We start from the raw sequence: 50,933 nt of genomic DNA on the forward strand, positions 1-50,933 counted from the left end.
CCACAACCGCCACAAATGGCCAGAGCCAAACCCTGCCTTCCCTCTCTGCATGTGCTCAATCACGTCCAACAACATCAGCGCCGCTTTTGCTCTCTGAACAGCATCTCTGGGGTTCCACCCCCTACTTGTCCTCAGTGACGGCACCATCTTCCTCACAATCTCATCTTTTGACTCCATTAGAGTCAGCTCCAAACCCACCTTTGCACGCTTGTATTCCTCCACCAAACTTGATACCGGCAGCTCCAACATGCCCTTACCATATAACGCTACACTACTTGAACAGCATGGCACTCCCAGCCATCTTCCTATTGCCATACTAATAACCCGCTCGAGCTTCTCCACCTCCCGGACAGAAAACTCATATACCGTAAGTGGCCACCTAATACGTGCCAAGAGCTCAAACTGCAGACACCACAACTTTAACTTCCCAGGGAGGAGGGATGCATCAATACTCTTTATACCTTCCACAACCACCTCCCTTAGTGCCACAACCTGCTCCTTATCACTTAATACAGAACTATACCATCTACCCAAACTCTTCACTGGCTTCTTCAGAATAAAAGGAATTACTTCCCCATCGATACAAAAGTTCTCCTGTACCACTTTCCGACCAACAATTGAGAGACTCCTTGATTTACTTGGCTTAACCTTCAGCTTAGCCCACTTCAAGTTCTCATTGAGCTTAGACAACAAACGACGCATACTAGGAGCCATAGCTGTAACGGTCGTCATGTCATCCATAAATGCTCTAATAGGGGTTAGGCATGTCCCATCCCGCAGCCTCTCACCACCAACAACCCATTTGGAGGCCCTTATAATAACTTCCACTGCCATTGTGAAAGCCGATGGCGAAATTGTACATCCAGTCATGACCCCAATCTGCAAACGATGCCAAGATGTTGTATAGCTTTCTATACTAAAACAAAACTGAATATTTACATTTAGATTTACATTTATTCATTTAGCAGATGCTTTTGTCCAAAGCGACATACATCTCAGCAAAAGTACAATTTATGTATTACGTTGAGTGAAGGAGACATAGCTGCAGACATGAACGTCTCAAGCAAACCTAGTTCGTTACCTACCACTTGCTGCACCGAGGTTGATCGAATATCCGCAAAGTAGGCTTTCACCAGCCTCGTAACACTTCCAAGAACCTTAAAAAACCTGCACGCCTCCCACAGCAAACTGTGCGGAACCGACCCATAAGCATTAGTTAAATCCAAGAACGCCACACGGAGATCTCTTTTCTCCTTCTTGGCAGACCGAATCTGATGCCAAATCATACTGGTGCGCTCCAAGCACCCTGAGCATCCTGGAAGCCCCGCTTTCTGCACGGAGGTATCAATCAGCCTGTTGGCTTTCAAGTACGCTACCAACCTCCTTGCCACAACACTAAAGAAAATCTTCCCTTCAACACAGAGAAGACTAATAGGCCTAAAGAGGCCTACCCCAACAGCTTTTTCCTTAGGAATAAAAATCCCAGTGTAATAATAAAAACATCCCTCAGTTTGTTCGCTGGGTGAAATCTATAATCAGTGATAGTGAAAAAATATAAGCTGCTTCTGTGCACTCCTCGAAGCGGCCCGCTCCCTCTTCCCTCTTCCTCCACAGCTTGAGTTTCTGTTCTATCAGAATGCATTTTGCAGGCAATTTTTGCTTTGCGGCAGAGGAGTTTTTAGAAAACAGACTAGTGAAAATGGACTAGACTTGGTGGTCCTCAAAGTTGCCGTCTCACTGTAATACAACTATGTCTCTCCTTCTCCTAATGTAATAGAGAAGTTGTGTTTCTCTGAGATGTACGTCGCTTTGGAGAAAAGTGTCTGCTAAATGAATAAATGTAAATATAATGTAATGGAGAACGCAAGATACACTCCAGCCCTCAAACACTCGACACGTAAGAACAGGGCACCTGACGCCTGACACCTTCCTCTGCGCTTTCACCTTCTATTGACTACAAGGAAGGTGTGAGGAACCTCTTAGTGAATCTGAAGACCAGAAGGCTGGCTTTGTCCTTCAGACCATGCCACTCGTGCCACTCCAGTGGCAAAGGAAATGAATATTTTGCCTTTAAACAATTCAAGGTTTGAATGTGTAGGCTAGAGTGCTCTGAAAAGTTAAGGGCTTTGATTGATAAAGTGCGATCTTCTAGTGAAGAAGGCTGCTGCAGAGGTTTGAATGGGATGAAAACCCCACTGTATGGTCTCCTCCAGCTGAGTCGGAGACGGGCTGCAGTGTTCTTGAGGACCGACGATGTGATTCAGCCCTGATTTATACCTGTGGCACCTCTCTGCCCTCTCCTGCATCTCATCCGTTTTCTCCTCCCCAGGACTCCACCCTTCTGCAGCCGCCACTGCTGTTTCGGTTCAATCTGTATTCTTTACCCTCCCGATCTCCTTCTCATCCAGCGTCTGCTTTTTGTGTCTTTAACATGCACTCCTTGGCAAAGCTGAGTGGTAAAGCGCAGATGGAACCCCATCGTGTCTCTTCTCTGTCCTCCTCCCCTTCCTTGTGACCATTTCTGTTTGCGTTCGGCACCGTTACACAACGCTGCAGTAATATGGCGGAAACCCTCCCCACCCCCTTCGACGAAGAGAGCCAACGCACTCTCTCCCTCGCTCCCTCCTCCCCCGATTCGCCCCCACCATTTCCACATGTGACTGAGGATCCTCTCTCGCCGCTCCTGGCTTTGGGCCTGCGGCTGCGGCAGGAAATCCAGCCACCGGAATTCCGCTGAGGAATACAAGGAATCCCTTGTGGCACCTTCAGCTCGCACAGCCCTTCACATCTGCAGGTGTTTCTGCTCCGCTCCTGTTCCGAAATCACACTCGCTGCAGCGGCACGAGAAGGGAAGAGAGGTACGGTTGAGGTGACGCTCCACTGGCTCCTTTACCCGTCTTTCTCAGCACTCACCACACCAACCGTGTAATAGAGCACATTGTTCATGATCCTCTCCTGTCTTTCTGCACAGCGTAAGCGTTTTAGTCAAAACGACAGTGATGTTCCGACTAGAGCGGTTCTGATTAGAAACATCTCATCGTTTTCATTTAGTCTCACACTCTAAGAAGGAATGTATGTCTTGTACCTTTGACCTGTTCGCTTTGGTTCCATGTGTGTATGTTTAGCCCAGCTCTACATGTGACGAGTCCCAGCCTGGTTTCCCCATCTGACCCCCTGCGGATCATAGCACCCCCCCCACCACCACCTCGCACCATGCAGCCCCAAACAGCGGAGGTGGCTCGCCTCTACCAGACGGAATTCATCCGGAGCGCACGGGCTGTGGGGGCGCTGTGGGCCGTCTGCACGCTCTGCTTTGCCATCATCGAGGTGGTCATCCTTGTGCAGCCCTCCTGGGTGGGCACCCGCGAGGCATACTACCAGGGCGGAGCACCCCCACCCCCGGCTGGAACGCTGGGCCTGTTCGAGATGTGCCTGGAGACGGACTGGCTGGTGCCAGAGTGCCGGGGGTCTCTGCACACACTCACGCCGCTCCCGGCTTTCCAGTCAGCTGCTGTGCTTGTGTGTGTGTCCCTGACCATGGTGTGGGTCAGCGTGGGCTGCCTCTGCCTCTTCCGCTTCTGCAACGCAGCCACCGTGTACAAGATCTGCGCGTGGCTGCAGCTCGCGGCAGGTGAGGGGGCGGGGCTACCGGTCTGCAGGTACGGACTTAGGCCGCCGCCGCTTTGCCTGCGGGCTTATGGGAAACGTAGACAGCAGGCTTTGTGACTCGAACAGTCGCAAAATAATATTGCCGAGTTGAAACACTGTGTCTTTTTTGTTTTCTGTGATTTTGTTTTCGAATTCGCAGACTTCGGTGTGTGACCTCTGTTAAGATCCCGGGACCAAAGAGCGCAGGAAACTCTGTTTGACTGATTTGCGATGGATGCTGGACTGATGAGGCTCGGTGGTCCGGGTCTGGCTGGTGCTGCTGTAGCTCTGCTGAGTTCTCCCCCACTGCCTCCCCTTCTCTCAGGGTTCTGCCTCGCTCTGGCCTGCGTGCTCTTCCCAGATTCCTGGGACTGTGCCGAGATGCGAGCGCTGTGCGGGGAGAAGGTGGCCAGCTTCTCGCCGGGGAACTGCTCCGTGCACTGGGCCTTCGTCCTGGCCATGCTGGGCGTTTTAGATGCTGGGATCCTGGCGACGCTCGCCTTCGTGCTCGGAAACAGGCAGGACGCCCTGCTGCCTCAGTACGGGAAGGAAGGTGAGAGTCAGAGCCTGGCTCTCATTCGCAGAGAGCCCTGAGGGTTCAGGTGAGACCTGGGCCGTTTCACATGACGATCCCCCCTCTTTGTTTGGGAAGAGAGGTCAAAATGTTTTAATGTAAAGAATGGCATGCAAAAAACCCTTGATAGCATGCATGAGCAACTTAATTTACCTTTAGCCTTAGGCACTCTGGCTCAGATAGTTTGTGTATTATGCTATAATACACCCTTGGTGGGGCATGGTGGTGGGTTTTGCCAGGGCCTGCTCTCCGGTGGGTCTGGGGTTTGAGTCCCGCTTGGGGTGCCTTGCAATGGACTGGCGTCCTGTCCCGGGTGTGTCCCCTCCCCCTCCAGCCTTACGCCCTCTGTTGCTGGGTTAGGCTTCGGTTTGCCGCAACCCCTCTTGGGACAAGCGGTTTCAGACAGTGTGTGTGTACATACACCCTTGGATGAGGTGAGGTCCCCCTGCCGACCCCATCATAGGTCCTGTTCTCAGACACAGTGCAGCCTATGAAGGACCACTGCGTAGCTTCAAGGGAGTATCGCCTGGGACAGTTGGTAGTGTAGTGGTTAGAGCGGTTACAGGTTTGAATCTCAGCTGTAGTCCCCTTGAGCAAGGTACTTACACTAAATTACTCCAGTAAAATTACTCAGCTGTATAAATGGGTAAATAATTGAAGGTATCTTAACATGGTAAGTTTCTTTGGAGAAAAGCATCAGGTAAATGAACAACTGTAATTTAGAAGTGTCATGTGAACACGTTCTGTGTTTAGTAAAGGTGGTCAGTGTGTGTGACATGGGCTCTTCTTGTCCTTTCTTAGCCACTGGAATATTACTGTCGACGTAGAGCCCTGGGTCCCAGCAGGACAGTCCGACACCGTCAGGTGAGACTCGCTGTCTCTGGGCGGGACGTCTCTCCTAAAACTTCGTAAGACAGTTTGTTGCATGGCAGGAATTGAAGGCACTGAGTCTCATTCAAGCAAAAACTGCACCACAGAAAGACCGTGAGTTTAGATCAAAAAAAAAAAAATATTTAGCAGATTTAGCAGATGAATCCTCAACTTTTAAAATTGACATCATTTATAAAGTGAAGATTTTGTGGCTCCCAAGGGAGAGGTTTATGTAAGTGCCTGTTTAAGTGCAGTGGTTTGATTTATGGAGGTTGTTAAATAACAGAGCAACGCATTCAGCAACCTGGGCTCTATAGTGCTGCACTGTTTGCTTCTAGTATGTGGCCTTTAAAAGTTATTTGCTGCTAAGTGTAACTAATAGTTCATGTCACATTAATGTACAGGTTCCAGAAGGCTTTCTTGAAATTGGTGTGCAGTACTGTACCGAGTATCGCTAATTCTCTCTCTTCTTTCTAAATTGCCTCTTCTTGTCTCCGTTGTTTTGCTTCTTGGTTTCTGCACGGTCTCTCACACGGTGGATGACCGTTGACATTTCTACCGTCCTTTCTTGGAAAAACATGAGCAGAGAACAGCGATTTGCTCCTCCTCCTTCAGGATGACATCATCTCACCGTGCTTTGGTTATATAACCCATCTCAACTGTCACCTAGCAACCGCATCCTTATTTTTTTTCTGAGAGACAGACGTTCTCACCCTTGGTTTTAGAGCCCGTCGTGCCCTGATTCCATGCTCCATAAAACAAGAAGGACAGATTCTGAAAGCCGCTGTTATAGGTGATCTCATTATCTGTGCTGTTTACCTGCTCTTGTACGGAACGTTGTTGTATCGTGATCTGGTTCACATTCAATTCATTTTTGAAGGTGCAAGCATCAGACAAATATATTTTCTTAACTGATTTGCCTTTTTAAATACTTTTTTTTTATTTTAGAAAAAATCTTTGCCACTGTTTACGCAAGCAATGTTCTTTTCCTCTGCATTTAATTTATATACTGTAATAAAGCCTTTGTTTACCTAACAGCAAATGCGGAGGTTTGAATGAAACTGACTGTTCATAGACTGTAGTCATGGTTACTTCATAACGTCAACTTTCCACTCAACTGGAGGTGACCGGGGATCATACCACTATTTTACTCCATCAGCCTGGGCTGGTTGCTGTAGGTGTTTCCTGGCAGCCTCTTTATTTTGTGTTTGGGTGTCGTATCCTTACACATTTCATCATCCCGTTGCTCTCATTGTGCTCTCAGGGTTTGCTGTGATGTATCCACTCAGACAACATGAACAGAGGTCCAACAAAGGCGCTGTAGACTCTACTGCTCACTGCCATCTAAAGTACCACAATAATACACGATGGTTTTGGATTCAGAGGCACAGAGCAATTCATTCTCCCGAGACCGGGGCGGAATCATCCTTCCGTTATGCAACAGCCCAACGCTTGCTGATACAGGCTTCGATGTTTTGAGCTCTATTTATATGCATTTGTACGTATTTTGGTTTGTGGTCCGTGTTTATATGTGTAAATCATTTGAAAAACCAGAATGTACACGTCGCAGTGAATGTGTATGCGGGAACGGAACGCGGAGACTTGCGATTTGACCTTTGAATAAAACCGTTTGCCAAAACGGGAAAGCGTCATCTCTCTTCCAGTATTTATTGACCTTGTTTTTGTGTGTTCATAAGGGTTACCCCAAGAATCAGCATGCTTGTGACTAAAGGCCATTTATTTCACCGTAAGGAAAAACAGCAATTATTGAGCACAAATATTTGTCAAGGCAATGAAGCAAAATAGCTCCAGAAGAGCAGATGGACACCAACAGATACCATGCTCTTTAAATACGCTGTGATTCGGCATTTAAACCTTCGTACTGCTCAAACACAGAAAAAGCTACAGCAACTGGAATCACTGATTTTCACTCCACAAACACTGAACACACTGTTGGAGAAGCAAGGTTTTATCGAAAGCAGGACAAGTGCCACTCCCTGAATGGAGGATCCGGTAAAGATTTGCCATCTCTAACAGTGCTAGTGGTGGCAAGAGCTATGAGGAAGGACCCTGGGAAGAAGGGCGCATGCGAAGATGGATGTAGGCTAGACCCCCACAGTCTAGGGAGCTCACAGGGCCACAATATACAGTATTACACATTGCTTCTGCCTTTTGAAACTCGTTTGCCACTCTGATGCTGTTGTGCGGTCAGACAACTCTGTGACCTGTGTGTCTTTTTCTCGTCTGAGACACGTACGTCGGTCGATAATTTGCTTGTGTTTATTGGATTCACGCTGAGTTTTTCCGTATAAGCGAGGAGCGGCGAGATTTCTCTCGCTCCTGTTTTGTGTAGGTGGCGGTGGGGGCTGTTCGTCCACAGCTGTGCGGACCATCTCAGCGATAACCTTTAAACGTCATCAAGCCGCATAATCCTTCGACTTGTTCAAACACAATCCAGCATTACAGTCCATGTGTCATTCTGCTAGTGAAACGTAACATAACGCGGCAAGGCGAAAGCGAGCACAAAAATAACATCAGTGAAAGCGCTCACTTTCAATCATCTACTGGCGGTCAATAAGAAACAGGACCTTCGTGTGCTGTGATGACTAGTGTATGCACTTCGCCGAGAGGATACACACCAATGACACGTGGCACGTGGCAAAGCCGCACTGCAATACAGCGGCCTGCTCTGGGGACCGAAGAGGATGCTGGGATCAGTTTGATCGAGCAATCGAGGTGTTCTCATAAAGCCGCTGGGACATCGGCGTCCCCCTGCTCATCCTCAATGGACGGATGGGTGATTTGCCTTTGCACTGCACTGTGCTGAACGGCAGCTGCGCGTCCAGCCTGACGCTACGAGCAGTGCGAGCAGAGCGGTTCTCACGGCCCCTCGCCTCCATCGTGCTCCTATTGAGGATAAGTTGAGCGCAGCCTGGTTTCACGCCGTAGGGAGGGACACGATGTGGTGGTATAATTGGTATGGAGCGAACTTCTTCTGCATCACAGAGATCTTCCCCGTGTCTCCGCACAATTATCAGAGCAAAACAAATGCACAAGAGCACACACTCGCGATCAGGAGCTTTTAAGGTACGACCAGCAGTTTGCCGCATGTGTCGGGATTTCTTTGCTTCCGAAGAAAATTTTGTCCAATTCTTCGTACGACGGGACGGTCCGCGGCCGCTCGTGTCGCGCTCCCTCAGGCGTCGTCGCCGGTGACACGTGACTCCGTAACTGCGTCGTTTAAAGCCAAGGTTATCGTTTCACGGTCGTGAGGGAACGAAAGAAGGATGCCACAGGCACAGCTCTTTCAAGGTGGAATTTTATCATGAATTATGCGATCTTTCTGGAGCAGTCAGTACACAGGTCTACAGGTCTGGGTCTCCTCCGCTCCGCCCCAGAGTGGAATAGAACAGAAAAACACTTGTGTGTTACGTTTAAAAGGAAAAGCCTGACGGGATGTACAGCACTCAACTTAATCTGACAAGCACGCTAATGGACTCAGAAGCTCGCTGGTTTCCACAAATCTCTTTAAACAGCTGCCGCTCCGCTGCCACGTCAATATTAGCTCCGCGCCCATCGACAGTCACTTCGCAGTTATTTCTCACCCACTTGCCGAGTTTAAACTTCACTGGAGATTGTGAGATACATTTATTCCGGAGGGGGGGGGGGGGGGGGGACACGAAAACGAATACAGAGGCAACTTTTCCAGGAGCAGACAGCTTTGACTGTCTCCTTGTAAGCTGATACCTTGCGTGTACGCCAATGTACTATGTGTATGCGTGTGGAATTTAGGTAAGCCGCATATTTCCGTCTTGCCGTCTCTACTCCGGCAGGTACTGTAGGATGCGCTGGGCCAGCACGTTGGGGTCGTAGGTCAAAGCCCGTCTGCTGCGGCCGTGCTTCACCTGCGGCAGGTCGCTGTCGATGCGCTTCATCCTCTGCAGCCCCGTGTGAGCGGCCCGGAGGACCCCCCCAGCCGCCCCCCCTGCCACCTTGTCCTCCTCTTCATCCAGCCTCTTCACTCTAAGCAGCGAAGGTTCAGAGTTGGGCGGCTGAAGCGGCACAGAATCTACCGAGCGGCGGGACCTTTTCAGCGGCACCGCCCCCGTGGCCCCCCCGCTAACTGCCCCCAGGTCCCGCTTGGCCAGGCGGGCGGGCGGGTTCTGGGGGGAGTCAGATGCGAGGCTGGACAGTACGCGCCCAACAAGGTATCTGAATGAAGGCAGACATAAAAGATGGATGAAACATGCTTTCGTTTCATAAAACATAAGAGGTGACAGCAATTTACAGAAAATGAACTACACTGGTATTTCAGCTTTGAGCTCTATACTAGGGAAACATTTTAAGAGTGTGTGTGGAGGGGGGGGGGATGACACTTCGGATTCCCCCGCACTCGCCGTGTCAGCGCCGGGCTTCGTTTCAGAAAGTCTTGCAGGTGACGCTGGTAAAAACTTACCGCGTTAAGGTGTGCTCATGCAGCGATTGGCTGCTTTCGGTACCGTGCGCCGTGGATTTTGTGTGGGCCCGCATCGGGATGCCCTACCTGAGAAGCTCCTCCTCCTTCTCCTCTGCCGCTGCGTCTCCGCGGCTCTCCTGCAGCCTGTTGCCACCGGGGTTGAGCCTGGCCTGCAGCAGCCTCTCCTGCCTGTAGCGCCTCAGCAGGGCCTGGGCGAGCTGGGGGTCCAGCAGGCCCTGCCAGGCAGCCTGAGGCTTGGTCATCCTGACGCCCTGCTCCGTCTCATCGTAATCGGGAGGGTAGGGCCCCTGGAGGTCACCTCCTTCCTCCTCCTCCTCCTCCTCCTCTTCGTCTCCTTTTGCAGCCCTCTGGGAATTACTTTCGGCTTCACTGAGGAGGCGGAGCAAGCCTGCCAAATAGGCCGCTTCCTGATCTCGCCTGCGGTCGTCCTCAACCAGACGCTGCAGGGCCTGTCCTAAACCCTGCCCCCTCCAGCCTTCCGGTTGGTAGAGGAGCTCATTGGCCTGCCCTTCCACCGGCGGGTATGACATCATCTGGGCCTCATAAGGCAGCGGATCACGGAGCTCCCTGCGGAGGCGCAAGGCCCCAGCAGAGCCGTCCGCATTCCGTCCTCCGTGAACGCTGGACAGTGGCTGAAAGGCAAAGGGGACAAAGTGAAACACCCTCTCCAGACTCAGCAGCATTTCGGAGGCAGACGACTTTTCAGAGTATGAATCACTGCCTTTAAAAGTACACTGTGCAATGGAGGACATATGCGGGCGAAAGCCTGTTTTCGTAAATGACATGAGTGCACAGATGGTGGCAAAGCTGGCGAATGTTCAGGTCTCGTTGTGAACCTGGGTGCTCGTTCTCGGTAAACCCCACCGAAGGTATTGCTTCGTGTACCAGTTGTCCATCTGGGGATCGCAATGGATGAGTGTTGCCGAGCTACTAGATGCCTGCAGCACATCATATACCTAGTGGAATTTAATATAAAAGCCCATAAATGACTACAAATGATTATATTTGTCATTATGTGAGCATGAATGCTTCTGAATGTCCCGTCTACCCGGAGCTGGAATTAATTTATTTTCGTTGAGTACAGCTCCTAATGGTCACTGTGTGCATTGTGTATGCAATGCTATTCATGTCCCCGGTTTAATAAGTCCAATCGCTCACATTTCCTCCAGAATATAGCATGAAAATGCTGCATTCTGTGACTGACTGCTGAAAATGGGCATAATCTTTAACTGTATTTTTCCATTTAAGAAAACTGTTCAATGTCAAAATGACTTGAGATGATTAAATCACTCACTCACACACACGCGCTGTCTAAAGCCACTTGTCCCAAGCAGGGTCACAGCGAACCGGAGCCCAGTCCGGCAACACAGGGCACAAGGCTGGAGGGGAAGGGGATGCACCCAGGATGGGACACCAGTCCATCACAAGGCACCCCAAGCGGGACTCGAACCACAGACCCACCGGAGAGCAGGACACGGCCAAACCCGTTGTGCAACCACACCCCCCCGGCTCTAAAGTATTACTTTCCTATTGACAAATAAAAAATTTAAACTGTCACAGCACAACTTACGCAAGAAATTTTACTTCCTCTCTGTCTGGTGCAGTCTGTGATCTGCAATATTAATTATGAATGAACTTAAGGTGATGTATAAATAATGCAAGGACTTCGGTAACCAATTTCAGTCTCTAACTGTGTTTCTGTTCATTCATCAGAAGAGCTGTATTTCTACATGACTCCATGAATGAATGATGAAATGGCTCAGGATTCCTTTTCTCCTGGGACTCCAGCATCCCTTAGTCTGGATGCTTGCATTAGCAGTAATAGGCCTAGCATGACTGATGTCTACAAGCACATATGGATGGAGGTGTCAGGACTGGCTGGTCTTCTTTGCAGGGCCAGGAACCCAGGGGCCAGGGGACCACAGCATCATATTTGCATTGCATTGCATTGCACTGGATTCGACTCTGTAGCTCAGACACCTCGCAGGGGTGTCCAGTGCTCCATGTGATCAGCCAAAGCCGCAGCACCAGTGGAATCTCCCAGGCAGCTCAATGTCTTTAATAAAATGCTGCATGAATAATGGCAGAGCAGTTCCCCCCCAGTCCTGCCTCTCCTCCTCCTCCTCCTCCTCCTCCTCTTCTCAGAGGTGCGAGATCATTACTGTGATCTGCACTGCAGGACTGTGACCAGTCACTCACGATCTCCCCAGGTGAGCAGCTCTTCATCAACACATCACTGAAGGGCGAAAGGGAATAAGCACAAGCATCTTGCTTCATAAGCACACACAAACAGTGCCACTTCGAGAGACCAACATCAACAATCTTTCAGAGGTACTTCACATTCGCACCCCTCCGAGTAGAACTGGGAGAGTCAATAAGAGTAATTTTCTAGAAAAACTGGGATTGTGGCAGAAGATGAGACCAAGTCCATGCAGCACACTACACATTGCCAATTAAACTGGTCTAAGATGGTCATGGTAACCTAAATCAGCTCGACAAAGAGAGGACCTTCAGTAATTTTCCAAAAGGATCCTTTATGGTGACTCATTATTTTGCTTGATTGTTCCACAAATTAATGAAGACTGGCTGTCTTTTGCCAGGGACAGCAAAACGCTTGAGCCATAAAGTGGATGAGACTGCACTCAAAACAGCACTCTTGCGAAATACCGGCAACTTGACGCATCTGGAAGAAAAGCAAGGGAGAGATGGACACCTTATGCGCTCATGCAGAGGGGAGAAAACATAAACTGCTGAGCTGCTTTTGTTGAAAATAAGCCAGGTGAGGAATAGATATGGTGGAAAAATAAAGATCAAAATTAGAACTTAAACTGCAGTGAGAGACAGTATTAGATGAATCCAGGTGTGAACCTCTAAAGCAATGGGCCCCATTGCTGGGAACGTATTTGATGGCCTTTCCGTTCCCCTAATCCCCGCGCAACCTTTTCAGGTTCATTAAGAGCTGCACTCTTTAGGTCTTAGCCATGACAGCACCCTACCTTGTTTAATGGGCAGATGAAAGCAGTTTATACAAGAAGAAAGGTCTTCTTGAACCAAGGAACCAAAGCCCAAGATCTACTCTAATTGGACAAAGTACAGCTCTGGCTGTAGTCTGATCCTGTGTGTTACTCCACTAGAAATATTCAGCTTCTTGTTCCTTGCAAGCCTCTCCATGTCTTTTTTATTGATGGAAATTAAATTAAGACCATTACTACACTGAAAGTAACGCAGAAATATATTATATTTGTGCTTAGGCAATGATTCCATACAGCGTTTGCTTATTTGTTCAAAACAGGGCTTTTACCAAGTGAGAGAGTATTTTTACCAGCAAGCGCTGCAGACATATGCCCTGCACCGGGAGTCTCTGTGCTCATTACGCATTCAGAAAGGTCTGCATTTCCCGAGACCGAGGAGAGGGCGCGGAACGGTGGGGTGTCTGACATCGTGATAGAACTGCTACTTTCTGATCAAGGAGGAACGCCGGAGCTCAAGGCAGACGTTCCTGCGAGCTATTCATGAGAGCCCACTGTTTAATAATGGATGGCACAGTGATGGGTGTATGAATGCAAGAGTGGGATTCCTGTAGGACCTGTGTGTGTGTGAGTCAAAGGAGTCGGTGAGTCACCGTGGTGCGCTGCGATGTCTGTGCCTCATGCACGTTGCTGTTGGGTGTGTGAGGTGTGGCGGTCGTCCCTGTAACAACTTCATCTGGCTTCAATGAGCCCACGAGCCAGTCCTCCACCCTCAACTCAGGCCTTGTTCTCAAAACGTTTCAACTGCCCCTTCATTTAGGAAGTATTAGTATTGCAAAGTTAGATTCATTATGTTTTCGATTTCACTCCAGTACCTTTAAGTGGCAGCGATATTTGTATTGGTTCAGTGGTTTTGTATCTTTATCGGCACATTGATCAGCGTTCCTAAATTTGACACGATATGACTAATTCAGGGGGTGCGGTGGCGCAGTGGGTTGGACCACAGTCCTGCTGTCTGGTGGGTCTGGGGTTCGAGTCCCGCTTGGGGTACCTTGCGACGGACTGGCGTCCCGTCCTGGGTGTGTCCCCTCCCCCTCCGGCCTTACGCCCTGTGTTGCCGGGTAGGCTCCGGTTCCCCGCGACCCTGTATGGGACAAGCGGCTCTGAAAGTGTGTGTGTGTGTGTGTGTGTGTGTGTGTGTGTGTGACTAATTCATCGATCTATACCGAGATGAACTTCTACAGATACACAGTTTATTTATGTTTCACCCTGTGGCTCGTTCTTCCGTACAAATGGAGTGAGTTCCCAGTCGAGATTTAAATAAACGTGCCGCCTCTTTCCCGTATTGGTCTTTTGGACTTGTCATCCATCAGCGTGCCTGTTGCTTGCTTCTCGCTCTTTGCTTTTCAGTGATGCCCCTTCCGTAGGGCTGGTTAGCCAGGGCAGGGATCCTCGCGCACTGCCCCAACAATGAAGGTTAAAAGACTTCTAAAAATAGCCTTCCGAGGAAGCCCTCTTTGCGTTACTCGGCCTGCTTTTGGAGAACGTTTCCCGTGAAACTAATTTTCAGGCGTTTGCCATGCATGCACTTAATGGAAGAACTACACGGAGCGGTAACTCCTGCGGAACCGGCCTACAGATGCACTTCTTCTACACCGGCCGACACGCTTATTATTAGCTGCTTGCTGCTCGTAACACTGCTGTCTCGCTGAGAACATGGCACTGCAGACATAAATGGCTCACAGGGGCCAGGACACAGACTTCAGATGAAAATCTAAGGGTCTTTAAAAGTGAGTAAATAGAAAATAATAATCTTTTAACACGTTTAAATGAGCTAAACGCACCAAATATAGATATGTTAATGTTCTCTTCTCATCGCGGGACTCATGCACTGTAAAAAGTCCAGTTCAAACTGGCCCAGAACTGAGTGATAAGTGTGATGCACAGGCACCCATGGATATGTAAATGGTACATATGGAATATGACAGCGATGCAGGTTTTTTTAACCGCCGTGGTTAACGCTTCATCGGGGTGCACCGAGGGTGAGATGCGCTGGTGCAGCGCTGTGTAGCGGCACTGATGCCAACAACACTCTCACAGGGCGGTTGCCATGGCAGTGATCCTCTTCAGCTCCCAACAGTACGTCCTATACTAACTGAGTAGCGCTGCCTCAGGTATTGATTTTACACAACCTTGTGTTCCGAATCCCGAGCCCCATGTCGCATTCTGAAAACAGTGCCTACAAATCCACATTCTAAGCGAATTCATTTCTCCTTGCATATGGTCCTATATTGACCAAACTGTATGTCCTTTCTCCCAGAATATGTTTCAATAAAACCGCCAATGATTCGTGTTTCATAGAAAATACCTGATTGTGTCAAACATATAAATAACATGTCCCATCCAAGGTGTACCCTCTTTTCCACCCAGTGATTGCAGGAGAGGCTCTGGACCCTCGTGGCCTTGGTCAGGAGAAACGGTTAATGAAAATGGACAGATTTAAACAACAGCGAAGCTAGAAAACATAGACGTTCTCTCTCGGAAACGGGCAGTTTGGTAACTGTCCATGGTGCTGAAAAACACATATAAACTGAATGCGAACACAATTACATTTACCTTCGTTCTTTTGTTGTATAGTTTCTCCTTAAAATTTTAGGAGGCTTATTTAGCTTCTACATGGTGTAAAGAACAAATCTGAAAGCATTTTCAGTTGATATAGTATATACACAGTCAAATTTTAAATCCTGCTCGAGAGTACGGTCAAATGTAATGACTCATGTTTTATTTGAGAGTCATCAGCAGTGCATAAATGAAACTTAGTGATCTATTCCCATAGCAACTGTGCACTGGACTTAGAGATGAGAATCGTAATGAGCAGGAATGAAAACACCCCACCCCACGGCGGCATCTTGTCCGCTGTAAATGAAAACCCGCTGAGCTCATAGACGCTTCGGGCTCGTGTCCCTCCCCGACGACACGGCGGAATGCTAGATGAGCGGAGGGGGATAAACAGGAAATCTGACATTTCTTCTTTTGTTTGGTGTAAAATCTGCGTGACAAGATTGCTGTTCCACAATGAGTCAATAGCCCAACCAGCATTCACGGCACACGTAGGGTAGGAGGCTGCCTCACGATGACGGCGGGTGTGTGCGGGCAGAGTTGCACGGAGGGGGCCGACAGCTCCCAGAGCCCCATGTCAGCTGGCTGGAGACTCACAAACACACACCGTCTCCACAGTTTCCGTGCCTTCTCCTCCTCCGCCTCCTCCCCCTCCTCTTCGCCTCCTCCCTCCTTCTCACACACTCATCTCCCCTCCTCCTTCTCAGCAGAAACCCCCTCATCTGCTTCACAAAGCTTGGTTTTGCTCATGTTGCCAAATAGCATATTACATAATAACAGAATCTCCCTCCATGTACAAAAGTGCACAGTAGACAAAGATGGTATTTAGAAAAATCTCTGCCAACAAGGACAGAGATATTACAGACTCAAGATTTAAAAAAAAAAAAAATGGAGCCCCCCCTAATGTGAAGCTGTTTTGTTCTGGTGCCACTAAAATACTATTTATTTTTTCCTTACTCCTTTGCTCATTAACACTCCATACAGAGAACTAATGTGGCGCTTTGGAATCAGCGAGAAAGTCGTATTTCTTCTGCGAACGACTGCACAGGGGTTACCTTTTGTTCAAGAGGCGATCTCATTATATTACAGTAGGACTCTGCTACATGACTGTACGTTGAATTTCCGGAACCGATTGGATGCTACGTATAGAATCCATAGAGCTGTCACCGCCGCATAAAATCTTGGCTTTTAGTGCAGTCCCAAGAGGGACCGAAAGCCGATAAAGGAACAATCGCGTCCCTGTGAAGCAGCTCGAGACCGTGCGCATGTGTGCTTGTGTGTGTTCACGTGGGCTGGGCTCACACCATGTCTTTTTTAAACTGCGATGCAGGCTTCTTGCTGGGCTGTCTTGTTCAACGGACTCTTCCTGAGTTCGTCACCGTCAAGCCAGACAATGTTTTGCATTCAGCAAACTGTATATTATTACAAAATGGGCATCTGATAGGCTGATTTAGACACTTCCTTTGCACCTGAAGCTTTTCCACCTATCACTGTATCAATATAATTCTGCCTAATCCTCTCTGTTTATGACCATCCGTCCAGCTCTCAATGCAGACACTCACTATATGGTCCGGTTATTGTTATTTAAAGTCTCCCCTCTGAGCCCTTATTACACCGATGTTCTGATCAAAGTCCACCCCCTCCTGTTTGGTGCCCTCTGCCGTTGCCTGGCAATAGCAATGGGTACATCCTTCACTGCCGGGCTGTCTCTCCTCCGTTCTGCAGTTCTGCCAAGGAGCCTCGGAACAGAGCCAAAAACTCCTTAACCTTGATAGTAATCTTGGAAGAGCACATCTTCCCTCATTTTACCAGATTTCCCTTCTTTCCTTTACCATTTTTCAGAACACTTTAGAGGCAAGATTTTTTTTTGGTGCATTGTCCTCCAACCACTCGACCTTGTCTAACTACAGAAACAGAGTATTTTTACATGCTCAATATTCATCTCATTTAAATAGTGCTTCTAATCCAGCTTTCATCACTCGTTTATAACGCTTTTTAATGAAAACACGCACAATAACATGAATGACAAAAGAGTATGAAATAAAATCTCATAGAGCGACACACACTCAGTTTTATACCACTTCATCTACATTCCAGCTGGACGATTTAATTTTCTGTCGCTGACAAAAGTATGTCTGGCATGCAGTGATGTGATTGTTGACGCTGCAATAACAGTAGAAAAACAAATTGTTTTTTCTTCTGCGCTTTGCATTAAAGATGATCCCTCAGAACCTTTTAAGGAGCCATAAGGGTTAGCAGTATGTGAGAGTGTCCGTGTACGGACGCCTCGCCCTTACCTTGGCTTGCAGACGCTGCGCTGGGGAGAGCAGTAGCGCCAGCTGGAGCAGGAAGAAGACCGCATTGGTCAGAGGGCCCGACATCCTGGAGGAGAGAATGAGGCTGCCCAACAGAGACAGGGAGAGCACTGTCAGCGAGGCAGATGGAGACGCAAAGAGATACAGGCAAGGAGAGGGGGTGTGGCCTGATGGACTGGGGGGGAGGGGCCTCCATAGACACGAAGAGAGCAGAGAGAAAGGAGGGAGGGGCTTCAGTTTTGACAGACATCTGTGGTAAAAGGGAAAAAATAAGTAAAATATATGTATATATCCAATTTAATAAGAATAATTCAATTCAATTTATTTTTATAAAGGGCTCTTCTCATACAGTGAAAGAGTACTGAACAAAGGCACAAGACAAATAAACAAATAAGATAGTTGGCTATATACCGGAATATTACATTATCCATGCAGTTACTAAAGCTATAAGTAAGCCTACTGGCTACGGAGGAAAGGAACAAAAACGCCCAACTGAAAGTAGAGGGATTAAAAAAAAAAAACCTCTGGGGGTCCAAGTTCCAGTGGCTGCCCACCCTTTCTGGGCGTTCTCGATTAAACAAGATTTTTAAGTCGTTTTACAACTAATAGTAGCATCGTAGATGAGTGTTAACTTGATAACTCTTCTGATAATGACACACACAAACACACGCTGGCTGAAGCTGCTAGTCCCAAGCGGGGTTGCGGAAAGTCGAAGCCTAACCCAGAAACACAGGGTGCAGGGTTGAGGGGACACACCCAGGATGGGATGCCAGTCCATCACAAGGCATCCTAAGCGGGACTCGAACCCCAGAGCCACCAGAGAGCGGGACCCATCCAAACCCACTGCAGCCCCCTTCTGATAATAATGTATAATTAATTTTCCCCTTATTCCTCTGTGAAGTTAGCACATTGCTGGACCCTTATTTTCTTGATGAAGCGAAGCACTTCATACAAATTACAAATGATGACACGTTTCTCTCCCTAATAAAAGAACACACAAAATCTGGAATGTCGGCAGCCGTGTGGTACTGCAATATACTGCACTCGTGAAAAACGAAACTATGCTTGGTCTTCATGTTATGAACGTTCGAGTTTCAAAGGACAGAATCCTTTTTTCAGTTATTTTTAATTGCACTTTCTTCACTTGTCTATTTTCAAAATGTTCTCTTTGTTGTGGAGTGAATGTAACCTTCTCTTCTATGTACCACAGTAATCTGGCAGTAAAGTGGAGATGATGTACAGAGTCTCAAAAAATGTAGGCCTACTGTATACAGTACACATTTTAATAAAAAATATCTTAGAATAACTTTGTTTTGAAAGTGTATAAACATTACTATAAAATGTTTCAAACACTTGCTCTAATCTGGCATTTGACACTCTTCTTCTTTCTTTCAACAACAAATATCTACCCCCAATAAATTATGCATTTTTGTATATAGAATACAAGATTCGATTTTTCTGTATACATTTCTGAGACACCCTATTTTATTTTCAGTCACCTTAAATTATTCATTTTAATGTTGCTCAAAGAGGGACACAAGATATTAAAGTTAAGGGTGCAGTCATTTTTTCCAGAGGAGACAATTGCATTTCTGTTTCACTGAATAAATGATGATAATCATTTTAATTTATTCCTGATAATATCTGTTAATACTGTCAAACTGAAGCTCAAATGTCCATACATGCAGATATGTTGAAAAACAAGTATCTTTCCATGGGGTCTACACAGCACTGTAAACATGTTTGTCAGCCTCTGGTCACTTTTGGTTTGCAGTTAAAGAAAGCATAATAATAATAATAATACCTACTTTATTTATTCGCTAAATAGTTTCTGTAATAGTCTTGGCGATAGCTATAATAAATAAAAAGAAGCTAAATAAATCTGCCCTGTACAGCTCTGAGAGAGTGCATCCTGCTCCCCTTCCCCCTACAGTGGGGTCTGAATCGGAACTAAAGGCAGAAAGTGGAAACAACCTATTTTCACTGCAACACAGACAATTTAGGAAATGAAATGATGAAGGCAGGTAGCAGGGTGGGGTAACGGGTTCGGGGGTAGGTTCAAATCTGGCTTAGTCTCTATGACGTCTGCATGTTCTCCCCTTGTTTGTATGGGTTTCCTCCCACAGCCCAAAAATGGGTTTCAGGTAAGTTGTTGGCTTTAAATTGCCGGTTGTGTGTGTGTGTGTGGCTATCCTGTCACGGACTGGCATCCGGTGCAGGGTTTATCCCAGGGGTCACCAACATGGTGCCCGCGGGCACCAGGTCGCCCGCAAGGATCACATGAGTCGCCCGCGGGCCTGTTCTAAAAATAGCTCACCATAGTGCCACTTACCAGTAAGCTGCATCTAATTTTTTTTGTTGCTATTCTTTTTAAATCACACTTGCATTGGTGTAAATTTGAAAATGACAATATTAAAAAAAAACTTTAAAAAATATTTCATATTAGATTAGTGAAAATGTTGTAGAAGTGATCATTTGAAAATGTAAATACTTGCAGAGATTTATAGAAATAAAGTGTTGCATATTGATATTTATCTGTTTCCTACCTTGTTAAATCATTGTTGATAATTATTGTGAGAAATCATTAACATGATCAGTGTCTTCACATAGATGAATATCATTAATTATTAATAATAACATATAATTAAAGGTAAATTGAGCAAATTTGTTATTTGAGAAGTGTGTATCAAACTGGTAGCCCTTCACATTAATCGGTACCCAAGAAGTAGCTCTCAGTTTCAAAAAGGTTGGTGACCCCTGGTTTATCCTGTGCTTCCGGGATAGACTCTGGATTGCTGTGACCCTGATCTAGACAACCTATTACAGAGAGGAAGTGAATGAGAATGGGGAAGAAAATGCAGTTAAAAATAAGCTTGGAAATGTTCATACCTTTGAAAATTTGTAACTCAGATGTTCCTAACATAAGGTGTAACTGTGTGTCAAGGTCCAACACTTGGAGATGATGGTGTGTGATAAGGTGAGGTATGGTGAACTCAGGCACAGAGTTCTTTTTGAGCAAGATATAAGAGTGACCTGTGAGATTGGAGGTATAAGGGACATGCAAAGATGCGGAGAATTGGGACTTGGAAGCCCCGTGCTGTAGACGAAGAGAACAGACTCAGCAATCAGGAAAAGGGCTGCTACAAGACCGAAGTCTTGAGTTTAGGACTAGACCTTGACTACATTGAGCGGGGCCTGAGATTTCCATAGGACCCATGTGTGCTTTATCCTGCCCCCGATGGGAGGGTCAGCTGTCCTGCTGTGCCAGCAATGTGGAGGACAGGACAAGACATATAGGCTACTACTCAACAGTCGGCCTTAATTTAAATCTTCAATATTATAACATCCCTCCACAAAGAGAAGCCTGGGCAATCTCAAATACAAACACAATGGGTGGGCCCCACTTAGCATCTCTTTAAGAAATGGATCATTTCAAATAATCCCAGCTCATCTGAACTGATCACTGATCGCTATTGATTTTGATTGAATTGATCACTATCCAGTACTGATAGATTCCTCAGTCCTGGAAGAGAAACGTTTTTTAACACTTAATTTTTAATCATCTGCCATTAGCACTTTGCTTATTTGGTCTCTTTCTTGAAGGAAACAGTTTTCCAGTCTGTTTTACTGCTAATTACTGCAATGTTTCTCAATAGCTTTGGAATGAAAAGTAAAGAAAAAACGAACTGCTGCGTTTTTACTGAATCATACTGCACGTCAGTTTTAAAGCTATTTATTTAGTACTATTCACCCGCCTTTCTAGGGCCCGGGCGTCGCTTTCGACAGAAATTTGGTTTCGTTTTTCGCCCAATTAGTGTATAAAAGAGTGAGCGTTGTAACTTTAAAGCCCGTTCTGCCAGAGCCACATTTTAACATTATATATATATATATACATACAGAGACCGATCCGCGAGTGGGCCGCGTGCGCGCGCGCGCGCGCGCGAGGAGGAGGAACAGCCCCAGGCGGTTGTGCCGTGACTGAGTGCCGCGTGGAACTTCTCACGCAGAGGGCCGATTTCTTCGAGAAAATACTGTCTGACCGCCTTCACTGTGCAATTTTTGTGTGATATAGTTTTTCAGTATATTGTACTGAAATAAAATCCTCTCTTAAGCAGGAATACTGCGAAGAAACAACGGACACTTTACATTAAAAACTGGTACGGGCGCGAGCTGGCACTTTGCCAAGTGTTGTGTAAAGGTGAACGGTGTAAGGTGACAAACCGCCGTCCTTTAGTTGTACCTTTGACGGCTTTAACCCTGAAAGCCACTTTTTCAAGTAGTCACTTCGCGAAGAGAAGCAACAATACAGTATTTTATTTCACACTATCATACTATCGGGAAAGTTTATTTTATTTCAGGACAAATATTCAGTGTTCAAATTCCAACAACACTTTTTCAATCTCAGCAAGCACCGTGGGATCGTCTTTTTATTCCCTGTAGTGTATAATTATGTACGGTTACAGATTTGCGTTTATTATTTTGTTCTGAATTATATGTACATGTCATGACGTTATTCTCGGTAAATCCGCTGTCGTAAATATTATGCGTGCTTCTTGTTCTTCACCCGTTTTTCGCCATCTTGCGCGTTTGGAATTTGGAACCGATTTTACAAACACCATCACTGATTTGTAGTACGCGTTGGGGTATAAATTCAGTTTTTTACAAAAATACGAAATAAAAAGGTGCAACGCCCGAACAGGGACTTGAACCCTGGACCCTCAGATTAAAAGTCTGATGCTCTACCGACTGAGCTATCCGGGCTCTGACAGTACAGCAGCCCAACAGCTATAAATTCTTAGTCTTTGTCGGAAACCTCTTTTTGCTTTCGGTTTGTTTCTCTCATAAAATGTAGGTTAAATTTTTAACACCACTACGAACGTGATTTTTTACAATCCAAATTTCCAAAAGGATAAAATTCTATAAAGGTATACTGTTATTTGTTAAACACGTACTTTTTTTTAGTACCTGCCTGGTGATGTACTACTTTGTGTTTCGTTACAGACTCGAATTTTATTTCACTAATAATTTTATCCCCCACAGAAATTCATTTATCACCTAGTTTCTATGCAAAACAATGGCTAATAACATTCATTGTTTCTGTGTGTACAAGTTAGTAGGTTAGGAAGCTCCTTCGAGGTTGTACAGCCGTAAAAAAGCTAGTGGTCGATGAAAAACATTTCCATTTTCTTTTAATATACGCTTCTCTCCAAAGCGAATACACCTCCAAGTAAACGAAACAGTGTATTTTTACCACCAGAGTCGGACACACACACACACGTGATTCTACAACCAAGTACCGCCGAATCGTCCAAAAGCAAAACCACCCTTTCTGTGGGCATACTTGACGCCACTAACTTCTTATGATTAATAGGGAGTACAATTTTAAATAATAATAATAATAATAATAATAATGCAGTGCATGTTTATGGAGCAAATAGGTCAGGAGAGAAGTTGGTCTGAAAATGATGTGTTTTAAGACCCTTCTTGAGGATTGAGAGGGGTTCAGCATCTCTGAGAGAGTGAGGGAGCTCATTGCACTACATTGGAGGCACAACTGAGAACCTTTGGACTTTTGATTTTGGACCACTTGCGCATGGGACCACCAAGGAGCCAGAGGTGGAGGAGCATAGCGTTCTGGATGGGGTGACTCATGTCCTGTAGGTATCGGCGAGTAGATATTTTGTAGGCCGTAATCAGAGTCTTGAACTCGATATGAGCAGCTACAGGGAGGCAGTGAAGAGACACGAGTGGAGTTATATAGGAATGCTTTGGCAGGTCAAAGAACTTGTGCAATGGCAGTCTGTATCAGCTGGAGAGGATTAATGGCACTTGAAGACCAGACCGGAAAGATTTCCAGTAGTTTATCACTGTGGCCTGCACCAGAAGCCGCGTGGTGTGTTCCAAGATTAGGGTGGATCCCAGAGACGTCACGTAGGAGGTATTTACAGGACCGAGTTATGGCTTTGAAGTGTTGGAAGAAACAGAAACTTGGGTTGATCGTTACTCCTGGGCTCTTGACCAATGAATCAAATAAAGTGAGCAAACTGACTGCTTCAGAATTCTCAACAGTTGAACAAATTTGCTGGAGGTGAAGAATCTCAGTCTTGGAAAAGTTGGGTTGTAGATGGTTGTCAGTCATCTAAGCAAGAGATGCTCAGGAAGCAAGCTGCGATACGAGAGGATATGTCTGTAGCTAGAGCTGTAGAAAGAAGAGCTGAGTATCATCAGCACAGCAATAATAGGAGATGCCATGGGAAGTGATGACAGAGCCAAGGGAAGACTAAGAGGCCCAGCAGTGAGCCCTGCAGAACACCAGTTGAGAGAGACTGAGGGAAACCATCTGGTAGGTCGTACTTGATAAGTGAGACTTGAAGCATTTCAGTACTCTTCAGTTGATTCCAAGCTGTGCTAGACCGGAAGGCACGATCTGGTGGTTGACTGTGAAATGATAGAGAGATCTAGTAGAATGAGAATCAAGGAAAGGAAAGCAAGACAGCTCTAGCTAACCGGAGAGCATGTCACTGCAAGGAGAGCAGTCTTGGTGGAAATGGCTGATCTGAATAGAGACATCACCATCAAGAAAATTATTCCATGAAAGGGTTACAGATAACTGGGGTAGTACTGTATTCCAGAGTTTAACTGAAAAGGGAGAAGAGAGGCTAGCCTGTAATTGTGGGCTGAGTTTGGGTTCTCAGAGAGGGCTTCTTCAACAATGGAGAGATGAGGTCAATTTTGAAGGCAGATTGGAAGCTGCCAGAGAAGAGTGAGGAATTAATGATAGGAGAGATAAGAGAAATAAGTTGCCAGGGAAACAGCCTGTATGAGGACGGCAGCTTGAACCTGGTTCAAGGCAGGATGCTGCGTTTCATTACGAATCCGTTCTGTCACACACTTGTTCCATCAGACATGCTTCATTATAACCGTTTTATTACATACCCGGTTCAGACTGATGTTAACAAACCCCTAAGCAATGTTGGAGAGAAACATAAAACAAACGTGCAAGGTCTTTACATTTATTAAAAAATACAAAAACAAGAAATACAGTACAGTATGCTTACAATAAGTTACTTTAAAAAACTCAAATATCTTGAACATTTCTTCTGAACTTTCACAGTCATTTAAACTAGTAAAAATAGAAATATTTAAGGCCACTAAGCCTTATATGCCATTTGTGTTCACATTAAAATCTTGCAGTTTCTCAATTTTATTTGCAGTTTGGGCAGCTGGGAGCACAGTGGTTGGCATTTCCACCTTTGGACCCCAATGTGAAAGTTTGAATCCCACCTCCAGCTGTAGTACACCCTTCAGTAAGGTGCTTACTCTAAATTGCTCCAGTAAAAATTATCCAGCTGTTGCTTTGGAGAAAAGCATCATACAAATGTTTGTCTTAAAAAGTGACTATCAAGTTCTCAGTTCAGCTTCTTGTGCCTTTGCTGAAAGACAGAAAAATCACGCATAAACACAAACAATGCTATGAAATATTGTAACAAATGTGAAGTTACAAAAAGACTGCAGAAGAAAAAAATCCCTGTCATAAGATTTTTTTAAATCAATTTGACCTTAAAATCCAAAACAAATGACTGCATAATATCTTCCTTTAACTGCTAATAAGCTTTCTCAAATTTAAAACATAGTAACATGTTGTAAAACATAATATGTACTAACTACATAAGTGTATATTGTATGATTGATGTGATGTTTAGATTCTGAAATCAATAATCATTGATCACTTCTGATAATTAGTCTACAATAAATGTCAAATGCTCTGGGTGTGTAGGACAAGCAGTCATTGAATATGAACAAATCAATAAATGAAAACACTCTGGGTAAGATGGATCCTTTAGTTCTCTGAGCACTCAAACACTAACAAATCACTTAAGTTCCCAAATAAAAGTTGCACAAATGCCAAAGTTTCAATTACATTAAGGCCCATATAAATACTGTTTCCAAGTGTGGAATGTAAAATGTGTCAAGCAAACTAATGTATCCAAAGACTTTCTGCAGATACTGATTACAAAACCTTTTGATTTTAATGTACTATACACACAAGTGATTCTACTTTAGAGGAATGGCTTTAGAGAACATCCCCTGGCTCCATCCCCAGGACAGATCCATTGATGTTTCGTGATATCAGCTCTTCGGACAAAGCTGAAAGGTGGACAGATGGGAAACCATGTTTCTTGTTTGTGTTATGAGAGCACACAGTTTTTGTCTCTGTCTTTTCCACTGAAACTATGAGTCCTTCGCCTTTCCCTTCTCTTCCACCGCTGCTGTGTGCCCACGTCCCTATCTTCTTCCCTCCCAGAATCCCCTCCTCCATCCCCAGAATGGGGCCGACGCAGCTGAGGTGGGAGCGGGATGGGCTGGCCCAGGAAGTAGCCCTCTGCCTCTGACTCTGAGGAAGACGAGCAGGTTGAGCAGCAGTCCTCATGTTTAAAAGCCACTGGGTACAGGGTGAGAGGTGAGCCGGGGGGGCTGCCAGGCCCCTTCTCACGTTCCCCCCGCCAGTCCAGAGTGTCCAGTCGAGGTCTGTCGGACCTGCTCCGTCGAAACCGTGTCTCCGTGCCCAGATGGAGTGGGGAGTCAGAGGCCAGACGATCCCGATGACTCAGCCCACCCCCCCGGCGGTAATTTCGCTGCTGGTATGGTCCATCGACTGCAGTCACAACAAGGAGAAGGATGGGCGGGGATATCAGGAAACATGAGAGTACCGCAAGAGGTTATGAAAAATGTAAAAATAACAAAAGGGGCAGTGGTTAGAGCTTTCAGCGCAGGATTTATGCTCCTGCTGTATAACCCCTGAACAAGCCATTTACCCAGAAGTGTTCCAGTAATATTACACATCTGTATAAATGGGTTTCATCAATGTATTACAAATATATAGATATAGTATTATAAACAACTGACATAGTGCTAGATAGTGCACCTGACATTGTACGTCCCTCTTAGACAAAGATGTCAGCTAACAGTTAATAAAAAAATAATGATTAATATTGTGAAAGATAACAGGAAAAGGGACTGATAGTATGAGCAGGACATGCAGCATGTGGAAAACAGGAAAAACTAAGAAATATTGTACCCTGGAATAAGAAAATGTGAAGTGATGCCATTTTAAAAACAAAGGAGTTATGCAACTTGCAACAGAGAGGGTTATAATAGAGTATTCATTAGTCTGGGATTTGAAATTTTCTGTTATACTCTTACCAAGGAGATCCATTTGAGGGGGAAAGCCAGGGCGAAGACCTTGCTTCTGGAATCGCAACTTTCTTCTAAATCCTCCTGCCACCTCCTCCTCTGGCACCATTTGTCCAAGTGCCTCTCCCCCTTCCTCATCTTCATCTTCATCATCTTCAACTACGTAGCTGCAGCTGATTGGCTCTCGGAAGCTGACTCTGGAGGTACTGGTACGAGATGGCTGGCCTCCAGAGGGGATAGGCTCAGGGGAAGCGCGGGTTTCTGCATGTCCAGGCTGGGCATCCGCAGGGTAGCGAGAGCAGCCCATGTCTGTCACCAAGTAATGCTGTTACTTTTTCTGTCACTTGACAAGATCAAACCTACATTCATTTCACTGCCAGTTGTGTAAATTCATTAAATTATCCAAATAATTAACATCCAACATATCAAAATTAAACAGCATGAAAACTGACAGGCTGAGTTATGCTTGTGCTGTGTTATGTCATCCTTTCACACAAAATAAGACAACATTAACAATACTTCCCACTAAAATAAAAAAAAAGTGTCATGAAAAGAATTTCAAGTAAAAGTACACTACAGACAATATGTGAAGCACACCTGCATCCCTGTTCTCTGCTGTGCCGCCAGGGGTCTTTGTTGTGGATGTCCCTCTGGAGCTGCTGCCCAGGTTTGAGTGTTCCATATGGGTGTACTCATTTGACCTCTGTGAGAAATCGAGGCTGTCGATCAAACAGTCTGTTTTGCTGTTTCCATGGTGCAGGCCACTGAGGCTGTCATCTGCAGGCCCGAGACCTCGGCCTCTTGCCATCAACCCACGTGGCACTGGGGACGGTGACTTTCTGATATCACCGTTAAATGAAGGGGTTGTACTTGTCAAAGTCAGCTGTGGTCTGAAGCAAGGGAGACCTGCAGAGAGAGCGGCAGATTTACCGGAAAACTATAAACATAACAGAAAACTGCAGCGTTCTGGTGAGACACAAAATAAATGCAGGAAGGTGTTAATAGAGTTCTCAGGCCCTAGAGGGCACAGCGGAGCTTTAGTGGTGGCATTAATCTGAGTACAGAACCCCTGGCCTGTTATGTGTCGTTCTCCCTGTTTTAATCATGTCCCATTTGTCCCCTTCTTTGGCTTTGCCTTACTTTTGCTCTCCACCTCCTTGGTGCTGCTGCTGCTGTTGCAACTTCTTCCCGGTGCTGCAGGACTGGCATGTTCCTTTTCAGGATGTGTTGAGCGTGACTGAGGTGTGGCTGTGGAATCAAGGCGACCTGGCTCCGAGTTACTGCTCTGGAAAGCTGAGTCACAGGAGTCAGAGTTGTTGGGGTCCTCTCCCAGGGAGCAGGGACGGGAGCAGAAAATTAGGCCCCCGCGTGGGAGGAAGGGTCTTCCCAAAAGAGGGAGGCGGCAGCGGGCACAGCAGAAACAGGCTTCTGTGGCGTGCCAGTGCTGCCCCTCGTATGTCATCTGGCCTTGGTCAACCCCTGGGAGAAGGAAAGACACATATGCAGATCTCCAGTCATGGCATGGCAAACAATATACTTCTAACAAACCCTTCACAAAGCTACACAGTAAAATACCCAGTGGTAAAAATGGTTAAAACACCGGTTTGTTTCTTTGGACAGACAACCAAAATAATGTTAATTTATGAGCTCTTCCTTTTGTAGCTCCTCTATCGCAATGATCCCACGACCCATCTCTCAATACATAGTGCACTCTCACTCCCAGTCTTTACTTCCAAAGCAGAATGCACTCTAACCTTCCACAATAACTCACCTGTCTCAGTTCTTGCCATGTGCCCTGCTCATTGCCACTATTTTTTTTTTTTTTTTTTTTTTTTAAACTCTTTCCGCAATAACCAACAAATTCAAGGTATCCAAAGCAATGTTAGAAGCAGCGTGTGCCAAGTATGACAGTGTGTGAAAGGGACAGCGCAGTACCTATGTTCTCCCCACAGGTGTCGCAGTACTCCGTGTAGAGCGACTCGTAGCAGGTGCAGCAGTAGGGTCGGCTCTCCCTCATGATGTAGCGCTGGCCACCTAGTGCTGCCTCACACTCGAAACAGCAGAAGTGCTTCATGTGCCAGTGGCGGCCCTCAGCCTCTGTGCACTCATCTGCAAAGATGATCTGTACAGGTAGAATATTAGCGAAGTCAACACTATGAAGTTGCAATTCTTATAAATCACCTTTATATACATACACACAAACACATATACATACATACACAGACTAGTGTTCAAACTTTTGGAATCACCTGGGAAAATTTATGTTTTTGAAAGAACTGATAGAGTAGTGGACACCTTTGTGTGAAATCTTCAGTTTAATGGCAATTTGACAGATGGAATATCATTCATTTTGGAAAACAATAACAGAATGAACTGTTTCTTGAGAAAGCACTTTCATTTTTGGCCATTTTTGAAACCAGAAATTAACTTTAGGAATGCCAGTACCTCGCAGTTCAACGAAAGACAATTTACTTGCTTTTTCCAACAGAATAACAGTTCCAGCTGTGCTAACACAGACAGGTTTCTCTGCCATTAGGACCATTACCATTAGAACTTACAATTAAAATACTGGAGAAGTGGCTGCTGGAAACGGGACTTCAGAGTTTTATGTGAATAAGAAATTATAAAACAGCAATTTCAAGCAGTAAGCATGTCTTGGCTATATTTTTAAAGCAATTTAACGGTACCTTGATAAAAAAAAAAAAAAAAAAATAAGGATCACTTCATTTAAAAACATGAAAATGTCTGGATGATTCCAAACTTTTCAATGCTTGAGTGTGTGTGTGTGTGTGTGTGTGTGTGTGTGTGTGTGTGAGAGAGTGAAGGTAATTTTTAAAAATTGTAACTTCATAGGGCTGACTTCACTAATACTCTCCCTCTGTCTTTAGTCAGAGAAGAGGATTAGTGACAGAGCGACAGAGGGAGGGAGGGAACAGTGACAGACAATGAAGGCGAGTAGAGCCAGGGTCAGTCTGCACCTCATCACAGGCCTGGCAGCGGGGCTTGATCCTCTCTGCATGGTGCCGCCCGCAGTATATCTTGCCATCTTGGTAGAAGTAGATGAGGTCAACCAGGAGCTCATGGCACTGAGCACACTGGAAACACTGAGGGTGCCAACAGGCCCCCAGCCCTGCACGGCTAGCAAACACTGCCATGTCACCCCCGCGAATCTGCCTGCCACACTGAGTCACAGACAGAAAACATCAAAGCAATTAATTTATTGGAGGAAATTGGGGAGAAAGCAGATGGTGTAAATATAGCAGCCACTCCTCTTTGTCGCTGTGTTTTAATGCTGCACACTGTGTGATCCCTGTCTGCACCTGCTGACAGATGGCTCCAGTCATGGTGACTGGGAAGAGCCGCACGACGCCTCGGCCCAGATTCTCCCTCTTCCTCTGCTGGCTGAACAAACGCAGCTCTCTCTTTTCATCCTCATCCAGAGAGTTACAATACTGGGGCTAAAAGACAGACAGATGGAGGGCAGTGAGGGCTGCAGTAAGTCATTACTGTGTGTAAAAGAAGCTAAGGTTATGTGTGCATTTAACATATGAGTTTAGATGCAGCGTACCTCACTGTCATGAGCCGGCAGCTGGTGAAGGAGCTGTTTGAGACGATAGCGCTCTCCTGGACTGTTTACATAAGGCACTCTGTCCTCCGGGATACAGCTGAAATACTGATACACCTGCACAGGGAAGAAGACAGTGAGGGACACAGTGCTGAATCAAGCGTGTGAGAAAGAGAAGTAAAGAAATGTAACCTTATACCCCCAAGTCAAAGTCAGTAAAAAAAAGTTGAGTGAGTACAATACACAATGCAGGAGCAGCTGCTTGTAACCATAGAGAATGTGTTTGCTGAATTAAAAATTAATGTACGCATTGAGTTCGCAGCAGCACACCTCCTGCTCACAGACCCTCAGACCAACTGACGGCAGCATGTGCTCAACTACCTGGCACACAGGGACATCCTTCACAGATTCTGTCAGTTAAAACTGCAGGTGCCTATGCTGTACATGTTCACTTGAAGCAAAACACAACATGTGCTCTTTGGGGACTTCATCTGGCTTGTGGGTACAACTAGGCCCCAGGCACCCCCAATGTCCATTCATGCTATGGTGCTTCAAATGGTGGAATTAGACAAACTGACTGGACTTGCAGAATTGCGTGTCTGCACCTTTATCGTGCCATTTGTCAGTGTAATATACTTTTGTTTTACTTTGAATTGTACGTCACTATACAAAAAAAGCATCAACTACATGAATAAATGTAAATGTGTATGTGTTGCACTGCTGTTTGGAACTGTCCATCACCACCCTCTTGTCCATACCAGAAGTATTCTGACCTGTTCTGGTTTGAGTCCAGGTGGCACCCAGGCGTACTCTTCAGACGCACAACCTGAATCGTCATCAGAGATGGAGTGCCTCTGGAAGTCCAACACTAGCTTGGTCATCATCCTCTCCAGCTGGCCTGGGGCCGGACGCACAGCATGCTCCTCACGCACACACTTACAGTGGACACAGATCTTCCTGAAGGGGGAGAGAGGCAAGCTGAAGCTACCGTACACTGAAGCACAAACAAAAGTGAAGGGAAGAGAAGATTGAGAGGGACAGAGCAAGGAGCACAATCTATTGACTCAGAAGGTTATGACTACTGTGCTCACGACAGTGCTGCAGTCTGCAATAATGAATCAAACAGAGACCAGATAGCTCAGTTTCCACTGCCAGTTTTCCAAAGCTCTTTCCACCCTTCCTGCAAACCTTAGTGTGGAGAAAATGCTGATATTTTTCTTACTAGTGCACTTGCCACATGCCAAACAATGACTACAAAGACTCCTGTCAAATGCATCAATGGCAGCCACACAAACTACAGAGCTTAAAGTCAGTTCTGATCGCAGCAGCTCTCAAAGGCTCGGGAAGGTCAGCCTCTAATTCGGCACACTTTGTACTTGTAGCCTGTGTTTGAATTGCGGCTGTAAACACAAAATCAGAACAGTGCTGCGTTTCTCATCAGCTTTTTACATTTACATTTATTTATTCAGCAGACGCTTTTCTCCAAAACAACTTCCAATGAACACAGTGCAGTGTTATCAGCCCACACACCTTATTCACCAAGTTGACTTTCACTGCTAGATACACTACTTCCAATGGGTCACTCATCCATACATCAGTGGAACATACATTCTCTATTACTCACACACTATGGTGAACCTGAACAGCATGTCTTTGGAATGTGTGAGGAAACCTGGAGCCCTGAAAAAACCCATGCAACACAGGCACAATGTGTAAACTCAACACACACTTGGTTGGGATTTGAACCTGTTTCCCAAAATGCAGCCCAGGAGCCATGAGGCACCGATGCTACCCATTATACAACACTACTTTCTTTTCATTGTTTTACTCAGATATGAGTTGGTTGTGTTCTTACTAATAGGCTTTGCCTGACTAGACTACACAGGGTTGAGTGTGTGCTGTTCCGTGTCTTTGAGGTATCCCGTACACCATCAAGCCTGAGTTGCCCAAACCACCTTCAAAACTACAGCCCCGTGTGGATTGCATAATGGTGGCCCAGCTGGGTATTTGTGGTGCAAGACCCCACGTTTTGGCACAGATGTGAACAAAGCAGCTTTACTTGGACTTTCCACCCCCCTTCGGGCAACAATCTCTTCTTGCAAATAAAAGCTGCCCTTCGCTCCCACTCCCTTCTGCATGTTCAGGTTAAACAACTCACTGGGGCAGTTCCCACCACTCATGCTGCATATCCACACGGTCAGACAAAGGAGAGCAGATCCAGCCATAGCAGTAAGTGGATAAGGTGGGAGATAGAGCGTTTCCATATGAGAAAGACCTTGAGTTTTCCACAAGTATCTCACCGAAGTCAACCATTTGCAGATGACAGATGTATATTTTCTACAACACTTGGGCACACAAAGACTAGCACATTCCTTTGCATTCCCAAACCCTGGTAAGCCTGGCATAAATAACGTTAAACAGAGTGGGTCATTTCAGGTTAAGCCACAGCAGCCAGACTGTTATTGCAGCTCACAATCCATTCCCAAGGGAGTGATCTGTGACTGCATGTTTGGGTTTGGCCCAGATGGTGTCACAGCAAGCTGTGTCAGGGCTCCTGGGCTGCGGTCTGAGTGTCACCTGAAACAAACACCTGTTTCACACATTTTCATGTACCTGCAGCTTATGCAGCAGGCTTCTCTATCACAGTTACACAATGTGATACCTAGATTCTGTTACTGGTTTCCATGCAAGTGTCCGCTCCCTTAGATGTTTTGAAACCACAATAATTTTCAAAGGTTGTAATGAAACACCAAGACTACATAACTCTCACAGAATTAAAGAAACAAGTGTTGTTTTGAATAGACAAACCATGGCTGGAAAGCTGGAAAACAGAGTGTAGAGAAGGGGACAACAGATTTGGGGAAACTGAAAAAAGAGAAGCAACTCGAGGAGAGACCTCAGTGTGCTTTTGAGGTGGTTGGGTCAAGTGCAGGAATAATTCCTGACAAGGCTCCTATTAACTGGAAGCCCCCTCCCTGCTGAGGTGGTGCCCCACTGCCCAAAGCACCTCAGGTGGGATGGGGAGTCGTGTGAGGAGAGCCCACCAGTTTCTCCAGAGGCCATGTAGAGCCCAGCGTATACACCCTGCCCTCAGTCTGACCTCCCAACCACTAGCAACAGCAAACAACAACAAACTGTAGAGCAGCGCTGCACATGTCAGACGTTGACTGAGCAACAGCACAGTAAGCGGGCAGCGTATACCGGGGTTCTGGTTGCGCAGCGACCAAGAGAAGGTGAAGAACTACTAAAACATCTAAAACACTGAGACCCAGGTAAATGCCCATTGTGTGTACAGCTCCAGATTGCCTCCCCAATAATCTGACAACTTACAAACTGAATAAATCTGTCAATGTAATACACTCAAGTTAACCCCATAATTATCACCCTAGAAATCAACACAATCCTATTATCTTCTATTGTCACTACAGGGCATCTGCGACCAGCACAGGGTTATGTAAAAAATATTTCCCAAGCACTCAGAGAGCAGGTAAACAAATCGAGGCAAAAAACACAAAAGTTGTAAAGTGTGTTCTAGGGCTAAATCAAATCAGAATCTCACACACCATCTGACGCTGCAACCACATTAAGTTGTGATTTAAGTTTGCGTTGAACTTAGATCAAAACACTGACCCTAAGCCCACTAATCACCAACTACCTAGCAAGCACTGTTGGTGCTTGGAGATTTCTCTGAGCAACAATAAACAGACTGGATTAGGGATTCACCTGGTTAGCATGCTCCCCAGATTTAAGACAAACTCAGGTGGGTAAAAATGAGACCTTCTGTTGGAAGTCCACTTTTCTTCTGGAATCAAGTGAGATATTGAGCCGAAACGAAGCAGGGCAGCGGCGAGTGGTGTGGGCATGCTGAGCAAGTCTGGCACACCATACGCAGCTAGTCATTCTGTGTAGCTTTCGGCTCCTTGGTTACACAGCAAGCGGAGAACAGCGTTTCAGTGGCATTCTGTCTGTGTTCTGGTCTGAATCTCAGAGAGAGCAGTAAAACTGCTGGAAAAGTGCCCTTACAGCCTCACCCAGCTCTGGGCACAACTACAGTATGAGCAGAGTTGCTGCTGTAGGCTCTGCATAGTAGTACTTGGCATTTCTTTGCTAATGTGCAATAAACATACAAAAACACTGTCATAGTTTTTAGTTCTTCAGGCTGTGGTTATTTCACCCTAGTTTTTTGCCTGCCTTACTCACCTTCCAGAAATATGGAGCAGACAAGAAGTAATTCTCACTTATCTTGGAAATCACTACTTAAACTCCATCTCTAAACATATTGTTATGGAACACAAACAAACCAGGAACCTGCTACAAAGTGATGCAAATGAAGAACCTGTGCTGAGACAAGAGTGCCAAAGTATAAATCTATGAAAAGAAATGCAACTCCAACAGAAGATAAACCTCTTTATGATCTGGAGAAGTACTGGAAGCAACTCACTTACCTTAAGGTTTTATATTTCCATTTATTCCTTTAGGGGACACTTTTCTCCAAAGCAATGCTAAGCTACTTACAAATATTTACCCATTTATATAGCTGGGTAATTTTACTAGAGCAATTTAGGGTAAGAACCTTGCTCAAGGGTACTAGAGGTAGGATTTGAACTTCCAACCTTCCACTGCAACACTTCTAACAGCAATGCAAAACTACTGAAGTGGAATCAGTACTTCCCACTCAGCTTCTCTTTCAGTCCTGCTCTGCTGTTGTTTACACAATCAGGTCAGCTTCATTTACCAGAAAACTCAGTCAAAAAGAACAGGTACAGAACAGTGTAAAGGAACACAGCTGACACTGCAGTGTGTCGTCATCAGCCAACAACACTAACAGAGGTTAGTGTTAGAAAAAGGCCCTTTCTTTATACTACCTTTCCTCAAAGTCACTCAAGGATCCAAAAGGCTTCTCATACATTATCTTCCCAGCAAAAAATTTATTTTTAAAAATGTAGTTGTTGCAAACAGTTGAGTAGCGCTCCGCAGGGACATAGAAGCAGCAGTTCTACTTGAGCGTTGTTGTCTGGGCCAAGTAAGGCTTATCGTTGGGTCCGTACTGTCCAGCAGGCACCTTCTCCTCAGCCCACAGTGGGATCCCCTCCCTCAGTCTCTACTCCTCCTCTGCTCAACGTCTTCTCAGACTGCCGCTGTGCATCCCAACAATGGATTCTATAAACTCGCAACAGCTCCTCCCACTTGATGCTCAGTCTTATGTGCAAGACAGACATATTCTCCCCCTCTCTCTCTCTCTCTCACACACACACACACACACACACACACAAACAAACAGGTCTGTAACAGTGAAGTCAGCGTACAGACAATGGCCCAACGATGGATGTGTCTCCTGCAGCCAACAGCAAGAATGCTCATGAATCCATTAATGTCTAACAGAAAAGTACTTGTGTTATACCCCAATGTGTCTGTATTTATACTGTGAATTTCCTGAGGGTAAAAGTCTATTTCAAAAAACTTTTTGTGCCCTCTAAAAGACTGGCATCCCACCCAGTGCGTACCCTGCCTCAAGCCCTCTGCTTAGAGAACAGGCTCTGGACCACAAGAAGCCTGCTTTGAACATTTATGATGACAAATGGACAAATTGGACGAATATGGATGAATTAATACATACACTATGCCTTTGTTTAAAGTCTGCAAACTTTCACTGTTCAGCAAAAAAGTTTAGAACTACATACATATTCGTACCCCGAAGCAAACTACTTTTATTGCGATACCTCTTCACAACATTTACATTAGTTAGACCCTCTTCTCTAAAGTAACTTACAGTGTTGAACTACTGTAAATAGATTAATCTCTAATCACTACACTACCTGTTGCATGCCTACCTGATAACACAGAACACTGCCCAGATGAGACCATTTCAGCTGCTAATACCAAATACTTTCCTATTAGACTGACCCCACCCGCTCAGCAGAACACAGAAGAAAGACAAAAATGGACTTTAAGAGACTCTTGGTGGCTGTGTCTTATTGTGACACCTTGCTCAGTGTCAGCACACACAACTTCCCTGTCAATCACCCTGCAGCAGCCTGCCAGTCAGAGTTCAGATATAAAGGGCCCATTGTTTTCAAGTCTCAATTTTTCACGCCTGTCCAACACCCTCTTTGGAGCATCTCTCATCTAATCTGTATCACCCACAAACCTGTTATTCTCATCCATCCATGTCATGCAGCCTCCCTCCATCTGCCTGCCCACCCTGTGTTCCTACTCTTCACCTATCAGACCCTGTCACTCCACTGCCTTCACTTTACTCCATGATAAGATGGATTGCTGTCAGTGATTGGTGACTTAAGAATTAAATGAGCAACAGTGTGTTCTTGCTCCATCTCATTATATGTTCTAATTGTCCCTTTACAAAGATACCCGAGAGGTTTCTAATGGACTAGGAACCTCCTTGGTGGGAGAAGCCTGGAAAACGCAATGTGTAGGTGATTCAACATTGAATACCATTTAAAATTTCAAATATAGGCAGGCAGGCAGGCTGACATGAAGAAAAATCACATTTGGCTGGCATGCTGTCTGAGGACATGGATTTTCTACCTTAAATGCCATACTAGGACACAATTTACTTTGTTCAAAGGAGTCTAAAGTTTGATACTTCTTAGTTTTGGCTGCATCATTGATGTGTTTGGCTGCATCATTGATGGCACAGTGTCATTTTTAATTTTCACTTAAGACCTGTGATGCAATTATTTATGACAGTTCAGCATGTATCTAATTCAGTGGATCCTGGAGGATACTGGGATTCTGACTCTGCCCAACTACTGGGCTGCTTTGAGTTCAGCGGTGCTGTGCTTGAAGGCCACATGAAGCGAGTGGCAGATGGTCCCAGACCCATGCAGGCTGTCAGCTCCTCAGGGCTCAGCCCTTCCTAGCTCTATCTGAGGTAATTGGGCCTGTGGTCCTGGGCGGGTCAGTGCTAACTTAATCCTGTCTGTCGCTTTTGGGGACTGCTCGGCCCTAACCCTCGTCTCTCCACACCGGTCTACCCTGCTCAGTCTGGTGCTGCCTTTAACAAGATTGATGACTGCATCACTTCCTCGGCAGCCATGGGACGACGTGATTTACTGCTGGTCTCTGAGGGGCTTGAGTGAGGAGAAGCAGATGTAACCCAAATTATAATTTTAAACAAGATAAGTTCATCTTCACAAAGTTGTTCCAGAATGTCTTGGTGGACCACAGCTAAAAAAAACGACAGCAGCTTGTCCTTCACCGAGCTGTCCTGTGGTCCTGGTCATACTTGTACTGAAGCAGCAAAGGGTTCATTTTTATTTCAAAGAAAGTACTGTTCCTTCATTGCCCGCATTCCTCTAAACCAGTGCAGTCTCTCAGTGCATCTGTGCTGTGTACTTTGCCGTAACAGATTGCGGTATAACTTTCTCTACGAAACTTCCATCCACAGGCAGCAACAAATATGTTTTGGTATGTCCTACATATGAACATGTCCTGTAATAACTACATTCACAACTTAAATTTTCATGTTTTACAACAACAGATAGCTGAGAAGTGATATTTCTAGAAGGCAAAAATACTTTCCCTTCCATGGCTGGTTCGGTTATTATTGATTTCAATATATAAAAACAGTACAAGTCATTTAGAAACATTTGTGTGTTTTTCATCCTAAACTGTAGTAGATCAAAGGTAGTACCTCGATCAAGATGTGTCACAGATGGAGAAATGAAAATAGGAAACCTGAGAGAGAAATGTTTTGTCTTTCAAACCGAAGGGTGGATGGACAACTATCTATGACACACAGAAGCACAGTTAAAAAGAGAAAAACCCAAGCCAAATACTAAGAATCACAATTCTGTTCAAATTTTCTTCACACTCCGTTCACATCGTAGTTGCTGCTGGAACTATTTGTAGAGTAGCATGTTCAGTAAAATACTGCCATGCTGACCATATAAAATGGCTCTCTCTGTTAATCTACACAAGTGAGCAAACAGCCTTTCACAAGTAAAACCCTTCAGTGCCTGTGACAGAGCAAGCGCCACTGCGTCACTGCCATTTGAGCCCAGCACACTAAAAAAACACAAGGGGCTTACAGTCTGTCGTAGAATTTGTCTCCAAATGAAAACATTACTGACTGGCTAGTCTTACCATAATTAGACAAACGAACGATGAAGACTATTGGGCTTCCGAGTAAAAAATAGTAAAGGTGCTCATTATGAAGTTGTGAATGCTTCTATTATGTACTCATTTTCTTCAAGTATATTTGCTTTTACCAAATTGGTTGAAAAAAAACTGTTGTGTGAAGTTGCATTGTTTTAAAATAACTTGTACACAAGCACATCTCAAAAATACTGGGATAGCTGGTAGCGTAGTGGTTACAGCTGCTGCCTTTAGACCCAAAGGTTGCAGGTTGGAGTCTCACCTCCAGCTGCAGTACCCCTGAGCAAGGTACTTACCCTAAACTGCTCCAGCAAAAAAAAAATTTCCCAACTGTATAAATGGGCAAATAACTAAGTAGTGTAATGTTGAAAAGTGTCAACTAAATGAATAAATGTAATTCATTCACCACTTGTGCATTATCTTAGGTAAGGGATCAAGAAATTGAGCAAAAGAACCTTTGCAAGCGTTTGAACATGTTTCCCAAGGAAAGCTGGAAGACCAGATATCAGGGTGAACTACTGAAAACCAGCTCACGTATCCCTTCATCCACTTGTCTCTGGTGATTCTATCTGCCTTCCACTCGCCTTTCACCTTCCATCTGTGTTCCCCTCTCTTTTCTCCACAGCTCGGCCCTCATCCATGCTAAAACTGCTGGTGCGCCCTTCAGCCACAGAGACTCTCCCGGAGCTGTGCTCCGACACCCCGATGTCCCGCCTGCTGTGTCTCCTCCACATTCCTCGCTTGTAGCCCTCCCCGGCTCTGGCGGATCCTGCGGCTGTGCCAATGCGAGGGATTTCTGCGTGGCTGCAGGTGTCGCCTCCGCTGACACTCAGCACTCCACAGAGCATTGATCCTGATTCAGCTCGACTGAACCGCACAACCCTGGGGCAGCTCGACTCCACAAAACCGTGCAATAATGACACGAAGAGCACTGGTACTCAAACGTTAACAGTTATTTACAAGTAGTAGCAGTAATCCATACCAAAATGAATACCAAACTGCACTAATTACAAGATCCATTTGAGACAGGACCCTATACACCCTCAGCTGCCAGATTTTAACCTCAACTTGTATGCACGTTCAGTGCAGCCAAGGAGAACAGGAATGAAAGCGGAGTGTCTGTGGCACAGAGGGCGGGGGGCAGAGGGCAGGAGCGACTGATGGCTCCATCACTGTGTATTCAGCCGCAGCAGCAGCAGCAGGAGTTGAACGGGCTAATCTTGTTAGTGTGACGGCAGGGATTAGCGCATTAAAGAGAGAGCCAACCAGACTGACAGCAGGGGGGAGATGGCAGCATAGAAAAGAAAGCAAGAGAAGAATGTACTTGAGAAAGAGAAGTAATACCAAAAAACACAATAAGACAGGCCTGCAGCACAATATCGCTGTTTCACGTAGTTATGAGTGCTGTAGTGTGAGGCCCAGACACACAAAGTGTATATATAGTGTTATAAGAACAGCAGACAAGTGTGAAGCAAAGGTCCTGTTCTCAGTGGAAGTGTTTGCTTAAAGTCACACAGAAGGACAAAGATAAAGGGGGAATAAAGGGCCAGGAGGAGGGGCTCACTGCCATTTCACTAATTCCATTAGAGCAGATGTATCCCAGGTCTGTGCAAATCACAGCTGCACAGCGGTCCTAACATACCGCTCCACGCACACACAAACACAGAAACACACTTCACTCTAATCCTAGAATCGGGATTTTTAACTAACATCATCCTATTTTCTGTTGTTGCTTCCAGCAGAGTTTTAAGTTGCATGTTATCAGGCACAACTACAAGTTAAATTTTTTTATTTACTTCACTGTAATAAGTTGTAAACTGTAGTGTAATAATATAACTTTTGGCAGTGATAACATGTTTCAGAGATCTCCATTACCTCCATCTCTTCTAACATTTTCTGAAGACACATTAATACAGATGCTTTTCGACTTACGATGGTTCGACTTATGATTTTTCGACTTTACAATGACGCGCTAGTGACAGACATTCAGTAGAAACCGTACTTTGAATTTTAAATTTTCATCAAATCATCGCACGTGAACTTGGACTTTCGCAATCGACAATATAGACAATCTTAAAGGATAAGAGGCGATGTTCGATAGCCGCGTTAAATGAATTTTCGACTTACGATATTTTCGATTTACGATAGGTTTATCGGAACATAATCCCATCGTAAATCGGGGACCATCTGTAATGTGTCGCACCAGTACTTATAGTGATTTCCATTTTCCCCCAGAAATAGACTAAATAACATCTAAGTTCCACATTCCACTGTTTGGGGGACAATTTCTTGACACTGTAATGTGGATAAAAATTATGCAATAGTGGTTTTTATTATTTGGCCAGTGCCCTTTCTTCGGAAATTTCCATTAAAGAAGATCCTCAGAAATTTTAAATAAATCTGTTTCAGCAGGATGAGCTGCAGAGGCTTTTGTCTGCTAGATTCTCTTACATAACTGCAAAAGAAACATGAGAGCATAGATTCATGGATAAGTCCTGAGAATATGACAATGCTGCTGTCCATCCATAATTTTTAGCTGGAATTACAGGACGTACATCACAAATGAAAGAATTCAGCAAGAAGGACTTCTCAGTCTGCAACAAGTCCTTGTTTCAGCACAAAGTCATAAATCCTTCAGCAATTTGGCTGTACATTGATGCCAAATGTAGGTAATGGCAGTTGCAGTACAAATACTAAAATTCTTAGAAAAAAAGCCACAGGGTCTACAAAGACTTTCCACTAATAGAAACAATGGCACACATGAAGCCACTGTCCACAATGCCCACGTAGGTTGGCGTCAAACAAAATGACAGCAAACGTGCGGAAGGGAAGAACATAACAAATAGGTTTAAACTTGCATAAGTTTTAGTATACACTTTGTCCATAATTCAATATCTTAACAGCAGAAAGGGGGTAATCTCTGATATGATTTTTTTTTTTTAAAAACCTTCAAAAATTATTTACATGTTCCTCACATCATTCTCTTGGTTGTTCCTTTTGTATGAGTCCATAGTTGACTGTTCCAGAGAGTGATGGTGTGGGGTTGTAGGTGTGTAAAGGAGTACATGTCTGCGTGTCAAGTGTGTCTCTCGGAAGATGTACTGCACTGTACCTCCAGCCATGCATGCGGAAGCCGGGACACTGGTCTCCACAGCGGGTACAAGGCTGCCCCAAGTCCGGATCCTCATCCTCGGCCTGCTGGAACAGCACAGAACTCCATTACACAGTGTTACACGGTGTTAGCACAGTGCCTCTATCATCGGCCCCAGAGTATAACCAGAGCTCTATTCGTCAGCCACGCTAACGCTGGACATTTAACCCAGGGCAGTAGAGCTGTGGGCGCAGCCCTAATAGCTGCACACACTGTTGCTGTGTGCTGTTACTACTGCTTATCTATTTGTTCAGATGGTGCCCTTCTCCAAAATGACTTACAATGTGATGTTTGAATATTATTATTATTTTTATTTTTTATAGAGCACTCTTCTCATGCAGTGACAGCGAGCGCTTTAACACAGGCATACAGCAAGAAAAATTGATACAAACAAAGAAGACAGTCAACTAATGGCTACCATAATGAAGAACTTATTATAGAGCTATAAGTATACCTACTGGCCACCGCAGAAAGGAACAAAAACTCCCAACTGAAGGTTGAAGGAGAAAAAAAAAACCTCTGGGGGTCCACGGGCCAGTGGTTGCCCACCCCTCCTGGGCATTCTAGAAAGTAACAATTTGTAATTTGTATTAATGCACTTACAACTATTCACCCATTTATACAGCTCAGTAATTTTTACTGGAGCAATTTGGGGAAGTAAATTGCTTAGGGATACAACAGTTCGAATATGGATTTGAACCCAAGTCCTTTGATTACAAGATGATGACTATAACCACTACGCCACCTGCTGTGTTCTGCACTATACAGAGAGGAACACTCGCCCTGCCTGCAAGGGATTAGCTGCTGGAGTAGAGTGAGGAAACACAGGCAAAGGCAACAGCGTGTCCACCTGACCCCAGCGCTCAGGTCCTATCAGCATTTAGCGCTCAGCACTAAAAGCCTTCAGTAATGACAATAATGGCAACGCTGCAAATGTCCATTTAAAGATTTGTCCATGCGCTAAAATCAGTGTACTAGATTAACCCAAACTGCACGGGTCAACTTCTTTATCCCCCCGGATGTTTCTGCAATGTGTCTACTCTGAGCTGAGCAAGAATAAGCAGGAAGACAAAGCTGCGCTCGCGTGCACACTGGGGGGGGCAGTGCTTGTTCATCTTGACACCACACTCTGCTTACACACTTGGGATGAAAATCATTACTCATGTTGTAGCACAGCAAGGATCACCATCCACACAATGCCTATAAGTTGGGTAAAGAAGCTCACTGAACATCAACACATGAATAAGATGAACACATGAATATCGCTGGCTTTATATACTTAAACTGAAGAAAATGTGTAACAAAGCAAGTATTTCAGCTGTATGAGCTGTTCCAGACTAGTGCTTCATGAGGAACAACACAACGTGCCACATATGGCATTCAGTTTAGTCCATTTCCATCTAAGAATTTCTCTTTGCATGTAAAACAATACTAAGGCAGAGAGTTGTGCCGACAGCCAGACTGACAAAGTTTTAAGGTCCCCAGAAGTCAAACTTTTCAGCACTAGGAAAAAATGCTATTTATATGCACAGTTTTCATTCTTCAGGCTTAAATTATATATTGGTGTTTTTTTTTTCTAAAAGCAAAGAGCAAAACACAAACTGAAATCATTGGAAATCATTCACTCTTTCTCATTCTGACAGCACTGCTGTAAGAAAATTTACAAGGACAGACGCTTATTACAGAACAGAATCAAGGCACACAAATTGTACCTGAATTTCAAGTTTTGCTCCAGCAGTTAAAAACCCGGTCCAGTTCCACACTGGCATCAACATGACTGGAAGGATTAATCCAGCACATGGATAAAAACTTAGACAGACTACAGCTCTGGTGTCTCCGATTCAATCCCCCTGTGCTTTCTTCATCGAGGGCCTGCCAACATTCAACACTTCACCAGGCGTGGACCCGAAAGTCTAACCACAAGCTAGCTTCTCTACAAATCAATCCCATGCCCTAACAACGGGAGTCACTTGAAGACAAATAAGGTAACTGCCATAGATCGCAGCACTATAAATCAGCCCCGGCGGACCTGTTCTTACAGGCAGACACATGACAGCTCTGAGACATGGAGGTGGACTGTTGTTGCTACCATTCAGGATGGCAGTATACACAACTCTGCAAGACTGGAATGACTAACAAGTCGGAAAGAACGGCGACATTTAAATCGCTCACAGACGAGTTTCAGAACTGGATGGGCCGGATCATTTCAAAGACTTCACACACATGGAGGGAGACTTCTAAACTTATGCCAAGCATGCTCATTTAGGGGGCTACGGAGAGGTGGGTAGGATAAGTCGAATGGCACGCCCATCCCCCAACACCAACCCTGTTTAAAGATAGAGTGTCAGGAAGGAAACCGGCAGAGCAAACATGCTGCACCCTTCCCTCTCTATCTGACTCTCTGCCCCTCTGTACCGAAAGTCCAGGAAAAAATTTCCCATCTCTCCCAACTCAGCTCCTGCTCCAGATGGGCTGTCACACTGTATACACAGTGATGTTGAAGAGCACAAGCCGTGGTTTTCTGGCGCTGACCCAACAATTAAGTGCAATATAAAAGAAAGCTTGTGTCGCTGGCTTAATTAGAATTCCTTGAGAGGAAAACCTCTCTGTACTCCAGCCCTGAACCTAACCCAGTCATAACTCATACGAAACCTGACAAGTGGGTTTAACAGCACCCTTAGAGAGCCATCTTGGTTTTTTCCATGGTAGCAAATGGTTGAAATCAGGGGAAAATAATGTTACTAGTGTTATACGTGTCATGTTATTCGGAAAGAAAATTCACCATGGTTCAGAAATAAACCTCATTAAGGAGCTGTGGGAGTCAGTCAGATGACCACATAATCATTATTCTGTCCTACTACTAGTAACATTATTTTATTTACTACCTCATACTTTTGTCCAAAGTAAGATAGAACTCCATCCATTGAAGCCCTTTTGTTATTTTACTGTCACAATTCAAAATGTACTGTATTTGTTGAAGGTACTACACAAGGGTCCTGTCGTGGTACATAAATCAGTGTTGAACACTAGAAACTTTTAAGTGACATTTTTCGGTCCTTAACAACTATGCCAGCTACCTCCCTCTTATATCAAACTTCCATCATATTCCTCTGAAGAGTGAGCACAATGTGCTTGGCCTTCAAAATATTTCAGGACGGAACAACGTGCCGTGATGCCTCGACTTCACTGCAAACAGGTTTCTGCTCCACTGCTTCAGGTTAAGAACTGTCGGCTTGGAATACCTCAGCTGCTGTTTTCTTGGCAATTACAGACCAGATCAGCCATCGTAAAACCCTGCTCGCTGACGTGTAATTACACGTGTTCTCATACAAAACGCCAAGCAGAGGTTGCACGCTGCCTCTCACGCAAACCAAACCAACAAGCAGGACAAAACACACTGATTCTATGCAATCAAAGTAAAGTCCGGCAACAGAACAAAGTCAACAACCAAACGAATCGGAAAAAGGACTGGACACTGCTAGAGATTTAGAAAGTCTCACAAAAAGAGACTGCGACCGATGCAAACAGTGCTATAAAACAGTCTGAAACCAGTGATTAGGGGAAAGAAAAAAAAAAAGAAAAGAAGAGAGAAGGCCCTTCACTTCTGCTCTTGGACACAATGAAACTGCAGTGTCCAAGCAGTCAGGCAAAGCAAACCAGAGTGACGCATTTAAAAGCTGGAGTCCAGAAGGCCAGGTTAGGAACCAATCCTGCCGAGGACATCGACATTCCAGAGTGTGTCCCTATCTCTTCCTCAACAAAGTGAAAAAAGGGTATATCCTCATGTCGTGCATACACAAAAATGACAGGTCTGGAGACTATAAATTAACCATCTGTGATACACAGGAGAATTCAGAGTATGTGCTAAGTACCTGCAATCCAGCTGCTAAGATGTTAGCTGGCTCTTGAGACAACTTTTAAAGGTGGACAGAAGATCTCTAAGATTATTTATAAAAAAAAAAAAAACAAATAAATAAAAACAACTCACCAGGCCATTTTAAAGTTCTGTTCTTCTCTCATTGAAACAAACTGAATTAATGGCACCTCTATAGAGACAGTGATTTAGTGGGGTAAAGAAAATCTCAGCAAAACACTGCAACAAGTGACAGATTTTTCCAGCACAGTGCTTCAGTGTAATTACAGAAAAAGGATTCACATTTGGACATTGGCAATGCTTCAAGTCTGCAGGAGGCCAGATGTTAGGAACATAACAGCTAGAACATTACACCACTTCACTCCCCACTTCCAATTAGACTGACAGGACAAACGGTTGGTAACTGCATTCCACTTAAAGGACGACAAAAGTCACTCCAATACTATCGGCAAGCAAAAAATCCTTAGTACAGTAACTATTAAAACATACTACAGTATACAGCAAAAACCAGTACACACGTGTAAAATTATAAAACTGGGCAAAGTTACACTTTAGACTACCCTCACTCACTGACTTTTGTTAACTGCTTGTCTTAGTCAGGGCTGTTGTGATCTAGAGCCTATCCCAGAATCACTGAGCACCAGGCTGGGGGGTACACTCTGGATGGGATGCCAATCCATTGCAGGGTAGGCACCCACACACACTATGGACAATTGAAAATGTCTAAGTTATTTGAACTGCATGTTTTTGGACTGTGGGAAGAAACAGGAGCACACAGAGGAAACCCACACAGGCACGAGGAGAACATGCGCAAGCTTCACACAGACTGAGGTGGATTGAAACCTACACCCAATCAGCCCAGGTGCAGTGAGGTAACAGTGCTACCTGCTGCACCATGGTGTCATGTTAAGACTGTATTTTACTAAATTATTACTTTGAATGATGTCTAAAAAGAGGAAAAGCCTAACTTTAATTGCACAGGTGGAAGTTGATTTTCAAATATTTTCAAAACTATTTTCAAAAACAAACCGCCACAGTTCTTATGCTGTAGAGCTAACAAGAGAATGACATTGGTCAACCAGTTTTTGGGTGCAGAAATTCACATCCACTCAGCTTTGGCAATCAGCACACACAGGAGCACAAGGTGTACGCAGCTTTGTAGTATATGGTCTGATAACTATGCCATCAAACAAGTTACACAGCACTCAGTTATATGAGACACACCTGGAGTATAAATGGAACTAATAAAAGGGCCCATTTCCTTTTGACATGAAGGTTTGGAGCTGGAGATGATGTCTGATTAGAAGTCGCGGCTCTACAGAATAGCATGCTGGGAAGATCTAGCACAGCGGCAGTGCCTGGTACGCTAATAAATACTGTGATACACAGTACAGCTACTACAACGTGCAGTTCAGAGCCTGAGCTGCACTGCCCTGTGCAGGACCACTGGGGGCCTCAGTGAAAGTTGGTGTATGTGCTGCCAGGAAGGGGTTAAGTACAATTGTTAAAGCATGAGTCAGAACTTTGGTCTGCTGCAAGAAGCCCCCATGACGAGAGGGAAAGGGCCTGCACAGAGGATGTGAACACTCCTAACTGTGTCACCGTTCGAACGACACCACTTGCAGTACTCCATTTATGACCTTTAGTTTTCACACAGAACTCTTCCATACACCTCTACGCGAAAGAAAACATTTTTCACTGAACCGATTTATTGCGGAGTTGTACTTCTTCCCTCTTCTCCATTTTTCCCCACACCAACATGATTCCTACTTGGACACATCCCATGTATGGACACCATCACGGCAATATGAAAAGTGTGAATATATATTTTTTTTATCATACATTATACTTATATTTTTGTATTACATCCTTAGTAAAAACATATTATGAAGGCTGAAGTGTGCTTACTAAACTTACATCAGCCTCGCGAGAACTGCAGCCTATGGAACAACAGGAACAATACACAGCTCTTAATTTATTAGAGCCTAATGTTGACAAAAATCCGTAAACTGTACATAAATACTAACTGCATGCGTCACAAAATCAGTGCAATTATTAGTGGTTAACGGGGAACAAAAACTTTAGACTTTGAATCATGCCTTTCTGGAGGAGGGGCAAGCACTCAAATGTCATTTCCAGTGAATGTTTGTACCAACGCAGTGTGGACACACACACACACAGGTCACCTTCACTGCACACAGCGCGCGCGTGTCCGCGAGCGTCACAGGACCTCCGGCTCCCCCCCCTCCCGGGGCAGCCCCGTCGCGCGCCACAGGTGGACGATGACGTCACGCCCGAATTGACCCCCCAGCAACGGAGTATTCCCTGTTTTAGACAAAGGCATATAGACATATACTGTACACGTAAAAACTCGTATAAGCATTGTACCCTACTTATGCACATGCTTTAGCTTTATATCTCCTGCGTACTTAAAAGTTACACATTTCTTGAAAAATACTTAGTACGTGTTATTAATCCATACAATTTCAAAAAGGCTCTGTCCTGAGCAGGATCGTGGTGACGGGAGCTGTTTGAAAGCACTGCGCAAGGCTGGAGGGCAGGACACCAGGGATGGGACGCCAGTCCATTGCAGGCTTGCCCCCACACACACAACCGGGAAATTTCGAGGCACCGAGTCACCTGAACGGGATGTTTTTGGAAGGAAATCGGAGCACGCAGACTCCACACAGTGAGCGCGATCGAACCCACGTCCAGTAGTACCCCCCTCCCCACGCTAGTAATAGTATGAGGCGGCAGCGCTACTCACTCACTGCGCCACCTTGCCACCCTTAGTTCGTATTACGTGTTAAATGAAATCAGGTTTCGGATGAAAACCGTTAGCGACATAAATTATAATCATAATATAAATATATTCAAAAAAGAGCCAGTCACTCAGGGCTCGCGCGGATGAAGAAAACTGCCGCGGAAAAGGAGGGTGAAGTGCGAGAGGACGAAGAACGAACAGACAACTGGTCCGCCCGGACACTCGGACCGGTGTCCAGTCGGCCACCACAGCACAGGTGTCCTGTCCGCACCTGGCGCGTTCGCCTCCAGACCAGAGGCTCAGCAGCGCAGCGCTCTCTCCGCGGCTCACTTCTCACTTCTCACTAGTAGTAGAACCAGTGTGGGCCGGTAGGTACGAGCCTCGCGACTCACCTCCGACTCGCACGAGGACCCTGTGTGTCTTTAAACCATCTGAGGTACGGCAGACACGAATGACCGACAGAGATACACAAGAGTAGCAGGTAGCTCAGGGGACCCGTCAGTCCCGTCCAGTCGTAGGTGCTCGTCACGCCTGAGGTAAAAGCCGTGTGTTAAACCTGAGGTCCGAGTGACCTGTACCGCCTGAACGGTCGGTGATACGGACCGCGCGTTCACGTCGTGCACTAACTCGACACCATTTTCTCAGAAGTACAGTAAAAACGTATTCGACCTTCCTAGCAAAAAGATATAAACAACTTTGTTACAAAGTGTCCCGACAGTGGGATGCATTATTACTAGGTTATACTTGGAAAGACTCACTCACCGCGCGACGAGAGCGCCGCTTCTTGGACCCGCGGCTGAACATGACGAGCCGCTCGGCTCCGGTTACACGTACACGGTCTTCAGACACACCGTCGCCCCGGTGATTACGTTACAATTTCACAACTAGATCAGTTCGCATATGCCACATATCTCACGTTTGTGTTTCTACTTCAATAACTAATAAATTAAAGGTTTAAAACACTGTCGAAAAATAGAAAGTGCTGTTCTCCTCGGGGGCTCGTGAGTCTCCGAGTTGTTTGGGAGTGACTCACTGAGAGAAAAAGTTACACCTATTGTCCGAACTGGAGTACTCTTACACTGTACAGTACTGTACGCTGCGCGCTCCCGCTACCCCCCCCCCCCGTGCGCTTGCCCGTGCTGAGGCGCGTTCCACCTACCTAACTCCACTGACGTGCACGCAGTGGGCGGGGCTACAGTCTTAAAGGGGCAGGACGCGATGTACGCAGAGTACAGTACAATACAGTATCATGTATTCAGTATTTCTCCGAACATATTTACTGGATATTCAAAAACACTCATATGTTCAGCAGTTTCCGTAATTCATTCTCCTGTAGGTGTCCTACGCTTGCTGTGGGCTTCCTCGGAATAAAAAACGTAAAGGAATATTTTAAAGTAGACAGTTATGATTAAGGTTTTGAACACATACACATTTAAGATTGTGTATAACTATGTTGAGTACTGTTCCTAATAATTTAATATTTTTGTTCCCCAGTATCTATGTTTGTTACCCCAATGGGTGAATATAACATACTGTCTATTGTTTAGGGTTACATGGACACTGCACATGCATATGCATTTGACATATACTGTATGGAATCCAAATGTTATATAATGTTTATCTTCTTCTCCTTTTAGTTCTGTCCACCCCTGACTAAACTGGAGTAAAAACAGATTTGTCTTTTGCGGATTATGAAAGTACTATAGGCATGAAGTATTGTAAAAATGGAGGGGGTGTCACGGCTGTGGTGTGATAGGATGGGCTGGGGTACATATGTATATCATTCTGAAACATCTTTAGCTGCTGGAGTCTTTGCCAGGACTCGCTGTCTTTGTCCATCGACAGCAAGATTTAGATTTGTTTATTTAGATGACCCTTTTTTGTCCAAAGCAACTTACAATGTTAAGCTACTTACAATTAATTATCCATTTATACAGCTGGGCAGTTTTAATAGAATAAGTACCTTGCTCAAGGGTACCACAGCTGGAGGTGGGATTCAAACCTGCAGCCTTTGGATCTAAGGGTAGCAATTCTGTAACACAGCTCTCTTTTGTTTCATATATTGAATAAATCCATATTCAGTTCATGAAGGTTTAACATGCTTAGATCCCAAAAATCTTAAATACTGGATAAGAAAAAAGTCTAAGCAGAAAAACAAAAGTGTGATGGTAACACAGTGGGTACTGCTGGTGCTTCACAGCTTCTCAGCTGTGGGTTTGAATCTGGTTCAGTCACCCAGATTTTTTGTGTTCTCCTTGTGTTCAGGTGCATTTCCTCCAGGTGCTTATGTTTCCCCAAAGATGTGTGTTCCAGGTAAATTGGTGACTCTAAAATGTCCTTTGTGTGTATGTTTTAGTGACTGTGTGCTCACCCTGCGACAGACTGGTATCCCATTCAAAGTGTACCCAGCCTCACTAGGATGCTTCTGGAATAGACTCCAACTCCTGCAGTAGACAATCAGGTATTGGTAGCTGACCAGTGGTTGGATGGATGGATGGATGGAAAAATAAAGTTCAGTTGAAGAAGGATCTTCATGGGCGGCAGTGTGAAAACACATCGTACTTGGCAAACTCCTGTTTACAGAGATGTATGTCCGTTATCATCTATCATTTTAATTGCACTGAACCCACTACTCTTTGGCCTGAAATAATGACATTCAACTCTACATATTACATTTATCCATTTAGGTAATGCTTTTTTCCAAAGTGACTTAAAACATTAAGGTATTTACAATTATTTACCCATTTATGCAGTTGGGTAATTTTTCTAAAGCAATTTAGGGTAAGTACCTTGC

The 50,933-nt window shown here is 45.1% G+C and overlaps 3 protein-coding genes and 1 non-coding gene across 9 annotated transcripts; 1 reads left to right on the plus strand and 3 right to left on the minus strand.

Annotated features, from left to right (window-relative positions):
* The first annotated feature begins 2,570 nt into the window (after nt 1-2,570).
* lhfpl4b (LHFPL tetraspan subfamily member 4b) lies at nt 2,571-8,769 on the plus strand. 2 transcript variants are annotated; one of them, XM_018752793.2, is made up of 5 exons: nt 2,571-2,858; nt 3,126-3,631; nt 3,974-4,201; nt 5,024-5,086; nt 5,679-8,769. In XM_018752793.2, exons 2-4 carry the CDS (start codon nt 3,214-3,216, stop codon nt 5,047-5,049), a joined length of 672 nt encoding a protein of 223 aa, XP_018608309.1. In that variant the 5' UTR covers nt 2,571-2,858; nt 3,126-3,213; the 3' UTR covers nt 5,050-5,086; nt 5,679-8,769. The 2 variants fall into 2 exon arrangements, with proteins under 2 accessions (XP_018608309.1, XP_018608310.1); XM_018752794.2 differs by having other exon boundaries at nt 6,357-8,769.
* On the minus strand, nt 7,436-17,605 carry pcsk1nl (proprotein convertase subtilisin/kexin type 1 inhibitor, like). Of its 2 annotated transcripts, none has more exons than XM_018752792.2 (3): nt 17,455-17,605; nt 9,636-10,201; nt 7,436-9,115 (listed from the first exon to the last, which is right to left on the minus strand). In XM_018752792.2, the coding sequence occupies exons 1-3, from the start codon at nt 17,536-17,538 to the stop codon at nt 8,914-8,916; spliced, it is 852 nt and encodes a 283-aa protein (XP_018608308.1). In that variant the 5' UTR covers nt 17,539-17,605; the 3' UTR covers nt 7,436-8,913. The 2 variants fall into 2 exon arrangements, with proteins under 2 accessions (XP_018608308.1, XP_029114227.1); XM_029258394.1 differs by having other exon boundaries at nt 7,436-9,304.
* Nucleotides 17,606-22,160: 4,555 nt separating this feature from the next.
* On the minus strand, nt 22,161-22,233 carry trnak-uuu (transfer RNA lysine (anticodon UUU)). Its single transcript has one exon. It is a non-coding gene; the product is annotated as a tRNA-Lys (tRNA).
* A 2,913-nt stretch (nt 22,234-25,146) lies between these two features.
* Nucleotides 25,147-49,242, minus strand: prickle3 (prickle homolog 3). 4 transcript variants are annotated; one of them, XM_018753005.2, is made up of 11 exons: nt 48,902-49,242; nt 41,463-41,545; nt 31,006-31,189; nt 30,236-30,349; nt 29,988-30,125; nt 29,646-29,849; nt 28,603-28,789; nt 27,808-28,146; nt 27,265-27,573; nt 26,677-26,976; nt 25,147-26,128 (listed from the first exon to the last, which is right to left on the minus strand). In XM_018753005.2, the coding sequence occupies exons 1-11, from the start codon at nt 48,941-48,943 to the stop codon at nt 25,662-25,664; spliced, it is 2,367 nt and encodes a 788-aa protein (XP_018608521.2). In that variant the 5' UTR covers nt 48,944-49,242; the 3' UTR covers nt 25,147-25,661. The 4 variants fall into 4 exon arrangements, with proteins under 4 accessions (XP_018608521.2, XP_018608520.2, XP_018608522.2 ...); XM_018753004.2 differs by having other exon boundaries at nt 41,463-41,548; XM_018753006.2 differs by lacking the exons at nt 41,463-41,545; nt 48,902-49,242 and adding an exon at nt 35,098-35,392.
* Nucleotides 49,243-50,933: the final 1,691 nt, after the last annotated feature.

The sequence above is a fragment of the Scleropages formosus genome, chromosome 1, assembly GCF_900964775.1.
Source record: "Scleropages formosus chromosome 1, fSclFor1.1, whole genome shotgun sequence".
NCBI classification, from domain to species: Eukaryota; Metazoa; Chordata; class Actinopteri; order Osteoglossiformes; family Osteoglossidae; genus Scleropages; species Scleropages formosus.

Excerpts from the sequence above, each read along its gene's own strand:
- lhfpl4b (XM_018752793.2), top strand. The coding sequence starts at position 3,214 with ATGCAGCCCCAAACAGCGGAGGTGGCTCGCCTCTACCAGACGGAATTC. Across the intron at positions 3,632-3,973 it reads GTGGCTGCAGCTCGCGGCAG|GGTTCTGCCTCGCTCTGGCC; the intron begins GTGAGGGGGCGG and ends CCCTTCTCTCAG. Across the intron at positions 4,202-5,023 it reads GCCTCAGTACGGGAAGGAAG|CCACTGGAATATTACTGTCG; the intron begins GTGAGAGTCAGA and ends GTCCTTTCTTAG.
- pcsk1nl (XM_029258394.1), bottom strand. The coding sequence starts at position 17,538 with ATGTCGGGCCCTCTGACCAATGCGGTCTTCTTCCTGCTCCAGCTGGCG. Across the intron at positions 10,202-17,454 it reads CGCAGCGTCTGCAAGCCAAG|CCACTGTCCAGCGTTCACGG; the intron begins GTAAGGGCGAGG and ends TTTGCCTTTCAG. Across the intron at positions 9,305-9,635 it reads AAGGAGGAGGAGCTTCTCAG|ATACCTTGTTGGGCGCGTAC; the intron begins GTAGGGCATCCC and ends GCCTTCATTCAG.
- prickle3 (XM_018753004.2), bottom strand. The coding sequence starts at position 48,943 with ATGTTCAGCCGCGGGTCCAAGAAGCGGCGCTCTCGTCGCGCG. Across the intron at positions 30,126-30,235 it reads TGCCGGCTCATGACAGTGAG|CCCCAGTATTGTAACTCTCT; the intron begins GTACGCTGCATC and ends TCTGTCTTTTAG. Across the intron at positions 28,147-28,602 it reads CACCTGTGGGGAGAACATAG|GGGTTGACCAAGGCCAGATG; the intron begins GTACTGCGCTGT and ends TCCTTCTCCCAG.